This window comes from Girardinichthys multiradiatus, chromosome X, assembly GCF_021462225.1.
Source record: "Girardinichthys multiradiatus isolate DD_20200921_A chromosome X, DD_fGirMul_XY1, whole genome shotgun sequence".
Classification (NCBI taxonomy): domain Eukaryota; kingdom Metazoa; phylum Chordata; class Actinopteri; order Cyprinodontiformes; family Goodeidae; genus Girardinichthys; species Girardinichthys multiradiatus.
The window spans coordinates 38242811-38314299 of record NC_061817.1 but is presented as its reverse complement, the minus strand read 5'-3'; the positions used below and the strand labels follow the sequence as shown (position 1 = coordinate 38314299).

General features: G+C 44.1%; 2 protein-coding genes and 1 long non-coding RNA gene across 5 annotated transcripts; 1 reads left to right on the top strand and 2 right to left on the bottom strand.

Annotated features, from left to right (window-relative positions):
- Positions 1-11828: 11828 nt before the first annotated feature.
- Positions 11829-55319, bottom strand: LOC124862619 (sodium channel protein type 4 subunit alpha B-like). Of its 3 annotated transcripts, none has more exons than XM_047356656.1 (31): positions 55211-55319; positions 30031-30214; positions 29799-29936; positions 29046-29164; positions 28308-28397; positions 27375-27503; positions 27137-27228; positions 25902-26153; positions 25750-25813; positions 25509-25650; positions 24985-25185; positions 24831-24912; positions 23798-24036; positions 23112-23183; positions 22924-23025; positions 22472-22828; positions 22182-22380; positions 21843-22081; positions 21675-21771; positions 19439-19593; positions 16692-16865; positions 16461-16583; positions 16084-16368; positions 15931-15984; positions 15590-15727; positions 15403-15507; positions 15022-15292; positions 14274-14895; positions 14045-14189; positions 13525-13602; positions 11829-13393 (listed from the first exon to the last, which is right to left on the bottom strand). In XM_047356656.1, exons 2-31 carry the CDS (start codon positions 30160-30162, stop codon positions 12992-12994), a joined length of 5298 nt encoding a protein of 1765 aa, XP_047212612.1. In that variant the 5' UTR covers positions 30163-30214; positions 55211-55319; the 3' UTR covers positions 11829-12991. The 3 variants fall into 3 exon arrangements, with proteins under 3 accessions (XP_047212612.1, XP_047212611.1, XP_047212610.1); XM_047356655.1 differs by lacking the exon at positions 55211-55319 and adding an exon at positions 31412-31713 and having other exon boundaries at positions 24831-24909; XM_047356654.1 differs by lacking the exon at positions 55211-55319 and adding an exon at positions 31412-31712.
- Positions 55320-60676: 5357 nt separating this feature from the next.
- On the bottom strand, positions 60677-66134 carry LOC124862212 (E3 ubiquitin-protein ligase RNF25-like). Its single transcript, XM_047356034.1, has 10 exons — positions 65864-66134; positions 65578-65649; positions 65121-65217; positions 64704-64771; positions 64561-64630; positions 64403-64474; positions 64073-64219; positions 63901-63990; positions 63692-63829; positions 60677-61522 (listed from the first exon to the last, which is right to left on the bottom strand). Exons 1-10 carry the CDS (start codon positions 65878-65880, stop codon positions 60911-60913), a joined length of 1383 nt encoding a protein of 460 aa, XP_047211990.1. The 5' UTR covers positions 65881-66134; the 3' UTR covers positions 60677-60910.
- On the top strand, positions 65658-69299 carry LOC124862213. Its single transcript, XR_007036888.1, has 2 exons — positions 65658-65809; positions 68652-69299. It is a non-coding gene; the product is annotated as an uncharacterized LOC124862213 (long non-coding RNA).
- Positions 69300-71489: the final 2190 nt, after the last annotated feature.

The following is a 71489-nucleotide window of genomic DNA, read 5'->3' as shown; positions in this document are numbered from 1 at the left end:
AAACCACGGCATGCAGAGTTGTTCTCTCTTCCTTCCTTCGGTGGAAATCCTGGATCTCCGCTCTGGCACCCTATGTTCCTCCCCCTGACCCACCACATGTCACACTGTTTTATGACAGAAATAACTGTGAATGTTACCCGGAAAGCTTTGCTGAAGAGCTGGAGGGTACGACATGGGACATTGTCACCACTGATATTTATGTAGCTCCAGAGGGCATTGTCGCCTCTGTACAGTTATCAAAAGAACAGGAAGAGTGGTTTAAAATGTGGTCTGATGGCGTTCCCCACGTTTCTTTAGCCCTCCATCCAGGACATGAAGCACGTGAGTTAGGGGGCGTGTTAAAATGCTCCCTCTCCCTACAGGATTGGCATCTCTCTTCCACTCCTAACCTCTCCTATTCACCTTCAGGGAACACTTATCGCATTCTTAATCATTCCACAGATGTAGGCACCCTGGAACATGTACAGTTAGACAGACATCATGGCAGAGAAAAATCAGATCACCCACTGGCAGCTGCTGTTGTACAGAGCATGCCCTCCACACTTTGGGCTGAAGGTCCTACGGACGTAGGTCTCATACACTGTACTCCTATTACCTTTCAACTTACTTCTGATCAACCAATCTGGAGATCTCAATACCCTCATAAACCCGCTGCTGAACTGGGCATTGAGAGCACAATAGAGGGGCTGTGGAATGCATGAGTGTTGGAGTCGGCTGACTCCTCCTCGTGGAATAAGCCTATCTTGCCAGTAGAGAAAAAAGGGACAGGAAAATGGAGGATGGCACATGATTTAAGAGCTATTAATGCAGCTCTGTCCACTCCCACTGTCCCAGTTCCAAATCCTTATGTCGCTCTCACTAACCTTAATCCAGAACATGCATGGTTCACATGCGTTGACCTGGCCAATGCTTTCTTTTGCCTTCCTTTAGCTGAGGAATGCAGGGACGTTTTTGCTTTTACCTATAGATCACATAGGTATCGATACACTCGTTTGCCACAGGGTTTTGCTCTGTCTCCAGGAATCTTTAACCAAGTTCTTAAAGATTCTCTACAGGACTGCCCCCTTCCACCACACACCACATTGATTCAATATGTGGATGACATCCTTTTGGCAAGGCCAACTGTTTCAGAATGCTTGGAGGCCACGGCTGTGGTCCTCTCACACCTTGCTAAAGCCGGGTACAAGGTCAGCAAAGCCAAACTGCAAACTTGCAGAAAACAGGTTGACTTTTTAGGTAGAGTTATCTCCCAACCGGGCACTGGGATGTCCCCTACACATCAGTCAGCTGTTCTTTCCCATCCCAAACCCGTTTTTGTGAAAGACATGCTTTCCTTCTTGGGTGTCACTGGATACAGTAGATCTTTTGTTCCAGGATACACTGATCTCACTGCTTCACTTAGGGACCTGGTCAAAGAACAGGGCATGAGAAATCTCACTGCCCCACTGGAATGGACTCGAGAAGCTGAGGAAGCTTTTATAGCTTTGAAAACCAGCCTATCCCAAGCTGCACACTTGGCACACCCCGACTACACATTGCCGTTCTATTTAGATGTTTCTGTAACAGCACACACAGCCAATGGCATGCTGTTTCAGAAAAAAGGGGGAATAAGAACAGTGCTAATGTACATAAGTGTTATGATGGACAACATGGAACAAAGACATCATGAATGCACCAGACATGCAGCAGGGATGGCTAAAATAATCCAGAAAACAGCCCATGTAGTTATGGGACACTCCCTCCACATTCTCACATCACATGGAGTAGTGGCTTTTGTGAACTCAAAGACATTCACACTATCACCACTGAGACAACAGAGACTGAGCAAGGTGCTGGAAGCTCCCAACATCACATACACACATGAAGGCATAAACATGGCAGACAGAATGACATCAGGAGAACCACATGTCTGTGCAGAAAAAGTGGAGTTTAATGAAAAAATCAGACCAGATTTACAAAGCACATCCTTAACAGAGGCAAGAAACCTGTATACAGATGGTTGCTGTTTCAGACATGACACAGAAGGACTGAAAGCAGCGTATGCAGTTGTGGAGGACACAGGGACAGACTTCGTAACAGTGAAAGCGGAAAGGCTGACAGACACACAATCAGCACAGAAAGCAGAAGTTTTGGCAGTGATCGCGGCCCTAGAATTAGGAGAAGGACAAAAAATAAACATTTACACAGACTCAGCATATGCCACAGGTGCAGTGCATGTTGAACTGAAGCAATGGTTGAGAACAGGGTTTAGGACAGCAGGACAGAAACCCATCAAGCATGAACAGGAAATGAGAAGGTTGGCTGAAGCATTGCTATTACCACAGGAGGTGGCAGTTATCAGGTATAAAGGACATGACAGCAGAAATACCAGAGTAGCACTGGGGAATCAGGCGGCAGATCAAGCAGCGAAGCAGTGTGCTGGGTATCAACCAAAAAATATATTGTTGTGTTCAGAGGTAGGGTGGACACCAGAGCCCACTCTGGAGGAAGTAGTGAAACTACAAAAGGGGGCCTCACCAGAAGAACAGTCAATTTGGAAGGCGAGAGGAGGCAGTGAGGACCAAAATGGACTTTGGAGGAGTCCAGACGGACGTCCAATCCTGCCACCAGGGCTCACTACAGCAGCCCTGGAGGAAGCCCATGGCATGGGGCATGTAGGAACCACACGGATGCTGAAAAATCTCGAACATTGGTGGCATCCTTATTTAAAACCAATGGCAGTGCATTGGATAAACTCATGTGAAATTTGCAGACAGTTCAATGGCAAACCTACCTTGAAGCCAGCGCCAGGGAAATTCCCAGTGGATCCTATTGCAGGGAAATAAATCATCATTGACTATACAGATATGACTGAGAGAGTGAATGGGTTCAGATATCTGTTGGTATGTGTGGATGCATTCACAGGATGGCCAGAAGCATGGCCTACAAAAAAGGAGGACAGCAAAGCAGTGGTAAAGTGTCTGATCAACCATTACATCCCCAGACACGGTTTCCCAGCCAAAATCAGATCAGACAATGGCACACACTTTAAAAATGAAGAGCTGAAAGAAGTTTAAAAGTTTTTGGGGCTCAAACATTCTTTTGGGACAGTGTACCATCCACAGTCCCAGGGCAAGGTGGAGAGGATGAATCAAACACTCAAAACCAAATTGGCTAAAATCTGTGCACAGACCAAAATGAATTGGGTCACAGCCTTACCATTAGCCTTAATGTCAGTAAGAAGCTCTGTAAATCAGAGGCATGGTCTAACTCCACATGAACTACAGACAGGGAGACCATTTCCAGGTCCCCAAACCAGACTACCTTTCCTAAATGAATGTGAACTGTCCATGTCTCACCGTGATTATTACAGATCTCTCCACAGTCTTGTTGCAGCATTCTCCAAACAGGTCCCATCCCAACCGTCTGGGGACCAGAACTCCACGTCAGAAGCAGAGGGGGTCCTTCTGAAGGTCATCAAACGGAAGTGGTCTGAACCAAGGTGGACCGGTCCATTCCAGGTCACTGAGAGGACTTCACACGCGGTGAGGCTCAAAGGTAAAGGAGACACCTGGTACCATTGGAGTCAGTGTGCCGCAGCCAAGAATCCACAGAGGTCTCTCACGGAAGTCCAGGAAAACCTGAGAGAGAACACGACAACAGAAGAGCCACCTCCTCACCCTACAGAAGGGGCAGAATAATCCCCTAGGGGTGAGGAGAAGTCATCATACCCATAGGTTAGTCTACACCTTGGGTTCAACAATCTGCAAAAGTATTCATACCCACATAGGGGCAGAATAATCTCCTGGTATGAATCTCAGGCTCCAGGTCAGTCTACACCTGTGAGTTGAAGACCAGGACAGCATACAGCAGAAGAGGCGGAAGTGATTGAGCTTCTCTCTCACAGGGTGGTTGTAGCTGCTCTCCCACCCAGAACAGAACTGACCTAAAAAAAAAAAAAACTTTCTATTTTTCTATTTACAGGGTTTGTTCGCTCATTGTATATTCCAGGACTTGTATTAAGTACTTTGATGAAAGTATGAGCCAAAAGGCAAAAACCCTACCCCATATGGGTTGGATTTTGGGAGGTTCATGCATTATTTCCTTTTCTATTGTTACATTGATTTTCGGATTGTTGTGTGAACTTCCTTTCCAGACATGCTCCAGTCATCCTGAAAACAAGGTGTCGAAACGCAACCCCTCTCCGCGTCCAGACGCGTGTCTCAAATATTATGGGGGGTTGGAATTAAACTACACATATGGGGATATTACCACGTTTCAATTTGACCTGTGCGACGTCATTAAATGCGGGGGCAACCAAATAGCCTGGAGAGGGTATGATGTTTATGTATGCATGAACCAACAGGCGTCAAACCAGTGCAAAATGAGTAACCACGACGGGACGGGAACTCTATGCAGCAGTTGGAGTTATGTGGCCGGCTGGTCTGGGCCAGGGTGGAACCCCACTGAAGAATATGTCCCTCATGACATCCAAGGAAAGGTTGGTATCCAACGGAACGCGTTAGGATCCACGAAAGGAGGGAAGGGAGTAAATCCTCTCCGTCTCTCTCTAAAAGGTATTAATCGCCGATACGGGACCCCAAGCAATGACTATCTGACAATAGGGGTTTGGCAATCAGGGCCAGATGCACAAGGAATGATCAAAATCAATCGGAAAACGCAAACCATGCAATCCACCCCGGGCACCTCTCCCACACAGTCCTCTGCTGGAAGTAAACCCACTGTGGAACCCCCAACCGAACCGAGAGTAGTTAAAATAGATTATTCCACTTTAAAACCCTTAGAAATCATTCAAATGGTGACAGGATATACTGAAGATAACCTCTGGATCCAGTGGATAGCTCAGACTGCCAAAGAACAAAGTAAATCAGATTGTGTGGCATGCGCGGCGGCAAGACCACATTTAACTACCAACCCTGCTCCTCTGTACCCAGAGGACACTTGGGGTTATAATTGCATGCTTAAGCTGACCACCGAGGCATCTCCAGCTAATTGCACCACCTTAGCCAGCATCTTCCCTCCTATCCCTAACAATACCAAAACAGGACCATTCTCACCCAATAAAGGTAATGGCACGTAAACATGTTTTAACTTTACATCAATCTCGCCCAAAATTAATGTAGGACAGATCCCGTCAGATTGGTGTAATATTACTACACCAGGTAGTGTTATTGGTCCTTGGGCCAGATCTGGACTCTATTATTACTGTGGCGGACATAGATTACTTACCAACATACCTAAGAATATCATAGGGGTGTGTGCAATGGTGAGATTACAGGCTCCCCTTATTCTTTTGGGTAAGGACCTTAAACGTCTACCCACTAAACATGCCCAACAAACAGCTCTCACCCGTAGAAGGCGACGCCATATTATGAAACGAAGCACTGCTGGATTTGATTTAAGTCAGGGCTCCCCCACCTATATAGATGCTATAGGTGTCCCTAGGGGAGTACCAAATTAATATAAATTGGCTGACCAAATTTCTGCAGGATTTGAGAATATACCAATCATCGCTGCCCTTTTCCCTGTGACCCCTAACAAGAATGTCGACCGCATCAATTATATTCATGTTGTCGGGCATGTTCTTGCACCTGGATGCTGTGGGTCTTCTTTCACGGGGTGCATCTGGGCATGTTGGTCATTTTCCCTCCTTTGTATGGCATATTCTGGTTGCACTGGGCCGGCTGGTCTGCTCTTTTTTTTGGAGTGGGTCTGCACTCTTGGTCGTTGGCTTTTTCTGGTGAGGGACTGGGTCATGCATCATTACCACATTTGAGCGGGTAGGCTTGGGGTCTTTACACAGCCTCATTCGCAGTTTACCGTCTGGGGTCGGAGGCCGGGAGAAGGAGCAAGCCTTCTGGTCGGGTTCTGGGTTGGGGTTGGGGTTTGGCTGGCGTTTTGGCTCTTTCAGGATCGCTTGGATTTCCATGGATCTTAGTCCGTGGCTTCGGTGCTGAGTCGGTCGATTGGGGAGGGAGAGGCTGGGCTCCGATGAGGGGGTCTTGGCCAGGCAGTGTGAGTTAATTGGGTTGTGGCTTTGCTTTTGTGGAGGGGCTGGATGGCCGGGCTGCTTGGTGTACCGTGCGGGAGTGTGGGTGTGGCAGGGGTGCCCGGAGCGAGGCTGTGTTTGGAGCTTGCGATGTGTGGAAGTGGCTTCGTCAGGCTTTCGGGGATGGAGCTTACCTGTGGGGTGTGCCCCAGTGCTGAGTGGAGGGTATTCATGGCGTTTGGGTATGCGGGTATGTGTGCAATATCTGTGTCCTGGTTGAGGGTGGCCCTGTGGGGAAATTCATGTTGGGGTTAAATGAGGGTGGGGGGCTCATGGGGTTAGGATCAGAATTCATTGGGGGGGTTGGGACTGTTTCATGCTGCGGCGGCTCTGGTTGGCGGGCTAATTTGGACCATGTAGACCCCTATTTTGTACATGGACCCCTCTCCGGATGAGGATGGGGGTTGTTGGGGACTGAGGTCGGGGTGCGGGGTCAGGGTCCAGGCCGGGGTTGCTCAGGCTCAGGCACGAGCCAAGGCTAGCCCTGCCCAGGTTCAGGTGCTCGGGCAGTCTGCCTGCCTCCACTGCCGGTAGGAAGGGGACCACCTTCTGGGTCCAGAAGGTGTCCGGGGGCTACTAGCACCTGGAGTGTGAGTGACTGTACTATGTCCAGATGTTGTTTTTCTTTACGTTGGGTTCATGGGTGTATGCATAAGGGTGGGAATGTGTGATTGTGATTGTGAGTGCCTGTTTTTTTGTGTCAGGTTGGGTCTTGGACTGCTCCCTCTCCTGCATTGGTTTAGGCCCCCCATCAAATGTGGGGGTCTCTGACCGCTTGTGTACTTGTGGTTCTCAGTGTTCGGGGCTGGATGCTTTGGTGTGTGCCGACTCACTCCCAGGGGCCTGGACCCCTTGGCTCTGTCAGGCCTCTGCTTGGGGAGTGATATGTCCCGGGGTCTCGGGTCTCAGGGTCCATGGCTGGATCTGCTCGGGCGTAGACGGCTGCTGACGGGCCCTGTGGGTTCATTGCTGCAGCTTCCTGGGGCTTCTGCACTGTGGCTGCTAGGTGGTTGCTTGGAACTGTCCTCTGCTCTTCTCTGGGAGGTTTGCGGTAGCCCCGGCGATGATTTTCTTGGGGTTCCTGTGCTCTGGGGGGCCTTTGGATGTCTATGGCTCAGATATCCTCCATATCTGTCCTAGGTCCAGGTGTGCAGGCCTGGGGGTCCTCACACTCGCAATTCCATATTTTTATGGAGAAATCTTGTATACACAAGTGCCCTCACACTCAGACCCACAGGTATTTAGATTCAGGTGTTAAGAGATACAAAAATGTTCTATATTGAGCCGCATTTACCATTAAATACATTGTGCATTCATTAGTACTTAGCACTTTTTGGTAAAAGAGCTGGTAATATGAACGTTTCTGCAGGTGTAGAAGCAAGCAGGGAGTTATCTTGTATTCTCTTCATCCTTTTTTCTTTCTTCCATTCTTTTCTCCTTTTCTCCCCTTTCTGTTTTGCCCCCCCCCCTTTCTCTCTTTCGTGCTTTTTTTTGTTCGTTCGTTCGTTGTCTTCCGCTTATCCAGGACCGGGTCGCGGGGGCAGCAGACTCAGCAGAGACGCCCAGACGTCCCTCTCTCCAGACACCTCCTCCAGTTCCTCCAGGGGGAGCCCAAGGCGTTCCCTGGCCAGCCGCGAGACATAGTCCCTCCAGCGTGTCCTGGGCCATCCCCTGGGCCTCCTCCCGGTGGGACGTGCCTGGAACACATCCCGAGGAAGGCGTCCAGGAGGCATCCGGTATAGATGCCCGAGCCACCTCAACTGGCTCCTCTCGATGTGGAGGAGCAGCGGCTCTACTCCGAGCCCCTCCCGGATGGCCGAGCTCCTCACCCTATCTCTAAGGGAGTGCCCGGCCACCCTACGGAGGAAGCTTATTTCAGCCGCTTGTATCCGTGATCTCGTTCTTTCGGTCATGACCCAAAGTTCATGGCCATAGGTGAGGGTAGGAACGTAGACCGACCAGTAAATTGAGAGCTTTGCTTTTCGGCTCAGCTCTCTCTTCACCACAATGGACCGGCACAGCGCCCCCATTACTGTGGCAGCCGCACCGATCCGTCTGTCGATCTCCCGCTCCATTCTTCCCTCACTCGTGAACAAGACCCCGAGATACTTAAACTCCTCCACTTGAGGCAGGAACTCCCCTCCAACCTGAAGAGGACAAGCCACCCTTTTCCGGTCGACTACCATGGCCTCGGACTTGGAGGAGCTGATCCTCATCCCAGCCGCTTCACACTCGGCTGCGAACCGCCACAGCGCATGCTGTAGGTCTTGGCTAGAGGGGGCCAGCAGGACCACGTCATCCGCAAAAAGAAGAGACGAAATCCACTGGTCCCCAAACCAGACCCCCTCCGGCCCTTGGCTGCGTCTAGAAATCCTGTCCATAAAAGTTATGAACAGGACCGGCGACAAAGGGCAGCCCTGCCGGAGTCCAACATGCACTGGGAACAGGTCCGACTTAGTGCCGGCAATGCGGACCAAACTCCTGCTCCGCTCGTACAGGGACCGGATGGCCCCTAATAAAGGGCCCCCGATTCCATACTCCTGGAGCACCCCCCACAGGGCATCACGAGGGACACAGTCGAATGACTTCTCCAGGTCCACAAAACACATGTGAACCGGTTGGGCAAACTCCCATGAACCCTCGAGCACCCTGTAGAGGGTATAGAGCTGGTCCAGTGTTCCACGGCTGGGACGAAAACCACACTGTTCCTCCGGAAGCCGAGGTTCGACTATCGGTCGGACTCTCCTCTCCAATACCCTGGCGTAGGCCTTGCCAGGTAGGCTGAGGAGTGTGATCCCCCTGTAGTTGGAACACACCCTCCGGTCCCCCTTCTTATAAAGGGGGACCACCACCCCAGTCTGCCAGTCCAGAGGCACTGTCCCCGACCGCCACGCAATGTTGAAGAGGCGTGTCAACCATGACAGCCCTACAACATCCAGAGACTTGAGGTACTCAGGGCGGATCTCATCCACCCCCGAAGCCTTGCCACCACGGAGCTTTTTAACCACCTCTGTGACTTCAGCCTGGGTGATGAAAGAGTCCGTACCCCGAGTCCCCAGCCTCTGTTTCCACCACGGAATGCGTGATGGCAGGATTGAGGAGATCCTCGAAGTACTCCTTCCACCGCCCGATAATGTCCTCAGTCGAGGTCAGCAGTCTCCTGCCCCCACTATAAACAGTGTTGGCGAAGCACTGCTTCCCCCTCCTGAGGCGCCGGACGGTTTGCCAGAATCGCTTCGAGACCAACCGGTAGTCCTTCTCCATGGCCTCACCGAACTCTTCCCAGGTCCGGGTTTTTGCCTCTGCCACAGCCCGGGCCGCAGCACGCTTGGCCTCACGGTACCCGTCAGCCGCCTCAGGAGTCCCACAAGCCAACCACAGCCGATAGGACTCCTTCTTCAGCTTAACAGCATCCCTTACTGCCAGTGTCCACCACCGATTTCTGGGATTGCCGCCACGACAGGCACCGCAGACCTTACGGCCGCAGCTATGGGCAGCAGCATCGACAATAGATGCGGAGAACATGGTCCACTCGGACTCTATGTCTCCAACATCCCCCGGGATCTGGTCGAAGCTCTCCCGGAGGTGGGAGTTGAATACATCCCTGGCCGAGGGCTCCGCCAGGCGTTCCCAGCAGACCCTCACTATGCGCTTGGGCCTGCCAAGTCTGTCTGGCTTTCTCCTCCTCCAGCGGATCCAACTCACCACCAGGTGATGATCAGTGGACAGCTCAGCCCCTCTCTTCACCCGAGTGTCCAAAACATGCGGCCGAAGGTCTGATGATACGACAACAAAGTCGATCATCGACCTCCTGCCTAGGGTGTCCTGGTGCCAAGTGCACTGATGGACACCCTTATGTTTGAACATGGTGTTCATTATGGACAATCCGTGACTAGCACAGAAGTCCAATAACAAAACACCACTCGGATTCAGATCGGGGAGGCCATTCCTCCCGATCACGCCTCTCCAGGTGTCACTGTCGTTCCCCACGTGGGCGTTGAAGTCCCCCAGCAGAATAATGGAGTCCCCGGGAGGGGCACTATCCAGCACCCCCGACAGGGACGCCAAGAAGGCCGGGTACTCTGCACTACCACTCGGCCCGTAGGCTGAAATGATAGTCAGAGACCTCTCCCCAACCCGAAGGCGCAGGGATACGACCCTCTCATCCACTGGGGTAAACCCCAACACGAGACGGCTGAGCTGGGGGGCAACAAGCAAACCCACACCAGCCCGCCGCCTCTCCCCGTGGGCCACTCCAGAGTAGAAGAGAGTCCAACCCCTCTCAAGGAGATGGGTTCCAGAGCCCACGCTGTGCATGGAGGCGAGCCCGACTATTTCTAGTCGATATCTCTCGACCTCCCGCACAAGCTCAGGCTCCTTCCCCCCCAGCGAGGTGACATTCCACGTCCCTGAAGCCAGCCTAAGCATCCGGGGATCGGGCCGCTGAGGTCTCCACCTTCGTCCGCCACCCAATCCTCTTTGCACCGGTCCCTCACGGTTCACCCTGCAGGTGGTGGGCCCACTGGGGGATGGTCTCGCGTCTCTCGTTCGGGCTTGTCCCGGCCGGGTCCCGCGAGGAGCAACCCGGCCACCAGGCGCTCTCCGACGAGTCCCGACCCCAGGCCTGGCTCCAGGGTGGGACCCCGGCTCCGCCGTACCGGGCGACGTCACGTGCCTCGATATTTTGTTCTTCATGAGGGGTTCTTGAACCATTCTTTGTCTGACCCATCACCTAGAGCCTGTTTGCCATGGGAGACCCTACCAGGGGCATTTAGGCCCCAGACAACATAGCCTCTGGGATCATTTGAGCACTCAAACCCCTCCACCACGTTAAGGTGACGGTTTTTTTTGTTTTCAACTGAAATAATCCCACAGTAGTTTCTAATAAAAAGTTAAGTTAAAATTTCTTTTATAAATATCAAGCAGAACTTTAAAGTATTAGCCGTGAAAATAAGCTACTCTGCCGGACAGGACACGGTAAAAAAAAAAAAAAAAAGACCTGTTCCTTCCAGGTGCCAATGTTTATTTAAACATTCATAAATATCAACTGATAGCTGTGAAAAATGTGAGTTTTGTGACGTGACAATTAGAGACAGAGGTACCCATGTGGGATTAGATGTGTTTCTAACGTCCAACCAGATGCAACAATTTCATCATATTTGTTAAACTCCTATTTTAAAAATATGATCAACATTGCTTTTACTGTACCTGTGTTAAACTGCAGATTGTGTGTTTCTGGTAGAGGAGGTTCTCATGGTCTCCAGCTAGATACTGTTGGACCTCCAGAATAGCATGACCTCTGTAAACGTTTCCTCCACTGATTTATTGGGATGGGTTCCGGCCCAGTTGTGTTTGACAGAATCTTATCTTAAAACAGTAACTTTGGTCAACAATAAAGGGTTAATAAATAAACACTTGAGTTCAAGTAAGTGATTTATGACTTCATAGTAAATTAAGTCTTTGATAAATGAAACTGAAGTTTTCACCTCAGATGAAGACCTCCATGTTCTGTAAATAACCTTTGGTCTGTGAGTGAATAGTGCTATATAATTAAGCTTGCCTTGCCTCCCCTTACCTGTAGTGTGGAACCTGAAGGTAGAAAACCAACTAATCTGCTAATTGGTTGAAAAATGACGAGGTGGAGCACTTTTACTCTTATCAGTGCGTCTGTTTAAAGCAGAAACTGATGCAGAGAAGCAGGTGAGCAAAGCTAGCCTTGAACTCCATCACATACATGCACATAAAGGCGTTTCAACAAAATCTACAGAGATCATGCTCGTACAATCTGAAGCTTTAATTTTATACATGTTATTGCAAGTACAATATTTAAAATATACCAATTCATCCATTAACTCAACAATCACACGAAGCAACATTATTTCTTTTGAAAAAACACCTGTGATGACTTCCTGTACAGAACAAAATAACTGGTGTTTCATCTGAATACCAATCTGTGCATCGAGCAACGCTACATCACGGATACTTCTTAAAAAATACAAAGAAAGAAAGAATTTACTGCAGTTACACTTTTAATAGTACGTGTCTGATAAGATTTGGTTGAAACAGGACTAGCGCTGTTTAAACTTGTTCCATTTAGCCAAAAATCACTTTTACACCTGTGATGACATCACAGTTAGTTATCATCACCTGCAGAAAGAGAGACCTTGTTACCAGTCAGCTGGGTTATGACCCGGGTGATGAGGGAGGGTTTTCCTCTTACATGCAGGGCAGGGTGTTTGCTGGTGGAAGGAGGTGCTACCTTAAACCAGGTATGAACTGTCAGAGCTCTCTGAATTCATTACATCATTAACCGTTGATAAGATTAATGTGCAGACATACAGTCCTGAACTGAAGACAAACATCTACTAGTAAACGCTCAGCCTGGATCTCCCGGTGTTCAGCAGATAACTGGCTTTACTCGTTGATTTAAGACATTTTGATTCTCCATGACAGCAGCCTGGTTATATTTTCATGAGTCACGTGGTAAAAGTGGGCTTTCAGTGTTCTGTCTGATGGATCTGAGTGGTTCCTACAGCAACATGCTCCAACCGCTTGAAATGTCACATTATACAAACCTTCTCTGATTTGGTGTTTACTACTTCAGTCTCAGCAACCATGGGATCCTTCAGAGCTGCACCACATCAACATCCACCAATTAGAAGGAAAAAACGAAGGATAAGTGAAAATATATTTGATTTGAAATGGTGAGCAGTGAAGTGAAGCGCTGTTTGGGAACGTCATTATTATTTTTTTTTAATAAGAACCCAGAATCATTTTCTCTGTGGGTTTTCAAGTCAAACTGAGCATCTGAATGAAATTCTGCTAAACAGAGAAAACGTATCCGGGTTCAGGAGATGAAGGGATTGGGTTAGGCTCTGGACATGTCTTTGTGATGAAACCTTCATCTTCAGGGAAGCTGAAGCTAACAGAGGAGTCAGTCTGCTACATCTTTGACAAGAAACACTCCTGATTTGAGTTTGTCTGAGACTGAATCATCGACTCTGTCAGGCTCTCATCTTGTAGAAAGTTGCAGTCGCTGTGTGGAGGAGCAGAGTGGAGGAGAATGTCCCTCTGTGGCTCCACATGGATGCTCCGGCCTTCATCTGATGCAGCTGCAACTGTCTCGCTGTCTCCGTACAGCTGGTTCATTCGTTTACAGAGGAATCCTTCTGTCTCTGGTGGAGACAGATCGTCTTGCCGTCCCTCTGTCCTCTCTCTGTACTTGTAGGACGCTAGTTTGAGCACTCGCTGCAGGAGGTGTCTCCTGTAGGCTCTCTGGATCAATGTTGCAGCCAACTCCTCATGTTTCCTGCGCAAGGTGTTGCTGATTGGTTCATACAGCACCTGAAAAAAAGATGAACAACCAATACAGTTACTTTTATGATACATCAATTATATTTTGAAGGTTCATTTCTCCACATAAAAAACAGGTTAGATAAGTAAAGACTATAACAGAAATGAGATTAGGATAAAACCTTTGAGGGATTGCTGGCCATGAATTTCTCCTCTATGGTGGCCTTTAGAGCATCCATTGCCTCAGATTCACCCAAAACCTGGAAATATTTAAAATATACATGCAGAGGGTTGATATGATGCCATACACATTTCAGTTTCGCAAGTTTAGTGTAGTTTCATTTCATTGTCCAAAGGTTTTCATCCACAAATCCAGACAAGCACATCACATAAAAGTTAAAAGCTTGATATGGATGACATTGAGTGAAAAGGGGTTTTTGAACCCTTCTAACTTTACAAAAAATGAAATCACATTAAGGTCATCAAAGTGTGACCTAGCGAAGCCTCCAGACCTCAGTCCTGTAGAAAATTTATGGAGGAAGCTGGAGCTTTGGGTTGCCAAGTAGCAGCAAAGAAAGCTAAATGTTTTAGAGCTTCTCTACAGAGAAAAGGACTGAAATCTCTTCTGAGATGTCTGCCGACCTGCGGACAACCGAGACATCCATCTGTCTCCAAGAGAAAAGATAATATATGTGATGTTACCTCTGCAGTGAGGGCTAGCAGGATGTCCATACAGTGGATCTTGTCTCCTGGAACTAAAGGCAGATCCATTTGTATCAGTTTGATGGTGTTGGGTTTGGGAATCCTCATGGGATCCTGTAGAGCATCACAGAGGTCTGACAGCTCACTGTGAAACACATCACATTCCAATCAGGTCAACGTGGACAGGAAGCCTTGGATCTTACGAGATCATTCACCTGCTGGGACTCACCTGTAGTGTATGAATTGCGAAGCTTGAGGGTCAAACTTCTCCCAGGTTTCATAGAACATATCAAAGTCATCCTCAGACAGTGGATCTGAGCTCTCTTCTGTGGCAACATTAAAGTTCTCCAGGATGATGGCAATGTACATGTTGACCACCACCAAAAAGGACATGATGATGTATGAGGTGAAGAAGACGATGCCCACTGCTGGGCTACCACAGTTTCCTTTGACAGGTGAGCCTGGGTTTTCAAAGTATGGATCACAGTCAGGAGGTGTGTTCATGATAGGATATAGCAGACCATCCCATCCAGCTGACGTAGTGATCATGAACATACAGATCATACTATTCCCAAAGCTCTCAAAGTTGAAGATGTCGTCAATCATGCCCTCCTTCTTCACGTAGGCAAAATTAGACATCCCAAAGATGGAGAAAATGAACATGATGAGGAAGAGGAGGAGGCCAATGTTGAAGAGGGCAGGAAGTGACATCATTAAGGCAAATAACAGCGTTCGGATTCCCTTGGCTCCCCGAATGAGACGAAGGATCCGGCCAATGCGAGCCAATCGGATCACACGGAAGAGAGTGGGAGAAACAAAATACTTCTCGATTATGTCAGCAAGAAGAAGGCCTGAGAAGAGAGAGAACAAAGGAAGAAAGAAAGTTTTTCTTTCTCTGAACTGAAGGAAAATAGTTTAGGTTGCAAACACGTCTCTCGGTTATTTAAAACCATAAAAACCATCTGATTTTTCCTCACCAATGACGGACAGTATAACCACCACAAAATCAAATATGTTCCAGCCGACATTAAAGTAGTGCTTCCGCAGAGCGATCATCTTGAGGCAGCACTCTGTGGTGAAGATGATGATGAAGACGAGGTTGACCCAGTACAGAATGGCTTCCTTCTCCTGACTCTGTTCATCTGTTTCCACCATCATTGTCACCATGTTGAGGCAGATCAACACCATAATGAGGATATCAAAAAACTGTTTGGTCACAAGGTCAAAGACTAGACCCTGAAACTTGTTCTAGACAGAAACAGACATAAAAGTGTTTAAACCCAGTCCTGCTTATATCTGTCACACCAATATTTACAAGTTGGTTTTACTAAAGTTCTACAGAAGGTCAATGAACGTACTTTAGGTCGAGGAACAGGTTTCTGAGGCTTCTTTGAGCCCAGTTTCTTCATGGCATTGTAGTATTTCTTCTGTTCTTCAGTCATAAATAAATCTGTTCCTCCGAGGTAAACACCAATACATAAATATTAAATGAACGACAGAGAAACAGAAAATAACTCATTATGGGATAATTGAGAGGAAACTTATCTTTGCTTTCTGCTGGTTGAAATTGTCGATGATGACTCCGATGAAGAGGTTGAGGGTGAAGAAGGAGCCAAAGATGATGAAGCACACAAAGTACATGTACATATACAGGTTGTCCTCGTAATATGGCTGGGACTCCACCTAAACCAGTAAGGTTTAAACCAGGTAAACAGGGACAGGAGCGATCACAATATACCAGTAACAGTTTTACCATGTTTAACATGAGTTCCAGTTCTACTAAAACTTCTGGTTATAGTATTAGTATCAATAAAACCCCAAGTTCTAGCTCCACTAGAAGTAATAATACCGGTAACTGTACCAGTACCAGAACTAGAATTTCAGACCTGTCTGGAATCCACCGCTGAATACATGATGTCCATCCAGCCTTTAAACGTGGCCTAAAGAAGACAACATCGTCAATTTTATTTTTACAAATTTAAAGTCTTGTCTGGTCAGAAACCAGTAACCCAGTATCCTGTGTTGGCCTTCTGACTGACCACTTGTAGCAGTGATAGGTAGCCCATCCCTACGTTGTCGAAGTTGATCTTGCTGTTCTTCCAGTGGACCTCGGTGAAGTTTTGCTGAATCAGCTCGAAACACTCGGTCTTATTGTTGACTTGGTCAATGTGGAACACGTCCTCTGATGTTTTGTTGAAACAGTAATAAAACTTCCCTGCAAACAGGTTCACACCCATGATGCTAAAAATGAGCCAGAAGATCAAACAGACCAGCAGCACATTGAAGATCGAGGGTATGGCACCAACCAAGGCATTAACCACCACCTGCCGGCCGACAGATGCAGCAACAGTGAGTGAAATACCGAACCAACCAAAAACAGACGGTTGTCTGTCACTCTTTAAACTGCCTGTCTTACCCTCATGCCCTCAAAGCGAGACAAGGCCCTGAGAGGCCTTAGTGCTCTCAGAGTCCTCAGAGACTTGATGGCCCCCAGCTCAGAGTATCCCAGAATGTTTGCTGTCAGTGACACCAGAGACACCTGAAAAACAACTTCTGTAGATGAGCTACACCTGTTTGAAGATTCTCAGTGAAAATATTGAGTAATTATGTAGAAGTGCCTGCAGAGAAGGATTAATCAGGTTCTTACATCTACAATGAGGAAGTCCAGCCAGCACCAAGCGTTGGTGAAGTAGGTCTTGAAACCATAGGCAACCCACTTGAGAACCATCTCCACCACAAACACGTAAGTGAAAACCTGATCTGCATATTCCAGAATTATCTTGATGACCCGGCGCTGCTCAATGTAGATGTCCTCAAAAGCCTGTTAACAATATTTCAAATAAAAACCTGGGCAACTCTTTAGTGACAGTTTCAAATATAAAGCCTGGATAAACCTCCTTCATCTCAACTATGTTATGGTTTAATATTCACAACCTCCATCTGGTAGTGACAGAGATGGATGCTAAATGGATTACATATTTAAAATGTTGTCACAGCTAGAGCCTGATTATGAAAACATATCAAAGGTGAATTTTTACCATCAGGCCCATGTTCTCAGAATGGGCAACAAACCCCATTGAAAAGCCCAGATGAGGTAAACTATTGTAATTTTTTTACCTCTACAATGTCCCCAAAATGCAGTAAAATATATTAGCTTCCCTTCATTGGCTCCCTGTTAAATCCAGAATAGAATTTAAAATTCTCCTCCTCACATATAAAGCCCTTAATGATCTAGCTCCATCATACATCAGAGATCTGATTGGTCCATATGTTCCTAACAGAGCACTTTGTTCTCAGACTGCAGGTTTACTGGTGGTTCCTAGAGTCTCTAGAAGTAGAATGGGAGGCAGATCCTTTAGTTATCAGGCTCCTCTCCTGTGGAACCAGCTCCCAGTTTTAGTCCGTGAGGCAGACACCCTGTCTACTTTTAAGGCTAGGCTTAAAACTTTCCTTTTTGATAAAGCTTATAGTTAGAGTGGCTTAGTTTATCCTGAACTATCTGTGTAGTTATGCTGCTAGAAGCTTAAGCTGCTGGAGGACATAATGACCACTTTCACTTGCTCTGCTACATTCTCACACTACTCTCCAATTTTACATTATTTGCTGTTATTTCAGCTTTGACTTTATGTTTTCTCTCTGTTTTTTGTCGTTCTAGAAACTCCATCTGGCTTGGCTCTGTGTTTTACTGGGTCAGTAAAGGCTACAATTATTCATACCACTGGCAAATTTAGGTCTATAATAATCTTAATTTTACCAACGTGTTTTTTCGGAGTGAAAATAATATTAATGGTTTGGACTGACCTAGCAAGGTTCATAGCTTGAATCTTTGGAGGGAGCTAAAGATAAGGGTGATGTCAATTTGCCCTTTAACCCTAAAGACTATGAAAATTAACAATGACTTTCATATTGCCTAAAAATGCATTGCAGTTTTCATCAGGTTATGGAGTTGGATATAGTTTTGTATTTTACTATTACTAAGTTCACGGCCATAATGTGTATGAAGTGCTGACGGCAACTGCATATTCCATCTGCAATTACCATTTTTAAGCAAACATTTAGGAAAGTCAGATTCTAATCTGCTGGAAACTGGAACACTAGGTAGAGAACCTAAATGTTTTTCTAATTTATTTAATTTTATCCATAGCTCTGCAGGCTTGGAAAATGTTCATAGCAAACTTTATACACTGCCTGGCTAAACAAAAAGTGGCCACAAAAAAAAAGGTCACACACTCTAATATTTGGTTGAACCGCCTTTAGCTTTGATTACGGAATGCATGCGCTGTGGCATTGTTTCGATAAGCTTCTACAATGTCACAAGATTTATTTCCACCCAGTGCATTAATTTTTCACCAAGATCTTGCATTGATGATGGTAGAGTCTGACCGCTGCGGAAGGCCTTCTCCAGCACATCCCAAAGACTTAAATGGGGTTAAGGTCTGGAGTCTGTGGTGGCCAAGCCATGTGTGAGAATGTACAAGCCCACAGGCTTGTATAGTAGACACAAGGCATGATGGGTGCATCACTTCACCTGTCTCTCTTCTTACCCTGATGCCCCCACCACTTTGGACCAGGGTGAATCTGGACTCATCAGACCATATGACCTTCTTCCATTGCTCCAGAGTCCAATCTTTATTCTCCCTAGCAAATTTAAGCTTTTTTCCTGGTTATCCTCACTGATTAGTGGTTTCCCAATCCCTTGAGTTCCATTTGCATTGTGTGTGAAAATGCTCTTACTTTCACTATTAAACTATTAAACTTAGCCCGGAGTTCTAAGAAATGCGAAGCAACTAATTACACCAGTTGGGGTTAAATAACTTGTTGCCAGCTGAAACATAACCGCCCATGTAGTAGTTATCCAATGGAAGGCTCGTAACTATTTGCTTAGTTAAATCCAGGTGAAGACTTTTTTTTTTTTTTTGGCCAGGCAGTGTGTTTTCAAGGTGTTGCAATCCTGATTCCAACTGAGTAGTTATACTTGGCCCGGTCTATTACCCAAAAACATTCTTCCTGAATCACGTTTAAATTCAGAATAAAAGTCACAAGCCTACAGTTACCATAACACAGTTTCTCTGTTATTTATTTATCTATCATTCTCTCTGTTCAGAAGGGGTTAATAGAGTTAAATAATCTCACCTGTGCATGTTTAGCAGCTATGTTAGTAGTCACACTGTCAGCCATGTGTGTAGTCCACAGCTATCCATGCAACCATAAGATTAGTCTGCTGAGACCCGCTTCGTCCCATTGAACCAACTGACATTTGAACAAAATAAGTCTCAAAGTAAAACCCTGAGATGTTAAAGACATCATCACAACAGTAAAAGATTAAAGGAGATTATGGTCACAATTAGTGCTAAAATTACCGTATTCATAATCTTAAACATTGATCATGTTTACCAGCGCTCCACTGCTCAGCAGGATCATGAAGATGATGAACGTCTCAAAGTAGTTGTGCTCTACGATGGTGAAGCAAGTTTTCCTGAAATTATACCAGAACTTTCCTCTGTTCTGGGACATGTCTATATCCAGCCACGGACAGCGACTGTAACACTCTGAAATAAAACCATGAGCAAATAAGTCCAAACATAGTGGTGTTCATGGGACTGAATGATGTACAGTGGCTATAAGAGGTCTACACACCCCTGTTAAAATACCAGGTTTTTGTCTTGCAACAAAACTGAGACAATGATAAATCATTTTAGAGCGTTTACTTTGTACAATTCAACTGAAAATGAAGCATGTCTGTTTGAGGGGAGAAAAGCTGCAATAAGCTGTTGGCATAACTGTGCACTACCTTAAAGAAATTCTTCGTTGAACTGCTTTTGGTTTTATTTTTGAGCCTTGAGTCCTTTTGGGTCTGATTTCCAGTAAATAAAGTACAGTTGTCCTTGTAGGAACCTGTTGACATTTGGTCATTTAAATCTTTAAGCTAAAGCCATAGTTAGGAGAGACACTGCAAAGGATCAAAATAATTTCACTGGACAAAGGTATCTCTCAGGACAAGACCATAAATAAAAACATGATGAAGTGAAGGAAGTCAACAGTAATTGGGGTAGTGTGGAACAACAGGGAGATTACTTTAACTTAATGTTTCTCTATAACTGCTGATTAAAAGGAAACTGGTCAGGGAGGCTGCCATGACCTGAACAGCAACACGTGTGACAGCAACTTAAGTTCTCCATATGTCTGGACTAAGAAGGAGGGTCAGAGACAGAAGCAGGTATATTCCAAACCAAACTTTCGGTTCTGGCTAAAGTTTCCCAGAACTAGACACAAAATGACAGCACGCCAAGAAGAACACTATACCCAGAGTGAAACATGGTGGTGGCTGCATCATGATCTGCAGTTGCTGTTTCGTTACTAAAGCTTGTATGTAATATTTAACTGGAGGCATAACTGAAACACAAGAAAACGTATTCAGTCCTCTTTATTTGCCAATTCACAACAGATTTCATCTGAAGGCACTTTACGAAGTATATTTAATTGAATCGTACAGATTCCTACTCAGGTTGATCCATTCCAATTAATCCTTACTATCAGTGCAGCCAGATTCAGTTTATTATTCAAACTGATTAAACATTTTTCTATGTAAGGAAACCCAGCAGATTGCATCCAGTCGATCACTTGCAGCAGTCATTCCTGAAAGAGCATGTAGAGACAGTCACTTGCATTAACTTTGCAGCGATCTCTCATACTGAGAATGCATGTAGCAACAATGGAGAGGAAAACTCCCTGTTAATAGGAAAAAACCTCCAGCAGAACCAGAACCAGGATCAGAGTGAGCATATGTATGCTCTGTCTTACATCCCCAGTGGGTCATGGGAAATCGCTGCTTACACTGAGCCTGGGTCTGGTGAAGGATTTTCCTCTTAAAGGGTTCTTCCTCGGTATGAGAGATTGCTGCAAACCCAACAACACAATCCAAGCGACTGTCCACTGTCTCTACATGCTCGTCCAGGAGGAATGAAGGCTGGAAGTCACTGACTGGATGCAATCTGCTGGGTTTCCTTAGATAGAAAACGTTCTAACCAAACTGAATTTGACGGCATTTTTTGATAAATGGGATCAATTGGAATGGATGTACCTGACTTAGAATCTGTCTGGATGATTGGATTAAATGGACTTCTTGAAGCGACATGTGTCATGAAATGATGCTATAAAAATGAATTCAATTAAACTGAATCAGTGTACCCACGACCTGGTTAGCCCAGTCTACAGAATAAATGGCTGCTTTGAGGGGAGCAAGCCTAGAAACTGAGGGACAAATAACAGTAGAAGTATGCCCTGAACCACAATCTGAGATATTTGGAAAACGTTTACAGGTAGAGTGAGAAAATATTTCCAAGTCAAGATGATGACAGACTTCTGAAATTAAATCACGTTGCCTCCGTTTTTTTTTTATTTGATAACATTTTCCACTGATAGATTGATGGTTTCAGGGGTTTTAATTAAAAACAGAAAAGTACTCCAGAAGTGAAAATACAGAGACTCTGGAGATTCCAGAGTTTATTACATCTGAATATTTAGTAAATTTTTTACCCATGCTGTCAGAGTTTTGAACCCTTACTGGTCTTCAGGTAAAACTTAAATGATCACATTCTACATATTAGTTTTTTTCTGTCAGTGCACTTACTTTCTGTGCAACAGTCTTCAGGAGTGTCATCTTCTTCTTCTTCCTTTGGGACTTCAGGAAGTCTCTGCACGGTGCTGCAGACCGAACCCTCATCACCCTGAGCAAAAAAAGGACTTAGCATCCACAGCATATTTATTCAGGTCCTCAAACATTTACCAAAGATTGTACTTGATGGAGCTGTTCTTCTATATTATCCTCATCCTCCTCATCATCTTCATTATCAGGAATCTCAAAGTCAGACTCGGCCTCAGCAATGGGGACCTTGAGAGATGTGATGTTTTGGTAGTAGCTGCTCAGGTTGGAAACGTCAATTCTCGGGGTTTGGACTTGTACCATTGGCTGTTCTAAAGTTATGATTGTTAGAGCTAAAGCTTCCTTCGATTTACCGCCTTCCTCGCAGGTCACAGCTGAAAAGGTTTGTTTCAAATACAAAGACAAATTTAACTCTATTAAGACCAACATACAAACATTTATACATTAAATTTCTACATTAATATCTTCTCCCACCAGTTGTGTCTGCATTCACATTGTTCTTCTTTAACACCACAGTCCAGATATGTTTGAGGAACCAGGTCTTGGTCCAGGCTATAGCCCTGCTGATCCGGTTTATCGCAATCTGGAGATTGTTTTCTCCTTCGTCTTCTGGAGCAGAAAGATTGCCACCACTGAATGAGCTCAGCAACAAGGCCAGGAACAGATTCAGGACCTAAAACAAGGTCAGGAACATATTAATTTCTTGACGCTGTTAATGAATGAACCAAACATAGATTAGGAAGAGATTTTCTGCAGAGACTTACCACCAGGTTGCCAATCACCAGCACCATCATGAAGACAATCAGACACATAGACTGCCCTGCGACCTCCATACAGTCCCACATGGTCTCAATCCACTCGCCACAAAGAACCCTGAAGATGATGAGGAAGGCATGAAAGAAGTCGTTCATGTGCCAGCGAGGAAGCTCACAGTCGGATGAAATGCGACAGACGCAATCTTGGTAGCTCTTTCCAAACAGCTGCATCCCAACGACAGCGAAGATGAAGACAATAATGGCGAGTACCAGCGTTAAGTTTCCCAGCGCTCCCACAGAGTTCCCGATAATCTTTATCAACATGTTGAGAGTCGGCCATGATTTGGCCAGCTTAAAGACTCTCATCTGGACATGAAATGGTTAGATGAACAGAGACACATGAGGACAGAGGCATACAGAACTGAGGTCACAGTTTACTGGTGAGAACGTGAAGAACGAACCAATCTGAAGGACCGCAGCACAGACAGACCCTGAACGTTAGCCAGCCCCAGCTCCACAAGACTCATGGTGACAATGATGCTGTCAAAGATGTTCCAGCCCACCTGAAACCAGGACAACAAAAGCCTGTTACCATGGAAGCAGCCACCCAATCACATCTCTGTCAATATTCCTGAGATATAATCCTGACCTGGAAGTAATGATATGGATCCATTGCCAGAAGTTTGAGAACCATCTCGGCTGTAAAGATCCCTGTAAAGACCTGGGGTCAGATTTTAGACATCAGATGGTTACTCTGCTTCTTTAATACTACCCACACCAGCTTGTTACTCTAGCCTGCTACTGAAAGCTTCAATCCCAGCCTGTTACCTCAACCTGCCACCCAAACACAACATCCCAACCTGCTACCCTGGACAACCAGCTCAACCTATTACCCACACCTGCCACCCCAAGCTAACACTTATGCCCACAACCTCAACCTGGTACCAGAAGCTGCTACTCTTACCTGACAGCCCACCTTTTACCAAAACCACTATGTGCTGTAGAAATGGGTTAAACCTGCTGAAATATTAGTGCTGATTTAATGTGGGTGAACACATTTCATTATCAAACAGACATAGAGGTGTGTGTTAACCTGGGCTTGAGCTTTAAAGTAAGATGCAACCTATGTCTTACCCAGTCATATTTTGTGAGACACAACAGCAGCTTTTAAAGGCTGTTTGTGGTTCAAAGAACATTCTTCACTCTGCTTCAAAGTTAAATAAACTGGGGTAAATGCTACACCAAAATAAAATATCAACCTCAGTTTGGACTCGAAGGCATGTAAAAAGCTTCACTGCATGGACTCTGACTCAGTTTCTCTTCTCAGTTACTGACCAGATTTCCAATGCTGAGAAGCTCCTCGAACTCCTCAGTCATTGGATAATGCTCCATGGCCATGAAGACGGTGTTGAGGACAATGCAGATGGTGATGGTGAGGTCCACAAATGGATCCATGACAATAGTATAGAGAACTTTTTTCAGCCATCTCCAACAGCTGCAACAGTTCCACTTCAGGAAGATATCAGCAAACACATACCAGCATGGAGGACATGGTCTCTGGTCGTCATCAAAGTCTGAAACACAAGGCGGCTGAGTAAGGGGGCATTTCTGATTTATTACCACAGCTGCACAACAATTCTAAAGTATTTGGTTCCCAATGTTTGAATAATTAAGCACTAATTGTTTCTTTTATGGGCTGCACGGTGGCACTGTTGCCTTGCAGCAAGAAGGTCCTGGGTTTGATTCCCGGCTGGGGTTCTTTCTGCATGGAGTTTGCATGTTCTCCCCGTGCATGCGTGGGTTCTCACCGGGTACTCCGGCTTCCTCCCACAGTCCAAAGACATGCCTGTTAGGTTAATTGGTCAATCTAAATTGCCCTTAGGTGTATGAATGAGTGTGTGCGTGGTTGTATGTGTGTTGCCCTGCGATGGACTGGCAACCTGTCCAGGGTGTACCCCGCCTCTCGCCCATAGACTGCTGGAGATAGACACCAGCTTCCCCGTGACCCACTATGGAATAAGCAGTAGAAAATGACTGACTGACTGACTGTTTCTTTTATTTTTGTGAGACTCAGTTCATTTCATCTAAGGAATATTTGCAAAAAGATTTAAATGAAATCTAAATGAATAGAGCTAGTTTTAGAGTATTTGAGGAAACTGAATCAAATTCTTGATATCTCTGTAATCCCTCATCTTTACCAAGCATGAGGTGACAATAGAGAGGAACATCTCCTTTCTTTTAACAGGAAGAAACCTCCAGCAGAGCCAGAACAAGGCTCAGTATTAGCGACCATCCAACTACATGCCAGAAACCATAAAAGCACAGATCCAGAGTGAATAAGCCCAGTATCGTCAGTGTGTTGGTGTACCGTCCATCATAGTGTGCTCCTGTTCATGGCTCTGTGATGCAGAGTCTTCTTTTTCCAAGAGTGCTGCCCTGTTGGCCAACTGCTGTAAAGCAATAAACAAACATTCAGCTTTGGCCTGAAAGGTCATGAGAGGTTTGTTTCCATCACATCGTACCTCCTCTTCTCTCTTCTTCAGCGCCTCCAGGATCTGGGCGTACTCCTCTTCTTTTTGTTTGGCCTCAGCAATGTTAGCCTCGTTCTGCTCAGCGTACGCCATGGCAACCACCGCCAGGATGAGATTAATGAGGTAGAAGGAACCAAGGAAAATGATGACCACGAAGAAGATCATGTAGGTTTTGCCTGCTGCTCGCAGTGTCTACAGACATACACACAGGTGAGAGCGAGAAAGGTGTGAGGTGATGCTGCTTAGGCTCCGTAACGTACCTCTTGCACATTATCAGTAAACACTGGTTTAATTGTTTGAGTTTATTCTGTTTCCACAGTTTGTGTTTATGAATTAAATGAAAAACTACTTTGTTTATTTTCAAATTATAATTACATTATGATCACATGAATCTTTTACTGCAGTCTGACCGAAGCAGTTCTGATGGTCCCTCATCTCACCAAACATTTCAGCTGGTCTAACCTGAGGGATCAGCAAGTACTAGCCTTGGCATTAGGAAGCAATTCGGTACTGACCAGGTGGAACAGGTTTTCCCAGTAGTCCTGGGTCATGAGTCTGAACAGCGCCAGAAACGCCCAGCTGAAAGAGTCGTAGCTGGTATAACCGTAGTTTGGGTTTCTCCCGGTCTTCAGACACATGTAGCCATCTGGACAGGTTCTGAACACACCATGATCATCATTATCACCATCAATAATCATAATGATAATAATAACATTAATGATATTAATGAAAATAGTCATGTTTATTTGAAGGTACCCTGAATCAGAGCTGTTTCCACACAGCAAAGCATCAGGTTGACCAGGTAGGTAGTAGTAATTCTCTGTGAGACACAAAAACAGACTGATGTCGGTACCTGAGCATGTGAACAATTATGATTCGAGACGTAAAATACTTTAACATCCTGCTACCTGGGTCGTTAATGTGCATGTAGTAATCATAGTCAGTGCTGTTGTTTCCATAGAGACTGATGTTGGATGCTTCCTCTGATGTGTGGTTGTTGAGTGACTGTGGTGGGATCAGTACACATTTTTGTCTAAGGTTTCCCATGAAAAGCTGAAGACCAATCAGAGCAAAGACACTGAGACAAAACACGGTCAGAATCATGACGTCACGCAGCTTCTTCACTGATTGGATGAGAGCTCCGACAATCATCTTTAAACCTGCAAAGAAAGTTACAAACCAGTTACTGCCAATGTAAACCGTCAGTGTCACGATTAGTCGTCTATCAGGACATTCAGTCATGAGAGAAAGAAGGCAACAGTGGCACAGAAAAATCTTATCTATTCATTTCTTATTTTAAAACTGGATTACTGCAATATTTTATTCTCAGGTAGACCAAAAAGTCAATAAAACACCTATAACTTAAAGGTGATGCAGTAAGAGTTCTGAAAAGAACTAAAAGATTATTTTTTGTCCTAATTTAGCTCCTCTTCATTGGCCTCCTATTTAATTTAAAATTTCTGCAGGTTTATTGGTGGTTCCTAGAGTCTCTAGAAGTAGAATGGGAGGCAGATCCTTTAGTTATCAGGCTCCTCAACTATTCATTGTCCTCTGGAAACATTCTCCCTCCTGAGCTGTGAATCTCTGCAACTCCTCCAGAGTTACCAGTTATCTAATTAATGCTCTCCTTGCCCAGGCTGTCAGTTTAGGTGGACCTCCATGTCTTGGTAGGTCTGCCGTTGGTCCATCCTCTCTCCCTGTTCAGATGATGGATTGAACAGAGCTATGGGAGATGTTCAGAGTTTGGGATGTTGTTTTAGAATCTAACCCTGCTTTAAATTTCTCCACAACGTTCTCCCTGACCTGTGTGCTATATTCCCTGTTCTTCATGAAGCTGTTTGTTCTCTAATGTTCTCATACAAACCTCTGAGGCCATCACAAAGCAGCTGCATATTAGACTCAGATTCAATTGCACACCGCTGTAATTTTACATTTTAAGGGCAGATCAAAGCTTTAGGAACGACCTGTTTCTCTTTTAGCCTAAATGTAATGTAGACTGTGGTCCGAATCTTGAACAGAAGCCAAGAAGTTATGTTTGAGCTGCCTGGAACCAATCTCTCTTCCCTTCTAAGTCCTACTGGCCCCAACAAGATCCTGAATTCTACCACCGAACATGATTCTGTGATGAAACAGACATACTGACCAGGGATTACTGTGATCGTTTTCAGGGCTCGGAGAACTCTGAAAGTCCTCAGTGCAGAAACATTTCCCAAGTCAACAAACTCTGTCAGGTATCTGTAAAACGGACACATTCTTCATCATCCTTACATTTAGCTGCAGGCTTAGTATAAGACACAGCCATGAAATACAACTGGCTGATTTCAATAAAACAGTGAGATGAAATGCAGATGAAATGTTTTCAGGCATTGTTTGGTTATTACGCCATGCTGATGACCATGAAGTCCAGCCAGTTCCACGGATCTCTCAGGAAGGTGAAGTCTCCCACACAGAATCCTCTGGACAACACTTTGATGGTTGCCTCGAGCGTGTAGATCCCTGTGAACACGTATCTGTCCAGCAATAGGAAGACATGATCTGAGACAAGAACCCAACATCTTGATCATCAATTTACATGTTCCACAGAGGTCAGAGGTCACAGTGACCTCCTGCATTCGGTTTCAGTCAGGATGAACCAATATGAAAAAATGGATCAATATTGATACCTGATACTAATAATGTTGTAATGGTCAATAACCGATAATATAAACATATTATACATATTATCCTACCCTTTCAACACCGTGAGAAATTCATCACATCGCTGACATCACTTGTCTGTTTCAGTTAAACACCCACAATCCTGCGCTGCATCACTATCTTTGTCACATGACCAAACAAGATTCTTAATATTCGCCCAGTTTTACTTATCAGACCGATACCAATATTAGTGCCAATATATTGTGCATCCCTGGTTATTAAGTGTTGGTCACAAGCAGAAAACTATGGAAACCTTTTTTTAACTCTTAAAAAAAAGAAACAATTCCACGATTTCAGTCAGAATTATTTTCTCAATTTTGATTTATTTTGTATTTCTTAATTATGACTATTATATTGTATCATAATCATGGCTTTCAAAGTTTAACTTATCACTTCTCACCTAGTTTAGACTTTGTATCTCAAAGTTACGATTTTGAAAATTGTGATAATGACTTTGTTCTTCTTAATTATAAGTTATGACAAAAAGTTGATTTTCAAAGTGTTTTTTGCTCCCGAAACAGAAAAGGGCTTCTATAAACTGAGTCTGTGTTTCAGTGTCTTCATGCTTGGTTAGTGTGTGTGTGTGTGTGTGTGTGTGTGTGTGTGTGTGTGCTCACTCCACCGTCTTGCTCCATGCTGGAGGATCACTCATGGTCATGAACACACAGTTGGTCAGGATTGTCACCATGATGAAGAGACTGAATAAAGTTTTAGTTTTAAGGAAAACAGTCAGCTGATCAGTTTTCAGATCAATGACACTTTTAGCTGAAAATTAATCTGCAGGATCTTTCAATGGGTTCTGAATGCTGATTGGTTACACTAAGTCATATGGATTTCTTGGTTCTGGCTCTATTTTAGTTTTGTTCTGGGTCTGTTGTGGGTTTGTTATTACTCTTATCTGGTTCTGTTCTGGCTCCATTACAATAATGTTCTCATTCCCTTCTGGCTTTGCTCTGGCCATTTTCTGGTTTTGGTCTGGTTCTTTTCCAGCTTTGTTTTGGGGTTGTTCTTTCTTAGTTGTGGTTCTTTTCTGCCATTATCACATGCCTACAAACCCAGATCATCTCCACCTGCAGTGATGATGAATGTTTCAAAGGTAGAGTCAGCACAGTTGTGCTCTAAACATTTTAGTTGGTGTTGTTTGTCACAAGTTTACCACCTGTTGACAGAGGTTCTTCAGTTCTGAATAGGAAATGTGCCACTGTGGGATAACCGTTATTGCAGAGGTTGGTTTTTAAAAGGACGTGACCTCCATGTTACTGCTGTCTTCCTCCAGATGATTACAGAAAACTGGGAAGGTTCAGTTTGGCTTCTATAGAAAAGCTTCAGGAACAGAGTTACATGATAAAGGATATGAATGGATGAGGATCCTGATGGAGAAGATCCTCAGAGGGTTTAAAGGACTCAGCAGGTAACAGGCAGGATCAGCATTAAACCTGTAGATGATGTTTCCTTTACTGAGTATGATGAAGGTCTGCAGAGAAACAGATGAAAAGCAGGCAAATATGGATGGAGTCAAATATGTTTTCTCAGATGCTTTATAATAATTGTTTTTTTTTTTTTTTTTTACCTTATATTACTTTTTTAATCGAAACTTTTATTTTTATAAATCAACATGATTTTTTTCCAATTTTCACTTTTGATAACATCTGAGCAGCCTCGGTCTCAGTCGGGTTGACTGACCACCATCAGTGGTCATTATCGCGGTTTTAAAAACCAAATAAAGTGAGTTTAAACTCAATATCCTGATATAAATGTCTCAGAGTCTTTAACTATCACTTCTAAACAGCTGTGGGAGGGAAAAGACCATCAAACTTTAAACTTCTTGGTCAAAGCTTTACCAGTCAGTGGATGCACTGATGTGTGTCAGAAAACCACAGAAAAGCAGAAACATTGTGAATAATGGTTCCTGTTGGAAATCCACTGAAGGAGAAGGTGGGCCAGCATCTGTTTTAAAAGCGTCAGACTGTACTGATCACTGACAACAAACAGGGGTTTCTTGTTTTAAAGTCACCTTCCTCCAGTTGAACCTGGTACATCAGCAACAATTTAACCTGACATTGACTGATTGGAAGGTTGCACTGTCACATTTTAATGAAGAGGGACACCTTCTGTGATTGGTAGAAGGGGTCCAACTCCTCCAATGGGATGTTGAGAAACTCTGGGGGTGGGTCTCCATAAATAAAGGGCAGGGGCTTCCCAGCTTCCAGATCACTTGCTGGTTTAGGAAGATTTTCCTCTGCTATCTGTAAGAGAACAACCAATCAGACCAGGGTTACGGTCTGTTACTGTCATGTAGTGATTGATTGATTTTGTAATTGACAGCTGATCAATCAGTACCTCGATCTTCTGCTCCTTTCTGCTTTGCTGCTCTCTCTCTTCAGCTTCATGCCGTCGTTGAATTTCCTCCAGTGAAGCTGGTGTTAAACGTCTAAACACCTCCGCACCAACAGGGGGCAACAGAGGTGCCATATTGACATTTTGGAGTACCACCCTTGCTTCTGTGTTGCCTAGCAACCGTCTCCTGACAAAAAGAACAAAAAAAGGCTAAAATATCTGATAATGTGCATGTTAGTGCTGTTTTCCACACAACTGAACAAACAAAAGAACACAAAATCAAAATCTAAGTTCATCAACAAAAACATAAACACAGAAAGGAAGCTTTGATTGGTCCTACAGCAGCCAATAGGAGGGCTTGCTTTCAAACAGCTGATTTACAAAACAAAAAGCCCACTGCGGTCATCTTTGTCTGAATGACAGATAACACTGCTCCAGTTTTGGTGTATAAAGTACAGTTCTAGCGGGGTCCAGTTTTAGAGTGGTAAGACAAATTCTGGTATGGTCCGTCCAGTTCTGGTGTGGCAAGTTGTGTTCTGGTGTGGTCAGGCCAGGCCTACGATGGTCAGACCAGTTCTATTGTGGTGAGGGTAAGTCTGGAGTTGTCAGTCAAGTTCAGGTTTGGTCGGTCGTGTTCTGTTAAGATCAGACCGGTTCCGATGGGCTCACTTAGCCTGCTGCTGCATTGAAAGGTGATGAACTGGTTGGAAATCAGCCTCTTATTACCTTCATCTCCAACTGAGCAATCACCACACTCCACATTTGGTCTCCATATTCAACAGTCCGTTAAGTTATGGAAGCTTCAGTTATGGGTCAGAACCAGCTCTGTGAAGAATTATTGAGCCTCCACATAAGGATACATTTACTGAATTTATCTCAGAAAATTTAGTGGTAAAAATAAAAGTAATGAAGAAAAAGGCAAAAACTGCAGAACATCTTTAATTTCTGAGCCCAGAACTGATTAGGAACATTTTCCTGACAGGAGAACACAGGAGACATCTTCATGGCAGGAGAACAGAGAGGAACATTTTTCAGACAGAAGAGAGCAGAACAGAAGATGATGAAGAAAAGTGAGATGATAGGGTGAAACGGGATGGAATGAGATGTAGTTAGCTCCTCAACCGAAGTTTTATTTTTCTCAGCTGTAAGCATTTATTTTTATTATAGCTGGATTTAGTCAGTTACTGATTTCAGTTCAGTTGATCTCAGTCTCAAACAGAACAGGTTGATGACACTGAATGAGACATGACAAGAAATGAGAAGCAGTTTTCACTAACAGGATAATTTTTAGCTTTTCATATTTTCATAGATTACTGCAGTTCACACTGTTCTTTATTAGCTCATCTGTTGTGTTCCAGGAGATATTTGTTATGATCATACTTACAGGTGGGATGTTCTCAGTTGATTGGTTCTCTTTAGAACCGCTCCTCTCTCCTTGTTTCTCCTCCATAATTCAAAAAAAGATTTTCCTCTCTTCCTGGTGGCCATGGTTGTCTCTGCTCTCAGGTTCTACCTGTTTCTGGATGTCTTCACCTGACTAACCCTCTGTCTCTCTGTCCTGTTAAATCTAAAGGTTTGTTCTCTCTGCTGTAATCAGACTTGCTTGTTCACTGCAAGACTTTCTTGATTCTCTATAGCATTTATGCCCCCTCTTCACAGTGTAACACCCACTCGGACAAAAACAGAACAGAAAACAGAACAGAAAAGAGAACTTTGTTGGCTTTCATATAATTTGGGAAATAAAGATCTCTCTGTTTCAATGCCAGTGGTCACAGTGAGGATTGTTGATAGGAATTTTGTTTTTGTGGCCGAATGTGGAGTTTAAAGGCACTCCAGCTGCTCTTTGGAAATAACAGGAAATGATTAAAAGGTCAGACATTCTAGAGTTCTAGAGTTTCTGTTCTTTTGCTATATAGCAGACAATGTTCACTAAAAATGCCCTTCCTGCTGTTTTCTTCTCCCATCAAAAGCTAATGATCACAAACCCAGTGTCCTTTACTACCAAGCAGAATTAGTGGTTTATTAAAGAAGCTTTAGGTTCAGTATCTGAAAATGAAAACCTATCCTGCTTCAGAGCAGGTTAGATTTTTCTAAATTCGCATTTAGGACCATGCAGCACCATTATTCTGAGAAGAAGCCCGGCGTCGTCATCTGGCTCTAGAGACATAAGATGTCACCTCAGTGGCAGGTAAGGAGCTTGAGCTTGTTTGTATGATGAGCTATACCAGACAGATATAGTTGGGCTCCCCTCCATGCACATTCTGGACTCTGGAACCCAGCTTGTCAAGAGGGGCTTGGCTCTCTTCTACTCCAGAGATGCCTGGGTACAATCAGTGTGGGTATAATCACAAGTCCCCAGCTGAGTATCTTGGTGTTGACGTTCTCCTCAGTCTGAGGAAAGCTCCAACACGTGTTTTATTGAACTGGATAAATCTCACACCTGTGCTTCCCAAAACATTCTGTGAGTGTTGCTGCGAGAGTATTGGGAAGGAGCTGGCAGTCTGGAGTAGAGGGTGACACGGGAGTGGATTTTCTCTCCTGTCCCATCCCGCTCCCACAGAAAAATGTCTTGTCCCATCCCAATCCCAGGCCAGCATAATAAAAAAAAATCCTGTCCCGTTCCACTTCTGGTAAATTGACTCCCACTCCCGTCCCGCTCCCATTCAGAACGACTCCATCTCCTGTGACTCTCCCATTTTTGTTTTCTTCATTTAGTCTTTTGGTAATTTCTTTCTTTGAAGGACCAGTTAGGTCCCTGTTTTTAGCTGTAGTAAAGGCCAGTTAAAGTAAAAAGAATAATAATGAAGAAATAATAAAATATCAAACAAGGAAACAGGCCATGCCTATCTTAGTTGAATAAACAAAATGTACATAGTTGTATTTTACTCATTTATTAAGTGATTGTTTCCTTTGAACAATGACATCACTTTTATGTTTCAAGTTGCTGAAAAGAAAGAAAAATGCACCTAGTAAGAGAAATGTTCTTGTTGAACAAAAGTGCAAAAAGGCAAAACCTTCATAATTTAGAAACTGTACCTCAATGGTTCACAGCCCTGGTCCTCAGGGACCCCTTCCCTGCAAGTGTTAGATGTTTGTCTGCTCCAGAACACCTGATTTAAATTCTGACATGACCTCCTATACAGGCATCAAGAATGGAGGGTCAAACTGGACAAAATTAATACAATAAAATCATCATTAAATAAATAAATGTTGTGAATGTCCCATAATTCTCACGCAATAGTCTTTGCGTTTTCTCACAATACTTTGTGGGATAGTTTCCAAACCAGATAACTGCAAAAATGGAACAAACACTACACCCGTTTTGAGATTTATTGAGTTTTATTTTGAAATCGGCTTTAAATAAAATTATCTTCAAATCAGACTTAAAGACAGTTATTATCCACAAGCTGTCAAATTCTTGAACTCTGGACAATAATGCTGCATGAAACCACATCTGTGACACTTTGTTTGCTTATTACTGCTGCATGATGTGTACTTTTTTTTGTACACCATTAGTGTTTTTGTTTTTATCGTGATTTGAACGGTTCTTCTTATGCTAAGCATTTAATCGCATTGTTTAGTGCATGTTAACCTGCATATGACAAATAAACCATATCAATGACATATCAGTGCTGTTTGTTTTATGAGCAGTTTGTCATCTGTGCTGCTGTTCCAAAATGCCGAACGCAAAAGTATTGCATGGAGACGCAAAAGAAAAACAAAATCCCCCATGTCCCTTGGCGGGCTCCGTACCTTTCCCCTCTACTGTGGCAAAGGCTCTTAAATCTTTAGTGCAGCAGTTTTGTTGGTCAGATGAGACTTGACACATGATGATACTTTTCATTTGATGAATGAAGAGATGCAGGGTTGATTTAATCCAGAATCTGCCTTACAAGTGTCCCTTAATCACTGGTGAACTTGATTATGACTAAACACGTTTTACAAGCAGCATACTGTTAAAACCGCTACATTCAACTCTCCTGAAGTTCGGTAATATTTGCGACTTTCCTGTGAACTTGAACTGACGCAACTGGCCAACCTTCAGCTTAGACTGGGTGTGGTGAAGATGAAAATGACACTGATGGCTGATCAGCAGGAGCTGAGGCGTCCCAACAGGCCGACCCACAGTGGAGGCAGGAGCAGGAAAACCAAAGATCTCGGAGAGGATGCCCAAGAGGAACCTGAGGAAATGGGTCGCGAGGAAAAGCTGAGCCGCAGTAGCTGGAGGTTAGTCTGGGAAGGCTGAAACTGATGCTGGCATGTCTGGCTGATTTCCAGCGGAGACAGAAGCTGGAGTTTCTGCAGAACCCTCATAGACGGCTGAAGCAGGAGGTAAAGATGGTGACGGTGTTGGCACTAAGGTGTCTGGTTGACCTCCAGCTGAGACTGGTGCTGGATCGTCTTGCTGAACCCTAGCGGAGACAGAAGATGGAGTGTCTGAAAAATCCTCTGAGATTTGCTGAAGCAGGGGGTGAAGTTGGTGGCTAAACTGGTAACAGAGGTGGTACTGAAGCGGGCACTGAGGTGTCTGGTCAACCTCCAGCGGAGACAGGTGCTGTGGCTTCCAGCTGACCTCCAGCGGAGACTATTGCTGGAGCATCTAGCTGAACCCCAACGGAGAGAAAAGCTGGAGGATCAGCAGATCCCTCAGTGGAGTCAAGAACAGGAGCTGAGAAGGTTAAGGACGTAGGAGACTTGCCTGACGGCTGAGATGCAGGAGACTTGGAACCACTGAAACTCTGGGAAGCGGTGCGGGAACCGCTGAAACTCTGAGAGGTGGTACAGAAACCACTGAAGTAAGGGAATGCAGCCGGTGACTCCTAAAAAGCTGCTGGTGAGCCCTGAGATCTGCAACGGAGTCTTGAAAATCTGTGGTGGAGCCCTGGAGCTGGAGCGACCGGCTGACCTCCAGTGGAGACTGGAAGTGGAGCAACAGGCTGAACCCCAGCGAAGACTGGAGCTGGAGCGTTGGCAGATCCCTCCGAGAGGTCAAGAACAAGAACTAAGGCAGGTCGAACAGCAGCTAAACCCGACCGAATGCATGCAGGAGTGGATGGATGGCTCTGAGATCCACACACCGGAGGTAGTCCCTGAGGGTGATCATCTCATAACGCGCTGCTTGGTCCTTCTTTTGGCTGGTTCCCACTCTCAGTGTTGTGGGTTTGGTGGCAGGACCAAAACGCAGATCATGGCGAGGAGGCCGCATGGTGAGGAGAAGATGTTTTAATTTAAAAGCAACGACTTACAGGCAAGTAGACCAGGTGTACAGTCAGGAGACAAACAAACCATAAGGAGGAACTCGGGAACACAGCAAGTGTTGAAAACGTAAGGAACCAGCAGGGAAAAATAAAACTAGAGAGCTTATAAACTGAGGGAAGTGGAGTATGGACCAATGGGAGACAGGGAGGCAGGTAATTAAAGGAATCATGAAACAGGTGTGGACCAGGCTGCAGGGAACTGAGGAAATATGTTACTATGGAAACGGGAGCTAGGGAATGCAGACACTGGAAGGGAGAACTAAACTAAACTAGAGACAACTCTAGGGAAAGGAAACCTAAATATAAGCTAACATAAATATTAATTCTAAGAAGAACTAAACATGGGGAAACTAAGCATGGGGAAAAGCTAAACTAATGGAAAACAGACCTAAGGAAACCTATATGATATAAACCTAAAACACAAGGCTAAATCTGGAAGGAACACTAACTAGAGAAAGCAGGGACAAGAGGAACTATACTAAAGAGCAAGGCTGGGAAAGAACAACTAATCTTAAGGGGAATAAGCAACTGGGTGAATAATACCAAACGGGGGTCTAAGGCCAGAGGGGAAAAAGGAACTAATAAACTAGAAGAATGTAGTGGGGGTGGGAGGCTGCTGACCTCGACTGAGGACATTATCGGGCGGTGGAAGGAGTACTTCGAGGATCTCCTCAATCCTGCCATCACACATTCCGTGGTGGAAACAGAGGCTGGGGACTCGGGGTTGGACTCCTTCATCACCCAGGCTGAAGTCACCGAGGTGGTTAAAAAGCTCCGCGGTGGCAAGGCTTTGGGGGTGGATGAGATCCGCGCTGAGTACCTCAAATCTCTGGATGTTGTCGGGCTGTCATTGTTGACACGCCTCTTCAACATTGCGTGGGGACAGTGCCTCTGGACTGGCAGGCTGGGGTGGTGGTCCCCCTTCATAAGAAGGGGGACCGGAGGGTGAGTTCCAACTACAGGGAGATCACACTCCTCAGCCTCCCTGATAAGGCCTACGCCAGGGTATTGGAGAGGATAGTCAAACCTCGGCTTCAGGAGGAGCAGTGTGGTTTTCGTCCCGGCCGTGGAACACTGGACCAGCTCTATACCCTCTACAAGGTGCTCGAGGGTTCATGGGAGTTTGCCCAACCAGTTCACATGTGTTTTGTGGACCTGGAGAAGGCATTCGACTCTGTCCCTCGTGATGCCCTGTGGGGGGTGCTCCAGGAGTATGGAATCGGTGGCCGAGAGACATAGTCCCTCCAGCGTGTCCTGGGCCGTCCCCTGGGCCTCCTCCCGGTGGGACGTGCCTGGAACACCTCCCGAGGAAGGCGTCCAGGAGGAATCCGGTATAGATGCCCGAGCCACCTCAACTGGCTCCTCTCAATGTGGAGGAGCAGCGGCTCTACTCCGAGCTCCTCCCGGATGGCCGAGCTCCTCACCCTATCTCTAAGGGAGTGCCCGGCCACCCTACGGAGGAAGCTCATTTCAGCCGCTTGTATCCGTGATCTCGTTCTTTCGGTCATGACCCAAAGTTCATGGCCATAGGTGAGGGTAGGAACGTAGACCGACCAGTAAATTGAGAGCTTTGCTTTTCGGCTCAGCTCTCTCTTTACCACAATGGACCGGCACAGCGCCCCCATTACTGTGGCAGCTGCACCGATCCGTCTGTCAATCTCCCGCTCCATTTTTCCCTCACTCGTGAACAAGACCCCGAGATACTTAAACTCCTCCACTTGAGGCAGGAACTCCCCTCCAACCTGAAGAGGACAAGCCACCCTTTTCCGGTCGAGTACCATGGCCTCGGACTTGGAGGAGCTGATCCTCATCCCAGCCGCTTCACACTCGGCTGCGAACCGCCACAGCGCATGCTGTAGGTCTTGGCTAGAGGGGGCCAGCAGGACCACGTCATCCGCAAAAAGAAGAGACGAAATCCACTGGTCCCCAAACCAGACCCCCTCCGGCCCTTGGCTGCGTCTAGAAATCCTGTCCATAAAAGTTATGAACAGGACCGGCGACAAAGGGCAGCCCTGCCGGAGTCCAACATGCACTGGGAACAGGTCCGACTTAGTGCCGGCAATGCGGACCAAACTCCTGCTCCGCTCGTACAGGGACCGGATGGCCCCTAATAAAGGGCCCCCGATTCCATACTCCTGGAGCACCCCCCACAGGGCATCACGAGGGACACAGTCGAATGCCTTCTCCAGGTCCACAAAACACATGTGAACCGGTTGGGCAAACTCCCATGAACCCTCGAGCACCCTGTAGAGGGTATAGAGCTGGTCCAGTGTTCCACGGCTGGGACGAAAACCACACTGTTCCTCCTGAAGCCGAGGTTCGACTATCGGTCGGACTCTCCTCTCCAATACCCTGGCGTAGGCCTTACCAGGGAGGCTGAGGAGTGTGATTCCCCTGTAGTTGGAACACACCCTCCGGTCCCCCTTCTTATAAAGGGGGACCACCACCCCAGTCTGCCAGTCCAGAGGCACTGTCCCCGACCGCCACGCAATGTTGAAGAGGCGTGTCAACCATGACAGCCCTACAACATCCAGACACTTGAGGTACTCAGGGCGGATCTCATCCACCCCCGAAGCCTTGCCACCGCGGAGCTTTTTAACCACCTCGGTGACTTCAGCCTGGGTGATGAAAGAATCCAACCCCGAGTCCCCAGCCTCTGTTTCCACCACGGAATGTGTGATGGCAGGATTGAGGAGATCCTCGAAGTACGCCCGATAATGTCCTCAGTCGAGGTCAGCAGTCTCCCGCCCCCACTATAAACAGTGTTGGCAAAGCACTGCTTCCCCCTCCTGAGGCGCCGGACGGTTTGCCAGAATCGCTTCGAGGCCAACCGGTAGTCCTTCTCCATGGCCTCATCGAACTCTTCCCAGGCCCGAGTTTTTGCCTCTGCCACAGCACGCTTGGCCTCACGGTACCCGTCAGCCGCCTCAGGAGTCCCACAAGCCAACCACAGCCGATAGGACTCCTTCTTCAGCTTAACAGCATCCCTTACTGCCGGTGTCCACCACCGGGTTCTGGGATTGCCGCCACGACAGGCACCGCAGACCTTACGGCCGCAGCTATGGGCAGCAGCATCGACAATAGATGCAGAGAACATGGTCCACTCGGACTCTATGTCTCCAACATCCCCCGGGATCTGGTCGAAGCTCTCCCGGAGGTGGGAGTTGAATGCATCCCTGGCCGAGGGCTCTGCCAGGCGTTCCCAGCAGACCCTCACTATGCGCTTGGGCCTGCCGAGTCTGTCCGGCTTTCTCCTCCTCCAGCGGATCCAACTCACCACCAGGTGATGATCAGTGGACAGCTCAGCCCCTCTCTTCACCCGAGTGTCCAAAACATGCGGCCGAAGGTCTGATGATACGACAACAAAGTCGATCATCGACCTCCTGCCTAGGGTGTCCTGGTGCCAAGTCCACTGATGGACACCCTTATGTTTGAACATGGTGTTCATTATGGACAATCCGTGACTAGCACAGAAGTCCAATAATAAAACACCACTCGGATTCAGATCGGGGAGGCCATTCCTCCCGATCACGCCTCTCCAGGTGTCACTGTCGTTCCCCACGTGGGCGTTGAAGTCCCCCAGCAGAATAATGGAGTCCCCGGGAGGGGCACTATCCAGCACCCCCGACAGGGACGCCAAGAAGGCAGGGTACTCTGCACTACCACTCGGCCCGTAGGCTGAAATGATAGTCAGAGACCTCTCCCCAACCCGAAGGCGCAGGGATACAACCCTCTCATCCACTGGGGTAAACCCCAACACGAGACGGCTGAGCTGGGGGGCAACAAGCAAACCCACACCAGCCCGCCGCCTCTCCCCGTGGGCCACTCCAGAGTAGAAGAGAGTCCAACCCCTCTCAAGGAGATGGGTTCCAGAGCCCACGCTGTGCGTGGAGGCGAGCCCGACTATTTCTAGTCGATATCTCTCGACCTCCCGCACAAGCTCAGGCTCCTTCCCCCCCAGCGAGGTGACATTCCACGTCCCTAGAGCCAGCCTAAGCATCCGGGGATCGGGCCGCTGAGGTCTCCACCTTCGTCCGCCACCCAATCCTCTTTGCACCGGTCCCTCACGGTTCCCCCTGCAGGTGGTGGGCCCACAGGGGGATGGCCTCGCGTCTCTCGTTCGGGCTTGGCCGGATTTTTACAACTTTCACATAAATATTTTATGTAACATTTTTAAAAATAATTTTACTGTACATTTTTGGAGAAATAACGGGTCAAAGTATTTACTAATGCTCAACCAGTATATGCTTTTGTTGCTTTTAATTGTGGTTATAGTATAGATGACCCTTTACTATAATCTGAAGAGATTGTGTTGTCACCTCATGGTTTTGGAGAAATAAAATTCTGAAAGTAGGACAAAAGCATATAATGGTTGAGCATTAGTAGATACTTTGACCCGTTATTTCTCCAAAAATATACAGTAAAATTATTAAATATTTATTTTTTTACATAAAACATTTTATGTGAAAGTTGTAAAAATGTAATTAATATAAATGTTCTGTAGGTTACTTTCCTGTTTTCCTCTTATTTTCTCAACCATTGCCAGGATCTGGTCCTTTCTGCTCCATTATCGTCACTGATCTTTAAGAGAGAGCTGGTGTCGGCTGGCGGGGCCGCGCATTTCTGACTGTCGGCTCACTTGACCGCAGTGCAGTAACATATCTATAGGTTAATGCCATCTGTTCTTGGTTTTCGAAACAGAAAATACAGTTTCCCTAATCTTATTAAGATTTACAAAGCTTCCCTCATCCCACTTTCTGCTTACTCATCGTCGGTAAAATGGCAGAGTACACAGTGTATAACAAGAAAATAAGGACACTAAATAATACTGCTGTTGAATGACTTCCGTTGTGGTTTTTGTATTTGTGTTGTGGCTTTTGTATTTGACCTGACACCTCTGGGCCACCGTACATATAGGATACCAGTGATGCTTTTAAGGGCTGGGTGATCCTTGTTTGAACAAAGCAAGAGATGTGTCCAGATTCCCGGGATAACGTCAAGCTTGTCCCCGGTGCCAGCAGGACACTACCTGAGTTTTTTATTGTCACCAATCCTGTCTCTGGTGTTCATGGACAGGATTGTCAATATGCACTATATTTTCCTCTTGGACAGGAAACACTGTGAGATTCCACAGAATGAGCTGGAGACTGTTGCTGGGTAGAGGGGACATCTGACCTTCATCATGCAGGATCGTGCAGGAAGATGGTTATATCTATTGGGTCCTCGTCAGAAGTTGTGGGGGCTACTCCTGTCTTTTTTATGAAGAAAGAGCTGAGCCAAAAAAAGAGCTCTCAATTTACCAGTTAATCCTCAATCCAACTCTCTCCTCTGGTCATGAGATATGGATCATGACTAACAGTGGCGGCGGTAGTTACGGATCATCCTGTAACTGGTGGGTTGCTGGTTCGAACCCCATCTCAGTCATAGTGTCCTGGAGCAATACACTTCACCCGCCGTGCCTATTGGGAGATTAACTCCGGCTTGGGAACATTTTGTGTTCCCCAGGATAGGCTGGAGGGTTTACCTGGGGAGAAGGATATTTGGGCTTGTACTTCCTGCCTCCTGAGGTACCTCTTGAAACTTGGCATTGTTTGCCTTGATTTAATCCGCTTCAGATAGCTTTGCAGAAACAGAGAGAAGTAGTGCTGGAAAGGAAAAGTTTGTCAAAATTCCTCCACAATGATGTGAGAGTCTGATAAAATCAAACAGAAAGCCATGATTGAGAGTCACTGCTGCTGAAAGTGGTTCTACAAGCTGCTTTATCAGAGGAATTTAATAAGGAAAGTTTTTTAACTGCAGAAATGTTGATGGTTCACATTTTCTCACCATGTTCAAACCAAAGGATAGCTTCAGTTGACTTTGGCCAATCTGGGTTTGTGGAGCTCCTGATGATGGATGTCTGATCAGAAAGTGTTGTGTTGTGATGAGTACAGCTGTAACTGTGGTGGCAGATTCAGCCAGTATAAATCCCACACACACATTCACACAGGGCCTCCTGTCTCTGGTTTCCTCCTCATTTCCAGGTTTTACTCCGCCCTCTCATTGCCATGGCACCAGCAGCTGTTGGGAGTCATCAGTTTTACTTTCTGGTGTAAAATTACAGGGAGGACGATGATCCAGCCCATTCCAACACACACACACACACACACACACACACACACACACACACACACACACACACACACAGTTCATTCCTTCATGTGTTCCTACATGGCTGTCTTTCAGCTCCTCCTCACCTCCCTCTGATCAGCCGCTAACCTACTCCTCTGACCTCCACTCCGTTCCTCCCTCCCTCGCTTCCCGTCTCCCCGTTTTTCACCGATTATTCTTTTGATGCTTTCTCTGAAGACTCAAACTAGACTGAGCTCAATGTTTAACAGATGTGTAAAAAATGTAGACCCATGTTTTCTGATGAAGAGTTCACCTGAAACCTGATGGTGGTGTTGGTGTTCTGATGAGTGGATCCTGCCACACAGTCAGGGAAGACGCTCAAGATCAGAACCATGAACACAATGTGTACTATGTCATCGATGGGAAACCGTGACAACACATCCAGTGTTTTCCACCTTTCTGCTGATTTATTGTGACCCTGTGAAGGAGTCCTTTAACTCTAATCAGTCCAGATCTATCCTTCAAGTCTCTGATGTTGCCACAAATATTGGACATCAGAACCTTAAAAAAGCAATCAACAGCCAGGACTGTTTCAGTTGCTGTCATTAGACATACCAGACAGGAAACAGCTTCAGTCCCAGAGCTGTGACATATTGGAAGCTTTATATGGAAATCTTTATGAGCTTATTTTTCCTGCTTCAGGAAACATGTGGTGTTGAGAAGGAGACAACGATTCAGGGGCCGATGGGTACGGAACATAAATTGTTTTCTTTATATAATTAAAAAGTTGTCATCATGATGAAGTTCTTCTAAAACAAATCTGGTTTTGAGGGTGTTTTTACACCTGAGGTGTTGAGTCCGTTAAAAACGAACACTGGTTTCTTTCCCTCCGGTAAAGTTAGTTTGTGTAGATGTGAACACAGCAGTCGCTCCAGGGTGTGGACCCAAACAACTGTACCGAGACCACTTGGAGGAGGTGCACTTTCAAGACATCTTCTCAAAATAGTTCGCTGTACTTCTCAGATAATTTTGCCTGAAATATTACCCAGATAAAACTCTAAAAAGAGGATTAAATTTTCCACATTTTCTACCAGTTCAGAACACAGCATCTGCTTCCTGTATTTATATTAGGTTCCCCCGCCCCAGATACATCCGACCAATAAACAGACTGAACGTTCTTGCATGGTTTGTAGTGACAGATTTCGGTTTGCTTGGAGTTTTCGGTGTGTGAAAAGAAATCGAACCATCGGAAAACTAATCAACTGATTCAGACCAAAGTAAGCGACCTGTAGAGGTGGAAACGTGTAAAATACCGTGGCAGAGAGTTTTTATGTTTTCACATAGCTGAATTTGTTTAATAAAGACAACTCTATCTTCAGGTCTGAACTTTCATTTCATTTCTTCAGTACTCCAACATGGCCTCCTCAACATCTAAAGTGACAGAAAAGATTTTAAGAAAATCAAGAGAAACTCCAGTTGTGTGGAAAAGCCTGGAATGAACCCTGGATTTCACACTCTGCCCAGATCAGGAAGCTGTCTGCAGGAGTCAAGTTTTACCACTAATAAAGCACGAGGTCAGGGGAGTCACGACCTTTAGCCGCTTCTCTGTAGAGGTCAGACCTTTACATGCAGCAAACCAAACAACAGCTTCAGGAGAATGTGGAGAAACATAGAAGAGAAGCATCTCAGAAGAAAACTTGGTTGTTAACCTGAAAAGACCTGATAGACTCTGGAGAACAACACTGCCAGTTATTTCACATCCTTTTCTAAATATTTGCTGAAACAACAGCAGATTGCACCTTTAAAACAGATATGGTTACTATGGCAACCAACTAGACCCCCCCAGCAGTTGACCTCGGTTTACCTTCTGTCACATTTCTGACAATATATCTGACATGATGGTACTGGTGTTCATCACAGCTCTCGTTTCGACCCCGTTTTTTACCTCTTAAGGTGAAGATCATTTTACCATCTTCATCACTGGTGTTCTCAGTAAGGTGTTGATAAATTCACACAATCGGAAACATTAACATCACTTTCCAAAACTCCCAAAGCGCTCACGCATGGAAGACGAGATGTTCATGGACGTATTTAAGGCGCACCTGTGAACATGTCCATGATGAAACTTGAGAGTCTGCTATGGCCTCCTCCACTGCGTTAACTTATTGCAAGGCTTAATGTGTGTGTGTGTGTGTGTGTGTTCCTGTCTTGGCATCACAGTGAGAACCATTTTCCCGATTTCACCATCAAATTGAGGACCGTTTGTACCAAAGTGAGGACATTTTGCTGGTCCTCACGACCTATTTTGCTAACGGTTAGGTTTAGGACTAAGGTGTGAATTGACTTTAGGTTAAGGTTAGGGTTAGACATGCACTGGTAATGGTTAGGTTTAGGGTTATTGTCAGGGTTAGGGCATAGAAAGGGTTGAAAATGACTGAAAATCAATGGAAGTCAACACATGGTCCTCACTACATATAGCAAAACAAGAGAGTGTGTGTGTGTGTGTGTGTGTGTGTGTGTCTGTTAGAGGGGAGTGTGTCTTGCAGCATGAGTGTGTCCATCACCGACAGGTCACCGAGCCTCTTGTCTTGGTGATAACCGGCGCCACAACACAGACTCAGTCTGCTTTAATGCTCATCATGTTTAGCTCCTTTTCACCACTAGATGGTGATGTCACACCTACAAAAGTATCCATTTACGGTTTAAAATACCTCTACTTCCTGCATGTCATCCAACCCTAACCCCCAACAATTCTGTCTTTGTAGATTTTAAATGTCCAGAAACATTTGTTAGTGTTAGTTGTTAATCTCAAGCAGCATCAGTTAATCTGGGATCCACCTGATGGCCTGTAAGGACAGCTGTAGTTGAGGACTCAGCAAGATCACTGACTCAGTTTAGATGCTCTTCTGATCTCTGAAACATCAGTAAAAACATGAAGTCACCTCTGCGGTTCCCATCCATTTAGAAGAAACAATCTGAAAGGGTTTCTGATCACTGAAAAGAAAGCCCAGAAGCTGTGTTCTGTCTGTTGATATGTGAGGACGTAATGAAAACAACACTCATCGCTCTGAGGGAACATACTGATGACACCAACATGCTCCCTGAGCTGTTATCAGGCTGCTGTTCCAGCTCACTGGGATGTTGCTTCACACTGATAGAGAAAAGTCTTCCTGTTTCTAATGGAGCCACACACTCATGCATGTGAGTGTGTGTAACTGTAGACGGCAGAATGCTGCTGGACCAGGTCAGAAACGTTCGGTATTTCCGGCCTTGCAGTTGGATTTTCATGCTAAAGTCAGCTGCTGAGTCTGAGCAGGAAGTGCAGAAAGGGGGCGCTGCTTAAATAACTGTCAGTGGTTATTGTTTACATGATTAATTAAAATCTTTATTAGTGTATTTCATTACAATAAAATAATAATAATCTTTTATTGGTTGAAAATTGATTGTTATTGTTGTGAGTAAATAAAGAAATCCTTCTTGTGCAGATCAGATCCACTCAGTCCATACACACATTTCTTCTTCTACTCTAATTCTATCATTTATAAACAAAATAATAATTTTACGAGGTTTATGCTGGAGAAAAAATCCGGCAGCAGGCAAGTGAGTGTGGAGCGATTTATGTTCAAGCAGAGTTTATTGTTGTGATGTAATACCTGACCAATGTTTTATCACCACTCATCTCTGTACTACAGTAATAAAGTGGCCTGATGGAGGTACTGAGAAGCCTCAGGACTGCTGCAAAGCAACAAACCGGACCATTTTGAAAGATGCCTCAGCTTCTGCGAGAACGTGTCTTCCACCAGAAACATTGATGAGGAAAAGAGAAACAAATACAGCTTCAGAGGAAGAGTGGGAATAAAACCAACTGCAGGCTGAAGAAAGAAAGAAAAACATTCAAGATGACTTCACAATACAAAAAAAGCCAAATATCTCTAACAATTCACTGCACCTCTACTTTGTATCAGATGCACCTGTACTGCTCAGTCTACTGCCGGACTAAAAACCCTGCCGATCACTGTAAGCACTGCAGCCATGAGACCTGTTGAAGCACTGGCCTTAGCCCTCTAGAAAACCATCACTGACCTGTTGCTGCATCACCTGCAGTATCTAGACAACCCATGAACATATTTGTTGTGCACTGCAGCTCTTCTTTGACCATGGTGGTACCAGAACCCCTGAGGACTAAATTCTTCCTCTGGAAGCTTATGAAATCTTCATCATTCTTCATCAGTTTCTTAAAATAAAACAGAAATAACACTGGAGCACCAATCAACTCATGCCTAAAAACACACATCTTAGCGTAATCAGTTTAAACATGTTTTGGTAGCTGTTGTGTTTCCAGGTTTTTCCTGAAGACTGAAACAGCATGTGGCATTTTTAGCTTCTCATCGAGCTCCTTCCTACACTCAACGTTGAAACTGGTTTTAATTATTAACTGAATGCTTTAGATGTGCACAGCAAGGAAGATTGGAATGGGATCAGATAATTTATGGTTAAGTTTATGAACAACTTGGTGCATTATTCGAGCATTCTGCAGATTTTTGTACTTATGATCGTGAAGGTAGAGATGTGTCCTGGTAGGAGAGTTAATCTCAGAACATGATAAGATGTTAACTACTTTCTTGTGGGGAAGTTTAAGCTTTTTCAGATATGATATTGAGAATGTGATATTGCAGTAGTATAAATGAGTTTCAAAAGTGTTGAGGGTGGCATGTACTAACTTAAATAACACATTTACATGTTTTTGTTAAAATCATCAATATAACATTTGAAATTAAGACATTGAATATATAATATAATAAAATATAATATAGTTTGTTCTGCTGATCTTGAGGGAAAGGTTTTTGCACCTAAACTAGGTATCTTCTGCTGCTGGATCACTGACTTCATCTCTCAAATACAACAAACATCTGGAGGTTCTGGAGTACCTCAAGGCTGTGATCTTTCACTCTTTTTAGTCTCTATGGCAAAGAATGCATCGCCAGAGAGTCGACTGTGGAAACTACAACGTTTGCAGATGACATGGCTGTGGTTGATCTCCTAACTGTTAGTGACACGTCTGCTGATCGACAACTTAATAACTTCACTCAGTTTAATGACTGTTCATGCTATGAAGGTGGAGTGAAGGATTCACTCTGTGCACCATCAGAATGTTTCACAAGATGTTGACTGTATTTATCTGTGTAAGAATCATCACTGTAAAAACACACCCAGTGCATAGCTTCCACCACTCTGCCCACTCTCCACATCCCTCTCCATCTGGTTTTCTCCACATCGCATCATAGAAGAGGACACTAGACCCGACAGACGGATATAACATCAGCAGCAGTTTCCTGCAGTGCTAAAATGCTGCTGATGCTCATGGTTGGCATGAGGTGCAGGTAACTGGAGAACCTGAAACCAAATTCTCACCACATCACTTTCTGCAAGTGAGAGTAATCACTACAAAGCTGGAGTGGATCGTGTGCATGATGAGGCTGAGGTGTAAGGAAATGGAGAGCAATTCATTCAAAAGATCTACATGATGAGACGAGTCTGTGGAGCAGACTAGAAATGGCTTGCTGGGAGGCCTCTTTTAGAACCTGGGATCTGGACTGGAAGTGTTGCAGAGTTCTGGTAGCCTCCTCAGTCCCAACCTAAAGGTAAACCCATGGCTTCTCGATCAATGAGCACTGTTTATTCTTTTGATTTTTAGTTTTTACACCAAGCTTCTTCTAATGTTTAAATTCTCGTTTGTCAAATCAAATTAGATCTAATTTTTTTATAGCACATTTAAAAACGACTGCCATTGGCTAAAGTGCTTCACACAAAAACAACAAATAACAATAATTCAAAAGAACAAAACAATAAAGAACATATTCTAACTAAATAAAACCATAAAAATAATCCCCCAAAAAGCAGCTTTTCCTAAAGATTCAACAAATCCTCCAAATGAAATAATGAGTGAATGAGTCTTCTATAGTGGACAGGTGAATGTTTCAAACACACGGACAGATTTCTGTTCATTTCAAAGTTTTGTTGGGTCACCGCCATTTTGGTCGGGTAATCGACTGTTAGTACGCAGCTCAACAGGGGGCGCAGCTCTGATGTCACCAGAATTTATAAAAATCCTTTTAAAAAAAACAAAAAACGTAGCTGTGGTGTTCTAATACTACGCTCGGAGGCCATCTCTGGAGTAATAGAAGCTCGCAGGCGGGTTTGCTTTTCCTCCACACTGGCCAATCCCGGAAGAGCTTGAGAAGCTGGAAATCTGTCTGATATAAGAAGATCAGAAGATCCATATTCGCAGATTATCAGCTGACACGCCGGTGAAGGTGAAAACCCCAGAGGGTTCCCCAAGGGGACGAATTCCCTCCTTGTGTTTTAGTCAACTACAACAATTGATTATAAATTCCCTGTTTTGGACAAAAGAAGAGAAGGTGATCGTTGAGAGTGTTTGTGGACGTGCGACATTTGCTGCTCATAACTTCACCCTTCCTTGAACGAGGCCCAATTGCTAGCACCCCCTTTTCAGAGGATTCACCAACAAGTAAACTCGTCTTGTTTCCTATTTTGGGCCAGTTTTGGTCTCTAGTTTGGGCAGGGTGAGACATATAGTAAAGGTGATCTAGAATCACCATTAGTTAATCCGATTGAAGTTATGCTGAACTGTTTTGAATGTTTTGTTCGAATACTGTTGGACTTTAAAGCGCGGCTGTGCAGCAAAGTTTGAATCACCGCGTTTTGATCAACTGAGCGCTGACTCAGATGGAGTTAAAGTGGACTTTAAAGCAGACTGAGGCTACGAACTGAGCCTCGTGTTCATCTACATTGTTTCACAGGTTATTGCCATTGTGTTTTTCCACTGGGTTCCCATCTCAGAGTTTTATGATCATTTGTTTTGAGACTAGCCCGCTATCAGCTGTTAGTGGCCAAGAGGCTCACTGCTAGGTGCTTTACCGCATCTAAACTGACGTGGCCCTACCATGTAACAGCTGACAGCCGCTATTGAGAAGCATCAACAGACCAAAGAAGGTTTCACCATTTATTAATTCTCCTCCACTTTCCGAGTCAACTCAAACTGTTATTTTATTCCCATTCTGTCCATAAACTGCTGGCTTGATCTATATCTACACTCAGTACAAATTTTCATTTTTTGTTATTCATTTACTCCCTTACGTAGAATTATGTATGCTTAATCAGGTGAAGGTTGTTGGACCAGAATAGTGAACCGTAATGGTGGACTATCGGTTTAATAAATTTTCATAGATAAAGAGACAGCGTTTGTGTTTATTTTGTGCAAGAGTGATTCGCCTGTCAACTAGGGTTAGTGTTCCACACCATTCGGTAAAACAGTGAGGTTTAGTGTGGTTTTGGTTAATAATTACAGTTATTATTGACAATTAACTAATTATCCTGCTTTCTATTTGTAAGAAATGATTTTTTGTTAAATGTATTATTTCTGAATTATGATTTTTAATTATAATTTACATAAAACATTTATAATCAATATCATAATCCCTTACAGTTTCTTGATCGTTCCCACCTGGCTTCCATCCTGTTGGTTACTCTCTGGGATTATGTATATTTTCTGAGCTGGATCAGCTTTATCACATTTTTACAGAAGCATAGATGGAGATTTCCTCTTCCTCAAGAGCACAGGTGTCAAACTCCAGTCCTCGGGGGCCAATGTCCTGCAACCTTTAGGTGTGCCTCTGCTTCAACACACCTGAATCTAATAATTAGCAGGATTCTGGAGAACTTGACTGCGTACAGAGGAGGAAATTCGGCCATAGATTCAGGTGTGTTGGACCAGGGACACATCTAGAAGTTTGAGGACACCGGCCCTCAAGGACTGGAATTTGACATCCCTGCTCTAGAGATTTCTTAATTTCCTCTGATCAATCGATCTGGAGCTATTTAGGTTTTTGTTTTGTGTTTTTTGATCATTCTCCTTGTTATATATTTTAGCCCGTGCTATGTTCAGTTTATTATCCGGTGCTTATTTTTGTCAGGCGTTTTCTATATTAGTTTATTCTAGGTTTCTGTCCTTTTGTGTTACTGGATTTATTTCTCCTAGATCGCAGTCTTTTCCTCCATGTCTTGTAGTTTCCTGCATCTCCGTTTTGATTCTGCTCAACTAGCATACCTCATTTCTCCATTTCCTGCAGCTGTTCTTTGACCCTTATAAGCTCTCTGCTGGCTGCTCTTCCTCGTCAGATTCTCTGTTCTGGCCCGTTTGTTTGCCATGCTCTATGTTCTGATGCCATTTTGTGATTCCTTGTGTCAAGCTGTAAGTTTTTGTTTTATTTTTTCTATTTAAATCTTTTAAATCACCGTGCTGCTCCTGGCTTTCTCTCTGCACTTACTCCGAAAAACACACTTCTGGACAGACCGGGCTGCTTTTTGATACTCCTGTTTGTTTATTTATGTATTTTTTGACAATTAAACATATTTTTTCCATAAAAGCAACTATAAGATTATTAAACACATAAATGGACTAAACCTATGGAGTGCTTTTCCAGTCTGAGCACTCAAAGCATTTTACACCAGATCCAGATTCATTCAGTAGCACTCACATTCAAACACTAATACTTAGATTGGTAGGCAAAGTGTGGTTAAGTGCCTTGCCCAGAGGCACATCGACATGTGGCAGAAGGAACAACTCTTCCCACTGAGCCACAGTTGCCTCTAGCTTTGTCAGAGGCAATGATCTGATCATTGATTTCTAACACTTTGACCTCTAGGTTGATGAGGTCAGGATAAAACCACTGATCCACAGACGTCTTCGCCCTCCACTGAGTGCAGTCTTCTGCTGACACTCACTAAACAACAAGCTGAGTATTTGTGCCAAACCGATCCAACACCACGTGCATCAAACAGTTGCATTGACTTGTAACAGATGCATGTTAAAGCCAGACTAGTTTGTATTCTCAGGGGAAATGTTGGCTTTAAATGCTGGTGTTGTATTTTGCTGTGTTTGCCTCTAATTGAGTCGTTGTTAGAGACAAACTCTGACAGCCCACTTCTGTTTCTCCAGTTTCCCTCGGAAATCTCTGTGGACAGAAACAGGCCGCAATGCCGAACTGCTGCCAAACAGCGACATACACACACACAGACACACACCACCGTACCGACTTGCACAAGGATCTCATTGCAATTCAGAAGCCAAGAAACTTCTAACTCCTTAAGCATATGTGCTGCAATCACACGTGTGTCGGAGAGACGCCAGTTCAGTTTAACTTCTGAGGAAATTGCCTGAAAACCTGCAGGGTCTGCAGGAGCAAAACCAGCAATAAGACCTTCTAAGAGACATAAATATAGATTTACAAACTCAGCTTTGGCCATCATGTCAGGAAGAGGCTAAAATCAGACACAGAAAGCATTTATTGTTTTATCTGAATACACAAATTATGATCTATGGAAGTTAGAAATGTGCCGTTCAATTAAAAGAAAATAGATGAGAGATTTCAGGCTACAGAGCCAATCACAAACAATAGGAGGCGTTCATAAGGAAGGACGTTGTGGTTAATTTGTCATTGGAAAGATGGAAAATGTCCAGTTTAATACAACAAAATACAACTGTAACACTAACTGTAAGCAGCTGTTTTCAGCAGTCTGGGTATTAATATTACTGGGATCATATTTATTCAATACAGCGAAGGACAACAGAAGTCAGATATTTGAATATCCTTTAAGCTGTTGGCATCATAAAACCCATTCCGGTGAAATATGAAGGTTCTGGCTCTGAACTCCTGTAGGTCTCTTATTCTGCCACCATTCCTAGTGAGGAGGAGTATTATTTTTGCAGTAGTGAACGTCTAGTGGTAGAGAAAATAACTGCCGCCAGTGTTCCCAAATCAACATGGATAGAGTTTTTCGGGCCTCATCGGTCAAACCCGGTTTCCTTCATCCTGATCATGTGGCTGAATTATTGATCCTGAATAAACACCTCCCTGTGAGCCATGTGGGTTTAATTTGCTCCAGGCTGTTTTACTGTCATGTTATTGAGACCAGGTCGGTTCCCTGATAAACATCACTTTCCCATTCATGAGGAACCCTCCTTTAAAAAGACCAACTTATGTTTGACATTTGTTACTGTTGAAAATACATTTTTCTGTTGAGAAGACATTTTGTTTTTTGCACTGAGGTTAATTGATTCAGGTCCGGGTGTTTTGTTAGTGTGAAGAAATATAAATCAGGACCTTTGAGAGTTAAAATTTAAAATAACTGAACATTTCATCTTATTTAGTCGCAGAGCATCAGCCTATTCTTTCATCCTGATGTTTCCTATTGCATCAAATCGGACTCTATTGAATCAGAACATTTCATTGGACTGAATTGTGGTTGATGGCAGAATTGAACTGCAGTAAATTGGTCCTCCTTGCTCATCATTGGCTGTGTGTTAAGGCGCATTTTGCATTCCCAATTCTACTCATTGTAACTAGAAAAGCATTTATACAGAGCAGATCTCTGCCAAGGCAGCAGGGTCACATGTTGGCTTGTTCCTAAACTGATGAGCTTTTCTCTGAATGACTTCTGCATGACAGCTGCTGACTGGGTGAGGAACCATGTGGAATTCCAAGTTGTTGCACCATGGTCTGGCAAAGATAAAGAATCCTTCAAAAACATCCTGAATCCAGACGGCGCTCCGCATAACTACCAAAATCCCATCATCTGTTGCTTGTCCTAATATGCACCTTGTTTGAAAATGTCATCCAAATCTGTTCATAACTCGTACTCGTCGTCTTCCGTTTATCCGAGACAGAATCACGTGGGCAGCAGTCTCAGAGACACCCAGAAGTCCCTCTCCCAAGACACCTCCTCCAGCTCCTCTGTGGGAGCCTGAGGTGTTCCCAGTTCCTCTAGCATGTCCTGGTCTGTCCTCTGGACCTCTTTCTGGTGGGACGTGCCTGGAAAACCTCCAGAGGGAGGCCTCCAGGGGGCATTTGCAAACAGATGCCGGAGCCACCTCAGTTGACTCCTCTCCTAGAGGGAGCCAGCAGCACCAGGTCATCTGCAAAAAAGGGGAGGCGAAATCCCCTTGTCCCCAAACCAGTCCCACTCCGGCTCTTGGCTGCACCTAGAAATCCTATCCATGAAAGTTATGAACAGGATTGGTGACAAGGGCAGCCCTGGTGGAGTCCAACATGCACTGGGAACAGGTCCGACTTAGTGCCGGCAATACTAACCAAACTCCTGCTCCACTTGTACAGAGACCAGATGGCCCCTAATAAAAGTCCCCAAATCTCCTTACTCCTGGGGCACCCCTACTGGGCACCACAAGGGACATGGTTGATTGCCTTCTCCAGGTCCAGAAAACACATGTGGACCAATTGGGCAAACTCCCATGAACCCTCGAGCACCCTGTAGAGGGTGTAGAGCTGGTCCAGTGTTCCACGGCAGGGACGGGGTTAGGGTTAGGGTTAGCTCCTCCTGAGACCGAGGTTTGACTTTCAGCCGGACTGTCCTCTCCAACACCCTGGCTTAGGCCTTCCCAGGGAGGCTGAGGAGTGTGATCCTTCTGCAGTTGGAACACACCCCCCAGTCATCCTTCTTGTGCAGGGGGACCACCACCCCCTGTACTTTGCAAACAGACAGACAAACGCCAACTTAAACATAACCTACAAACTGAACTTGACTGCATTTTTATAACAAGGATCAAACCAGAACGTATGCAACTGAGTTTAAATCTTATTTCTGTAAATAAATCTGCTCTGTTTCTCATGACAATGACATTTATGGTGTGAATTGAAATACCAACTGTGGAGCCTGCTCACCAGCATGTTCCAGCACACAGCAACGTGGTGAACAGCTGCTGCTCTGCCCTTTGTGTCATCCCTGTGGTGTCCTGCAGTGCTCACCTGTGTGATGCCGCCAGATGCTGTGCAGAGCTGCACTGGCCTGGAGTCAGGCTTCCAATAACTTAGCTGCAGCACAAGCTGCTGCACCAACTGGACCATCGCGATAATTTGTCCCGATTAAAGGTTTCCCGAGGAAGAACCTGCGAGCTCATCTTCTAGCTTACATACCGTGCGAATGTAAAGCCTGCCGTGCTAATCTGACCGGCTAAATGCTGTTTCCTGTGGCAGATGGTTAACCTTTTAGGGTGACCTGTTCAGTTAGCGGTTAGCCTGGCCACAGTCTCACTGAGCTAATTTAAACCCCAGCAGTTGTCGTTGGCAGCAGTTGTTAATATCTGATCTCTGATCAGTAAGTTGAACACAGACAGCTGGCCCATAAATACAGTCTACTAGTTTATGCTAAACTACAACGTCAGACTGGAGAATGTTGCATAAAACTGAATCTGTAGCTCATCATCAAGCAGCTCCTTAAACTATTAAAAGTCTGAGTCATATTTAGTGATGGATAATGTAGCACGGTAATGTTAACCGCAATGGGTGTAGATCTTTGCTGCAGTCTTAAGTTCACTGTCACAAGATCATCCTGCTGATGTTGGTTCAGATGTCTGGACCAGAATCATCTGACTCTGCCCTCTATCAGACAGCTGAAGCTTCAGAGCTGCTGATGGGATCCCAAACTGTTGCTCTGATCAGTAATTAGTCAAAGATCAGGAGAAAACGACTCCTTTTGGAACAAAAGTATAGCATTCTTTTTTCAAACCATCAACCATCAGTGTCCAGGTCCAGATCCAGTGTTCCCAGTTACGCAGCTGTGAATCTAACTGGTCAACACTTTCCTCATTCAAGTTCAGGTGCACAGTTCCAACTCTGAAGCAAAAAAAAAAAAACATCTAAAGGGAACTTTACAAAGAAAACGGAACCAAATAATCTCCAGTCTGGTTCAGTCCAGTCCCCTACAAACAGTGGTTCTCAAACCTTTTAGTCCAAGCACCACTTCAGCAAATGCCGAGCTGTCCATCATCTCTGCAGACATTTTACCACAGAAGGACAACAGCATTTGAACTTCATTACAGTTTACATTTCCAGGTTCTGAGTCGGGAAGAAAATAACAAGAAGGTTCTGTGAAGTCAGTTGGAAGCTTAAAGGATTCTCACCAACCCCGATTTCAAAATCCAAAATGGCTGCCTTGGATTTAAAACGTAATGGCTGCAGTACGTCTCCATTTTACATGATTTATATCTCATCAGATCTCTCACCCAAACATCTCCTTGAAGGAGATTTAAAGGACAACTCCAAGAAATCCATTCTCATTAGCTTGTATTGCTAACAGTAGTTTAGCCTGGACAGCATACCAAGCCCACATTTCTCTGCTTTTTGAACTTGGACCTGGAACCCAGTTAAGTTGGGCCCAGAACCATTTTAGAGGTAAGCATACCTGCACATGTGACCAGCTGTCTGCTTCATTTGAGAAGTTTCTGATGAAATTAAGATCAAAGTACTCAAACAGTTTAGCTGCATGTCAGCTGTACATCACAGGTAATATGTTTGTATTTACCACAGCCAGCCCAAATATTACAGCATCTTCCATGAATTGGAGTCTGGCGATTTTACGTTTTCATTAGGAGTAGGGTCAATCAGAACCGGTTCTTCCTGGTTCAGCCTAAAAACAAAACCTCAAGGGATGCTTTTCTACTTTTACTTCAAGAAAACATAGAAATGAGACAATATTAAATCATAAATGTGGAAAACAAGTCATTTGAAATAATAGTAGGATCTGGATGAAAAGCTCCACTTGGAGCAGTTGAGAAGCTGTTTTTAGAAACCACAATCATCAAAAACCCATCCAACAGATCAAGGTTTGACCCCGCTGTGTAATCTCAGCTCTGCATTCTCCACCAAACAGACACAGGTTTCATTTCACACCTCGTGCCATCTGAAATCCCAGATCACAAACACTTGAGTCAAGCTTACCTTCTTCTGTTTATTCCCAAATGATTCCAGTAAACATCTGAGTCCCGGCAGGGTGGCTACCTATCAGTCTGTTTTCCAGCCCGTCTTCTTCTCTCTGGGTCCGTCTGCCGGCTTCAGCTTTGCTTCTCTGACTGAAACATGAGAGGTCAGGTAGTGTGTCTTCACACACACACACACACACACACACACACACACACACACACACACACACACACACACACACACGAGAAGCCACATGGTCATCAGTTCCCAGCAGAAACTGTTTAATTCATCCAGTCCGATGTGGGCCGGGTTCAATCCGTGTCATTAATGTCTGTGTGTTGGTGCTGAAGGAGGTTGGTTTCACTCAGTCAGAACTCAAAAACCCAAACTTTACCAGTACTACCTGGCACAAGACCTCCTCTGCACAGTTTTCCCTGTTTTGGAGGTTTTGGAGGCTCTTTCTTTGCCCGACCGTAAATAAATGATGGGTGCAATCTCATCTTCAAGCTGCCCATTCAAGTGCTGTGAGTAACCATCTGGTCCTGCTGTCTCCTCTGCTTCATCGTCTCTTCTGTATGGTTTGGAGCTTCATTGGGGTTTCTGCTTCCTTCGGTTTGGGTCACCAGTATTTTAGTGGAAGGTTCTGTTATTTCTGTTGCTGTGTTGGCTCCAAAGCGATTGTAACTCACACTCTGCTTTACATGTGAAGAAATTATGAGTCTTTGGTGGTATTAAGATCTTGCCTTTATGTGGCGTTTGGTCTCTTTTACTAGAATATATATGTATATGTTTTATTGGCTTTGTCAATATAGTTATTTTCTGTATATTTCTTCCATTCTGGACTTTATCTGGACCATTTGAGGGAAACGTTCTGTCTTTATAGTCTGGGTTGTTATTCTTCTAAATTCACCGACAAACCAATCGACTGTGTGTGACAGTCTGTGATCTAATCTGCAATAGCTTCAGTGTCTCTGCAGGTTGTTCCTTTCAGGTATTATTGCAGTGAAGTCAGGTTTAAGCATTTAGCCGTTAGGCTGGCTTCTCTATGTAGTAGGTAAATATAAAACTTCTGTGCCTCGTAAAGTGCTTTGAGTGGCCTGGTTGGCTACAAAGGAGCTATATAAGTAGAGTCCATTTACCATTTGTTGGTCTGGATAGCGATTTGTGAAAGTTGTGAAATGTATTAACTCAATTTGACCACTACAGGTCTCTAAACCTAAGGTTTTACATTAAATATATAGTTTCATACCATAAATACCATACAATAAATTCAGTCAACATACCATAAACACTATGGTATGTCGACAGGCAACAAGCCCTAAAAACAAAACCTTAAACTCTAAACTATTCGAGCCAGTAACAAATAGGACACATCTCAACAAGATCAATGGGGTAAAAACTGCATAAATACATTCTCTGAACAAATACAAATATAGTTAGAAAATAAAATAAGCAAAATGAACAAGTATTTAAAAAATAAAGGACAATGAGCAACAATAAAACCTTTCAGAGTTAGAAAATAATCTAAATAAAAAAATCTAAATAAGTAAAAATGTTCAAATATAGCTTCAAACTCTAAATAAATCAAATAAAAACTGCATCAAAATCACTAACCTTTTAAGATGTCTGTTCCTTTTAACAGAACGTATCAAACTGTGGGTCTCCTATCTTTTTTGAAAGCAAAATCTGCTATAATGTTTTCATGTGAAATGTGACCTCCGACCTCATTGTTGACAATGGCCAGTCTAGTTATCTCTCTGGCCCAATGGAGGACCTTAGCTATGTTTTCATGAGTTTTAGCTTTGATGACTTTTTAGAAAATAGTTTGCAACAAAAGCAGTAAACTGCACCATTCTTCCTTGAATATGTTAACCAACTCCGTCTAAATTTCTGAGCATTTGTATGAAACGTAACGTAGTGAAAGCTTCTGTTTAACCTGGACTTGGGGAATTCAAAGTCTCTCTCAACCTCCACCAGGCCCCTGCAGACCAGATCGGATCTTACTTGGTCAGACAGATGTGATGCCCACTGAGCAGGATCAATCAGTGATGGTGGAGCAGATGGAGCATTTAACTCTGGATCTCAAGAGTAAAATCAGATACCTTCTGTGGACAGAACTCATTTTTAACTTTAAATCAGTGCTTTGTATGTCTGAATTAATCAGCTGAAGGGATGAATCATTTCGCTTTCTTGCAATCTGCAGATGTGGAAACAAATCTTTTAACAACGATGTTAAAGTTCTGAAGAACGTCTCATCCAGTGAGGTTCTGGAGTTTCCTCGTATCTCTTGGGCTCCAAATATGTTGTGCTGCATGTGTCTATTAGACACGTTAAAATGCTCTTTTAAGGATTGCCATAAAATATTATAAATCATGCTTTTAATTAATTGCCTAATAGACCTCAGATCTCACCATACATAACTATTCATGAATGACTTTTTAACTCTTAAATGTCCGTTTAATTGTCCATTGAAGAATTTAAGAAAAACAGAACAGATTTTCCCCCTTTTACAAACTAGCAGCTTTATAGTACATGGAAGAATATGTTCATTTAATAGAAGACAATATAATAAAAATGTGAAGAAATTACAACTAAAGGGGAAGAAAACAAAATGAAAAGATGGAAAAGACATTTTATTAGGACGCTGTTCAAACAACATATTTAAATGGAAGTGGATGGTACAAAAATACTGAAAAAGAAACTTTCTATTTCAATTAAAAGTTTTAAGAAAGAGTTGAAGAAAAACATCCTGACAGATTAACTCACCCCAAAATACACTGGCTACATGTTATGCTGTCCAGCTAAGGTTACCCAAAAATGAAAATCTGAAACAAAATTGTCCAGGGACCTAGAAGGGTAAAAAAGTTCTTCTTGCATCTTCTGCATCTGTTGTGTTTGTTGCTGGGAGAACTAATGTGACCCGATTAAAAATAGGTGCAAATTGCTACCATCTGCTGGACTGCTCCATGTTTTCTGTGCAAACCACTTTGTGCATCCAGTGCAGAAAGAAAGCAAATAGCACGAGCAAATATAGAGACCAAAACACATTTTTTTTAAATATTTAACCTGGAATTTCAATGCAGTGAAGATTTCTTCTCAATTTTCTTGCATTCAGGGTGCCATTACAGGGATGCCTCAGTAGGAGGTTTATGGAAAGAGCTGAGCTTCAGTAGATGACCTGAGGTTTGCTAGTGCAGGTTCTGGTGTATTATTGGAGAAGAAGCTGGCCAAAGCCGTCCACTTGTATCTGGAGGCCAGGATCCTATTAAGTGGGACTCTTAGACTTGTGGTGAAAATAAAACCGATGACTGGCTTCTGCACATTAAACTGGTCACTGAAACCTTCCCAGAACAAGCAAAGGCATAAACTGGCATCATGGTAAGAAGCATGAAAACAGAGATTCTGAGCCCTCATGTGCAAAAACTTGCATGGATTTCCTTCAAGATCAATTGATTTCAATTAGGGCTGCACGGTGACGCAGTTGGTTGCACTGTTGCCTTGCTGCAAGAAGGTCCTGGGTTCAAATCCCAGCCTGGGGTCTATCTGCACAGATTTCCCATGTTCTGCCGGGTACTCCGGCTTCCTCACACACTTCAAAACCATGACTAACTTGCCCCTCAGGTATGTACATGGTTGTCCATCCTGTGGGTCTGTGGCCTGCCCAAGTCCAGAGCTACAATCCTGCAGCTTTTAGATGCATCTCTTCCAAACACACCTGAGTTAAATGAATATCTTGTTACTGGGCCTCTGCAGAGCTGAATGACTGTTGGGGTAGTCATGGAAAATATGTTTTATTACAGTGGTCATGTTTGACCTGCGCAGAGCACAGACACGTAAGTCTACATGATTCTTATTCACGACTGACCAACAGAAGGTCAAATATTCTGGCTTTTGGTCCAGAATACCATCTCTGGTTGGGGGGACCATGTCCTTTCAATGGCTTTCAACGACCCTAAGGCTTTCAGACCCACATAAAACTTACTCCTGATGTTGGGTTTTGTTTAGGCCAGTAGCAGTCTTCAGGCACGTATCTCCTACATGTCTTAGGTGTTATCTCAATCCAACGAATAGTTTATTAGCAGGGCTTTAAAGAGGTAATTCAGCCATTTGAATTCAATTCGATTCACTTTATTTATATAGCGCCAATTCACATGTCGTCTCAAGACACTTCACAAAAGTCACATTCCAATTAATCCTTTGAAATGAACATTTTTAATCTGGCCTTCCAACACTTCTCAACTACACTTCTCTGGGCTGAAGTCCATCTCAATATCAGTCTGCCTTAAGACCTGCAACATTCATATATTTTATAGCATGTGTCTGAAATGAAAGTGTCTATGAAACTAAACCACTTAGAGTGGTTTGGACACCAGAGGCTGATTGTGGGATCCTCCTGGTTTTCTCTCTGCCTTACATTAAGGTTTTGTTTAATCTTGAATTTTAAGCTAAGAAAAATGCTACATCCTTTAAAGTTCTGAGAATTTTAAACAGTCACCTCAGTCAGACTTTTTCATTTTCTTACTCCAGTCAAATGATTCTTGGATCTTATCTTCATTTTATGATTTTCTCAATGTGCATCACTGATGTTTCGACTTTTATTAGTCTTCATCACGTTAATCAAGTCTACATTCCTCTTTACCATAGATGTCTCTCACTAAATGTAACACATCTGATAAATCACTGCGGCTTGTGTCTCAAACCTAAAGTGAATGTTAGTGATGCCTAACAGATAATCAAAGATTTGTCTCAAAGGGTGAAAAAACGTCAAGGGAGGAAGTTCAGTCACTGCGCTGTGGAAATACTGCCTGAAAAACATAACACTGAATCTGTTTCTGGGCGTTCTGCTCCGAGCCAGAGGTGATGGTGATGGTATTAAGGGATAGGGCGGCTCAATATGATGGCATCAGCTGAGATATCTGCCTATTTCCTTCTTTCCTCTCTTTCTCATCTGTGCTTCCATCACTATGTGACCTTTAGATGTTTGGGTAATGTCCCACTGTGAGAATCTGCTGCCGTGGCTGAATATTACATACATGTTCATAACACTTTGAATATATGTGATGACCACATAACTGCGATAAGTTGTGCAGCCCTAGTGAGGAAGGACTTGATTCTAGGGTCACAACGTAGCCTGAATTAGTAGATCTACGATCCAATGCAGCCTCTCCGCTGGTCTTTGCACTGACATCATGATTCTCTTGAAAAGTACTATATAAATTATTAGCTTAAGACCTTTTTCATTTTTAACTGTTAAATAAGCATATTTCCTAAGGTACACCAATAATACAATTTAAAAGGAGAGTAAAGGTGACAGAAAATGAATTTGATCGTATTATTTTGGAAGTATGAGCCTCTGTTATTTAGTCAACCGTTGTTTTTCTTTGTGTTTTTCTTTCATTGGACCAGATTCTGATAATCTGCAGTAAATTATAAAATCTTAATTTTTAAATGGACCAAACTGGACCCCAGAAAGAGACTACAACATACCGACATCCAGAGGAAATTTAATGTGTAGATCTTTAACTCATTTGGCATCACATCACAAAGCAGCAACCACCTGGACAAAACTTCAGCGAATATGAAAGTGCGTCTGAGACAGCGGCATGATGGGAACAAACAGGAGCATAAGAGACTACGTTGAGAGTCCTTTCTGTTGCAGGGCTTGAATCTGATGGAGGCACACCTTCTTGTGTTCGTCCACCCTCCTGTCACCCTTTGTCATACCACCTCCTCTCTCCCCCTCTCCACCACTTTCTGTAGGAGGCCCCTGGCGTAATGGCCCCGCCGAGGCGCGCCTCCTCGGCTTCTGGTCCGGCTGTCCCAGTGCTGCTGTGGAGGTCCAGGGGCCCCAGAATGTGGGGCAGGCCGGTAGGGGCCCCTTCTTCTCCCTCGCTGACCCCAGCCGCTACCAGAGTTGGCTCCATCTTTTGGGTCGTCAGTTTCTGAAGCTGACAGATGATTCGGATCAACCTGCTTCTGTGGTTTCTGACCCGTTCTGGTCCGACAGGACTCTGGGTGTCTTTGCATCTGTCGGCCGCCGTCTTCCTGAACTCTGATCATCTTTGAGTGATCAGAGCAGTCTGACGACAGAGAGAGCTGCTCCAACTGCTCTGTGATGGGGGCACCCTGCCCTGAATGGGGTTTGGGCTTTCCTCCTCTTCTCGGTCCCCTCGCCTGGTTCCGATACCTATGGGCCCGAAAGTCACTAAAGTGGGACAGTCCAGGAACAAAGTGCTCCGCTCGGATGGCAGAATCATTAGAGGAGGAGAACACTGGGGGGCCAGCAGAAGCATCGACCTCCGGGTTTCCACTTTCAGCCTCAGGAGGAGCCTGCAGGAAACAACGAACATCAGAACCTGAGTTAACTCACCACATTCATCCAGAATCAGCAGTTTCACACCTTCAGAGATCCATTTCACAACCGTCTGCTCTGATTCTTGTTCACAGAACAGGAGGCTTTGCTTTCAAACCAGTCTAAAGCTTCAACGATGAAGTAGCAGTTAGTTTTCACGATTCATTTGATTTAGTTTAATCATTAGTGTCAAAGTCTGTTTATTTGTCTCCTTTGGGAGAAATTAGCCTTGGACAGAGGGGTTGGTGCTCACATCACACTCTTCCGTTACATCACAGATAATTAATACATAAATATATCAAGAAAACTATTTTAAAGAGCACCGATTTATTTAAAGCACATCATCGAGTTTATAGGTTAAAAAAACTGAATAAAAAGTCAGTTAAAACAGCGCCATCTTCTCATGATTAGAAATAACTGAAGGAAACCTTGCAACCCTAAAAAGCACACATGGTGCCCCAACCTCTGACCTGGAGAGCCTAACTATTAATATAATCCTTGATTGTTTGTAATTTAATTAGAAATAAAGCTCAGTTTTGATAAAATCAACGTTCTTTCTCTGACCTGCAGTTGAAACCAGGGGATAAAATGCACAGAAAAAAAAGGCAGTCGGACATTAAATCAGTCGGGACTAGCAGAATTATTTCAGTAGCATAAAAGCCAGAATAATTTGATTATTTTGATATTTTTCTTAACCTTCTTCAGACTTCATGTTCTCAGCCTTACAAGCTTCTCATTTTTCCTCCAAACGATGGAACGAACCACAGGACATGTCTTCAAAAATGAGCTTCGACTTACGTTTTCTGTTGCCTTTGGTGTAATGCAGCAGTGTTCAACGTGTGGTCCAGGGGCCATTTGCGGCTAGTGGAATAGTTTTGTGTGGCCCCCCGACGGCAGCTCAAGAATTTGGCCCTCCAGCAAATTGGGATGAAGCAAATGGATTTTTTTATAAATTCTTTTTAGGATGTAAATGTTTTATTATAAATGTAGATCTTCTGATGTTGGAAGTATTTGGAACAACACATCGAGGGACTCCAGGTTCAATGAAAGGACACAGCCATTCATTAAACCTGGATGAATACAGCCAAGTTCCTGCAGAAGGTTCTGGTTGCTGTGAAAATTACTAAAAACATTTCATAGACCAACTAAATATATTCCAACCAGGAAGTCAGGAAACTGGACACCTTTCTTTTATTAAGCAAACGTCTGACTCCCTTTATCAGATCTACAATAATATGTTCTTTTCTGCTTCATTTGATTAAAATTTAGATTTTTTAATTTATTCCTGGGCAGATAAAAGCAGAAGAATTCTTTATTAAATTATTTTTTATTGGACAAACTGAATTATGGCCCCTGAGTTCTTTCAACATGGCAATTTTGGCCCGTGGTGCACAAACTTTGTACACCACTGTAATGTCTTCTTCTTCTCTGAGTGGCCTTTGAGCCCCGGTTGGTCCAAGGCTTGTTCCACTGTGGACAATAACACTCTCTGACCATCTCCAGCAGATATCTTCAAGATATCAGGACCTCCTGATATCTTGGCTGACCTCTATTTTTTCCCCATGATGTCACAGGAGGCAGCAACTTGTTCGAGTCGTTGCCTTAAAATACTTCCTAAGGTTTGCCTCCAATTACACCAAATGTTGGGAAATAACTTGAGACAAAGCATCTTCATCAATATCTGGGCTCTGAAGGTACAGTGAGCTTAGTGTATGTAAACTTCTGAATTTTATGGAAGTAATAGACATTATTTTGATATTAAGCAAATAAAAATAACAGTGATAATCCTAACTGACCTGATATTCAGACGTTGAGGAAAAAAAAAGGTCCTTTAATACAGTGAATGTAAACATGTGACCTCAACCGTATGTCATAAAGCTCCCTGATTGGGTCAAGCATTTTTCAACAGATAAGACAGCTGATTGCTCCACTTCCTTACCTGATCTCCTCTCACTTCCTCAGATCCTTCTTCTCTACACTGCTTCCTGTTCCTGTTTTAATCTGGTTTTATTGTTGCTGTTTTTTACTTTTTATTTGTACAGTGACCATGAGGGTTATGAGAGGTGCTTGTAAATAAAATGTATTATTATTGTGATTAATGCAGGTTAATATTCCTTATCGCTGAACATCACTGCCTTCATCCCTACCTCCTGGATGTGGATCAGGAAGCGGTTGGATTCCTCCTCAGGGTTGATGACCCCACCGCTGCACCTCTGCTTCTCCAGAAGCTTCTGGAGCTCCACCCACTTCCTCTGAAAGTCTGAGCCGATCGCTGCCTGATCAAGCTGAGAGAAAACACCGGTTAGAGTTCTGACCCGCCTGCCCAGAGCTGCTCCTTCATGAGAGCTGGGATTACCTCAGGCAGCTCTGGTGCAGGAGATGATAAAAGCTGACTGACGTCATACGTGAGAGGCTCTCTGCAGACGGGACACACCACCGTCAGCTCCTGTTGGAGGAAGCAGAGTCCAGATTTAGGTAGAGTTTGATTAAAATCTTTGTTTTTTTCTGTCCAGCTGCTGTTAACTGACCTGACAGCTGCTTCCATCTCTGGTTTTATCCTCCATCAGCTCCTTCTCCCTCTGCCGGAGCTCCCGCTCAGAGTGGCTGATGTAGCGGCCGAGGCAGTGCGAGTGGAAGTAGTGGTAGCAACTCGTCTTGGTGAAAGTCTCTCCCTCCTTAGAACCAGAAACACGAATAAATTCACTTCAGGATTTCAGAAACAAATATCTGCAGTCCAAACTGAAAGAAGTCTGAATCCACCAAAATGGCTCCTAAACCTTCTATCCAAACAGCTAATTTAATTTAATTTAATTTAATTTAATGCAGGAGATCGATAAACACCAAAATAAACAGCTTACCTTAAAGCCATAAAGGCAAATGACACAGTTTCCATGAGGAATATTGCTTTCAGTCAGGATTTCTTTAGCTTTCTGCATGGAGGCAAAGAAAACCAGTGATCACAGAAATGACAGAACATCTGCAATATTCGTACTTTTACGGCGCCTCATGTTCTGACCTCGATGAGCTGATACAGAACCGGTGAACCGAGCCACGACTGAGCCTCTGCCTGGAGGCATCTCTGGACGCTAAGCAGAAAGAAGAACAGATTATTAAAAGATCCGAGTCTTTGGCCTGATGGCGATGCAGGAAACTTTTTACCTGCTGAGTTTATCATCAGAGAGCCCACGTGGGTTGTGGATGGAGATGACTGGAGATGACGAGGGATACTGATCAAACAGTAGAAGGAAAGGCTGTCAAACGTCTTTAACCACGAAAACGGATAAAAAACTGAGAATATAGAAACTTTTTACTTTCTTTGTTGATTTAGTCAAGTTATAACCACAACCTTCAATGTATTTGGGGGTATTTAGGATGATAAACCAACACAAAGTAGAACATAACGATCAAGTGGAATGAAAATGAGCCTCTAGCCTTTTGGGTTATGTCTCTACCAGGTTTGCACATGTACAGACTAAAACTTTTGCCCATTCCTCTTTGAAGCAGCTCCAACTTAGCCAGACTGGATGAAGAGATGGACTGAGAGAAGGAAGGGGGTAGGGTGGGAGGTGTACATACCTGCTGATCGAGGGTCAGACGAAGAGTGAGACGGACAAACTGAGAGACAGGGTCCTGAGCTGTGGAAGGATACAGAACCAGACTCACCTCCCAGCCCCTGCAGAACCAAAAAACAAGAAAACAACAAATGAAGCTTCAGCTTAAACCAACCTGTGCAAACAACAGCTTATTGCGCCAATAAAGCCATTAAGATCAGCTGTGTGCTGTCACTGAGCTACAGCTGATGAAGGATTCTTCTTGCTGCAGATGAACTTTGACCTGATTTCCCACATTTTCCTGAAATCAATTTCCTATTTACGGATGTTTCATGAAATGTCACCGAGACAGCAATTCCATATTATTTTGTGCCTTTTATTTCTATTGTTAATTACACTAGTTTCCTTTTAGACCATTAATTCCTGCTCGTAAATATTCCCAAATCCCAGGCAGGATCCCAGCAGGAATGTTGCTTCCTCACCCGTCCTCTCTCCTGTCCACCTGCAGCTCCTCCAGGTAGATGGACTGCAGCACCTCGATCTCAGACTGAACCCTGTGGACACAAACAGCCAAACGTTCAGGTCGTTTACCGTTTTAGAATTGCTACAGCTAGCCTGTTAGCTTGTCATTAGCTAGAGTCTGCGACATTTTTCCAGATTTTCCTCTGAAAATAGCGGCCAACTGGGAGCTGGAGGAGGGGAAGCCGGATCTAAGTATGTCGTTTCTAATCTGTGAAAGAAACTCAGAGATGTTAACAACAAACTCACTCGGTCTCCGCTGCCATCGTTATGTTTCTGATGTTAGCTGGAATTAGCCGGATGTAGCCTGAGACTTTCAAAATTATGGCTTCAAAACAGGAAATTAAGAGTTAAAATGATGTAATAATAATATATAAAGAAGAATAGACGCTGCGTTGGGTTTATTCAAGATCAACTGGCTGCAGAAATGTTATCTAGCGGACTCCGCTGGAGCTCCTCTGCAGCCAGACCCCTCTCTCCTTGTCCCGTACAAACCATGCGTCAGCGCGTCCACCATATTGTGAGTGGCAAATTGGCTTTGGAAATTAAGATACCACTATTTCTGCAAAACGGTATATTCCCTTTAGAACAAGTAATACATATCATAGACACAGAATGATATGTAATCCTCTGCAATAAAAATGTTTTTTATTGGTCTGTTGTAATCTCCTAAAATTTCTTGTTTTAATTTTTGTAAACAGAAAATCATCATAATTAACAGAAATAAAGACTTGAAAACATCAGTCTACTTTTTTTTTAAATCTGTCAAAATCCTGAATCTCTTTTACAAAAACAGTATTTCGTGTGCAGGTGAATTAAATATTTAATTAAAAACGAAAATCTCCCATGAAAACAAAGTCTAAGGATTAAAAATCACTAAGCAACCCATACGTGGGTAAATACAGCTACTGGAACTGGCTTGAGTTCAACTGACGTTTATTCGTGTAACGTTAAATCTAATCTCAAGGCAGTGTATGTGCATTATTTTTCCCTAACTGTACGGTCTCTTGTTCTTAGTTTTTGTTTTCAATATTTTTTGTTACCTTTGCGTGAATCTGCATACTTCCATTTGACTTTCACATTATCACTAATACACCTGAATTTCTCCACTGTGGGATAATAAAAAATATTTCTATTTTAATCTGTTCAAAGAGGTTCAATTCATGTGCTCTGAATTAGAATCCATTTTACCCTGAATTTTATTTAGGTTAATCAAATTAATTCAATCCAATCATTCGGCCACATTCAGATCCAATGACACGATATGTAATTTGATCCAAATTGTACAATCAAATTCATAAAACTTCTGTTGGAAGTTAAATATCTGTCTATGGAAGCCCAGCCGATCACTTTGAGATCTGACTTTTCAGCTATCCCTCCTACCAAGCAAGCATCGGGCGACAGTGGGAAGGAACAACTCCATTTGAATAGAAATAACCCACAGCAGAACCAGAACCAGGCTTGTATAAGCATCTGTCTGTGATAAGAGACATTGTTTTGAGAGGACAGGAAAAAATCCCACAGATTCACTGATCCAGGGGTACCTTCTATGTTAAAGACAAACAGAGGATGCAGAGATAATGGCTCCAGCAGCTCAGTTAGTGGTTCTGTCTAGGAGAGAAGTACTTATTAAAGGTTGATTGACTGATTGGAATCTGATATCCACATTTCTTGTTACATAAGATCTGTAGCTCTGATGAGTTCAGTGGGCTGCAGAAGCTCCAGACAGGAAGGACAGGGAGTGCAGATATTCAGCGTACTGCAGAGAGGCAGCAGCACTTACAACAGCGGACTGGGATGTCGAGTGGGTGAAGATTGGCATTATGAGCACATTTGCCTTCACTGCTGACTGTGTAGGCGGACGCTCCATAGAAACCAGAGCTTGTTGCAACACAGATCTGTACTGAGTGCTGATACTCTGATATCTGGAGAGGCATCAGAGAGAAGATTGGCTGCAAATCTACTGAAGCTATGCCTGGTTTCTAATTGTTTTCTCAAATAAAATCTTTTTATTATTATTATTAAGCCTTTATTTCACCAGGCAAAACATTTTCTTCTTCTTATTATTAGTGTTAGATTGAAAGTGTAAAAACACTTAAATGAAAATGGGGAGAGGGCAACAAACATTTCCAAACATGCAACAAGCATTCTGCAGTCTTTTATTAGCTGATCCCTCAGGGCAGGAGGTCACTGGCTGTTAATATTTTCAATGGAAACCTGTTCATCATATATTCAACTCTTTCCTTGTTAGATTATTTTATATTGCATACAACATGCAGAAAAACTGCCTGACAACGTCGGGGCATGCTCCTATGAGATGTCGCATGGTGTCCTGGGATATCTCTTTCCCGATCCTGACCACGGCATCACTGAGCCCCTGGACAGTCTGAGGTTCAACCTGGTGGACCTAAACCTGATGTCCCAGAAGTGTTCTATCAGATTTAGGTCCGGGGAGCGTGGAGGACAGTCAATGGTATCAGTTCCTTCATTCCCCAGGAACTGCCTGCATATTCCTGTCACATGAAGATGGGCTACATTTTACTTTGCAGGCAACCTCTTACCTCAACTGTATCAATGTAATTATTCATTTCCAAAAACAGTGCAAAAACACACACGCTTCAGGATGGATTATTGCAGAGTTATTAATTATTATAACTCCAGTAGCAGCTTGTTTTCTCTGTGTTGTTGCTGAATCGACCCTCTGCTGTTTAGACTGTTTGGCTTGTTGTTTGCAGGTCCTGATAAGTGGGATTATTCAGCCTCACTGGGAGCACTGGACAAGTTCTAACTGGATCTTCTGCTCCTGCTTTTGCTTAATTGACTTTTGGTTGCGCAACGAAACATCTCATCTGATCCACACAACCTGAATTGTTTTCATGTTTTGTCCTAAAATTTTCCTCCTAATGTTTTGCATCGGGTTGGGTGTCCTGTGCCTATTTTGTTGTTGGTTACTCAGTTATGAACCATGCTGCTGTTTGGTGCTTCAGTCACAGATGAATTTAACACATTTTCTACATTTATGCCTTTTTTGACACAGCAAATCAACAACCTGATGATTTCTGTTGACGCAGTGTTTACTGCTGACCACATGATGGCAGTGCAGCGTAGCGCATGAATCCCCACAGACACAGAGCCATTGGAATAAAGTCCCACCTGCAGGACAAGATAGGACTGTTGAAGCTCCAGCAGAGGTGCCAGCCCCTGGCCTCTGATCTGCCCACAAACATCTGGCAGCTGCCAAGAGGGAGAGAGGGACATGTAGGTGGTGTGGAGCGGAGAGGAAAGGATGTTCTACTACAGGAGGCTGTGTGGGTGTTTGCTGCTGGCGATGGAGCGCAGGGATGATCCGAGCTGCTGGTGGTACCTCTGTGGAGCCTTTCCACATGGATAATTTCTGGAGCAGATCCCATAAATACAAGCCTCCCTCTGTCTGTTTGAAAACCTCTCCAACAGCGAATGGATGCTGAGAGCACCGAGGCGTTTTACTGAGAGGCCTCAGTTCGCACAGTCGCCTGTTAATATTTACATGTTAATGGGATTCAGAAACACTTGATATGTAAAATATGAGCTGCTTTTAATCTGTCAGCCTCAGGAAGGCTTAAATAGACCAATACAAGTATAACTGTAAGGTAAACGGAATATGACACATGGTTTTCAACATTTTCACAATAAAAAATCAACATTGTGACATGCGCTTGCTTAAGCAACATTTTGGGCCAACAGTGTTCTGAAAATGAATGTCTACTTCTGACTTTGTTACATTACAACCAAAATTATTGGGATTTTATGTGAAAATAATGCAAAAACTGAACTGGACAGAAAAATATCTGATAACCTTAATCAGAACCTTAATCAGAACTTTGTAGAACCACCTTTGGCTGAAGGTCCAGCTGCAGGTCTTTTGTTGCTACCAGATTTGAACATCTACAGACGCAAATCTTTGCCCATTTCTCTTTGTAAAACAGCTCAAGGTTTGCCAGATTGGATGAAGATCATCTGTGAACATCCGTTTTTAAGTCCAGGTCACAGATTCATGGCTGGATTGTGGCCTGGCCTTTGACTAGGCCATTCTAACACATGGATCTGTTTTGATCTAAACCATCCGGCATATCTCCATCCATCTTCCTATCACCTCTGACCCGTATCCCTGTCCCACAGCATGATGCTGCCACTACCATATTTCACTAAAGTGATTGGGTGTTCAGGGTCATGTTTGCTGTGACTCCTACATGGTTTGTGGCAAACTGCAAGCAGGTCTTCTTATGGATATCAACAAAGGATTTCTTCTCACCACTCTTCCATTAATGTCAGATGTGTGCAGTGCATGACTAACAGTTGTCACATCAGAAGATTCCCCCACCTGAGCTGTGGATCTCTGCAGCTCCTTCAGAGTTATCATAAGCCTCTTGGCTGCTTCTCTGATTAATGCTCTGATTGCCCAGCCTGTTAATTTAGGTGGATGTCCATGTTTTGGTAGGTCTGCAGTTGATCTCTTTGTGTTTAGATGATAGATTGAACACAGATCTGTGAGATGTTCAAAGCCCGGGATATTGTTGTAGAATCTAACCCTACATTAAACTGGACCAGAATGTTCTCCCTGACCTGTCTGTCGTGGTCTTCATGGTGCTGGTTGTTTTCTAATGTTCTCTAAAGAACCTCTGAGGGCCAGAAGCAGGACAGCTGCAGTTACACACAACTGCTAGCAGTGTCAGAATAAAGAGCTGAATAAGAGCTGGACTTTTTATGATTTTTTTGTTACAGTTGTTTAAAGTGTTTCACATCACATTGTTGCACTTCGCTGTTGGTTTGTCACATAAAACCTCAATAAAATACATAAAAACAGTTTGTAGAACATTGATTTTGTTGCTGTTTTTAAAGAGCTATAATGTTCCCCCTTCTGTGTGTGACTTTTGCTTTCTCCAGTAGATAAGTTGGAATATCTGTCCACTTGAACCAGGTGTTAGAGGATCACGCTACGTCACCGGTTCATAAAGAGGCTGTGAGATGTGCTTTGCTTGGCATGAGAGGCACCTCAGAGAGAGAGAGGCAGCTTCATCTGTCCAGTCAGGCCGACAGAGAGCTTCACAAGCATGCCTGATAATATGAGGGGCTGATTTCTACTGATTTCAGATAGCTAAACATGCAAAACACAGTGATGATGATTACACAGCCAGGGGAGGTGTTCTGCTTAAAAAAACAAGGGGTTCTTAGATTAAACCACAATATTTGCTACGTCCATTCAGTCATGGTAAAAAGGAAGAACAAACCTCTTCGCTTAATTAAAAGTCATTTGGTCTGTAAGAGGTAATGATTCTGAAAATTAAGAATTGAGCTGTTAGGTACAGAGACCCCCACTAATATTTAGTTACTTAACCCTGAGCAAGTTGCATGCAGACCACATGCTTGTTGTAGCCATCCATGAGCTTCTGAAATCTTTCAGGCTGGATATTTAAGCACTCCTCTTGGCACAGACACTGCTTTGGGATTGGTCGGGGTTTGAATGTGAGCCTCCTTTTTCCGTTCAAAAACCAGTTTGATGTTCCAACAGAATCATTATCCAAGTTTCCACCTTCAAGTAGTTGATTTAAGCAGAAGTTTTGGATGTAGTCCTGTTCCTTGGTGATTCCATCTGTTGGGCTGGGACAGAAACAGCCCCACAGCATTACACTACTTCCACCATGCTTGACAGCTGCACAGAGTTCTATGAGAGCCTTACATTGACACATTTCTAACACTCTGCTTGTTATGTCCAAAGAGCTCAATCTTTGTCTCCTCTGACCATCAAACATTTCTACAGAATACATTTGATTTGTCCGCAGGACTAACCACAAATTTTAGCCCAACTTCCAAGTTTTGGATTTCTGACTGGAACTAT

Excerpts from the sequence above, each read along its gene's own strand:
- LOC124862619 (XM_047356654.1), bottom strand. The coding sequence starts at position 31,515 with ATGGCCACCAGGAAGAGAGGAAAATCTTTTTTTGAATTATGGAGGAGA. Across the intron at positions 16,584-16,691 it reads TGGACTTCCTCATTGTAGAT|GTGTCTCTGGTGTCACTGAC; the intron begins GTAAGAACCTGA and ends GTTGTTTTTCAG. Across the intron at positions 15,508-15,589 it reads TCAACCAGCAGAAAGCAAAG|CTCGGAGGAACAGATTTATT; the intron begins ATAAGTTTCCTC and ends ATTGGTGTTTAC.
- LOC124862212 (XM_047356034.1), bottom strand. Across the intron at positions 64,631-64,703 it reads TCTGATGATAAACTCAGCAG|CGTCCAGAGATGCCTCCAGG; the intron begins GTAAAAAGTTTC and ends CTTTCTGCTTAG. Across the intron at positions 63,991-64,072 it reads GAGATGGAAGCAGCTGTCAG|GAGCTGACGGTGGTGTGTCC; the intron begins GTCAGTTAACAG and ends TTCCTCCAACAG.